Raw genomic sequence first — 72,089 nt, 5'->3', positions numbered from 1 at the left:
AGTCGGTTAGGACATCTACTTTGTGCATGACACAAGTCATTTTTTCAACAATTGTTTACAGACAGATTATTTACCTTGTAAAATTCCAGAAAATTATGTCATGGCTTCAGAAGCTTCTGTTGGGCTAATTGACATCATTTCAGTCAATTGGAGGTGTACCTGTGGATGTATTTCAAGGCCTACCTTCAAACTCCGTGCCTCTTTGCTTGACATCATGAGAAAATCAAAAGAAATCAGCCAAGACCTCAGACAAAAGAATTGTAGACCTCCACAAGTCTGGTTCATCCTTTAGAGCAATTTCCACAGTACAAATACCAATGGAACACACAGCCGTCATACATCTCAGGAAGGAGACGCATTCTGTCTCCCAGAGATGAACATACATTGGTGCGAAAAGTGCAAATCAATTCCAAAACAACAGCAAAGGACCTTGTGAAGATGCTGGAGGAAACAGGTACAGAAGTATCTATATACGCAGTAAAACTAGTCCTATATCGACATAACCTGAAACGCCGCTCAGCAAGGAAGAAGCCACTGCTTTAAAACCGCCATATTAAAGCCAGACTACGATTTGCAACTGCACATGGGTACAAATATCATAATGTTTGACCATAATGACCATTGTTATGTTTGGAGGAAAAAGGGGAGGCTTGCAAGACGAAGAACACCAACCCAACCGTGAAGCACGGGGGTGGCAGCATCATGCTGTGGGGGTGCTTCGCTGCAGGAGGACTTGCAGCACTTCACAAAATAGATGGTATCATGAGGCAGGAAAATTATGTAGATATACGTATTGAAGCAACATCTCAAGACATCAGTCAGGAAGTTAAAGCTTGGTCTCAAGTGAGTCTTCCAAATGGACAATGACCCAAGCATTTTTCTTCCAAAGCTGTGGCAAAATGGCTTAAGGACAACAACATCCACATTTGTGGGCAGAACTGAAAAAGCGTGTGCGAGCATAGAGGCCTACAAATCTGATTCAGTTACACCAGCTCTGTCAGGAGGAATGGGCCAAAATTCACCCAACTTATTGTGGGAAGCTTGTGGAAGGCTACCCGAAACGTTTGACCCAAGTTAAACAATTTGAAGGCAATGCTACCAAATACTAATTGAGTGTATGGAAACTTCTGACCCACTGAGAATGTGATGAAAGAAATAAAAGCTGAAATAAATAATTCTCTCTAATATTATTCTGACATTTCACATATTTAAAATGAAGTGGTGATCCTGACTGACCTAAAACAGGGAATTTTTACCAGGATTAAATGTCAGGAATTGAGAAAAACTGAGTTTAAATGTATTTGGCTAAGGTGTATGTAAACTTCTGACTTCAACTGTACCTGCTTTTTAAGACTCAGCTTTTTGTTATCTAAAGTGATACCCAGGGGGAAATGTCCGAACTGAATTTGGTAAAAGGGCTTTTATGTACTCTGTGCCATCGTCTTGGAACACCATACAAAATACTTATAAACTGGAAGAACTTGTCTCGATTGGTGTTTTTAAATCACTGATGAAGGATTTTGAGGCTGATTCCCTGACCTGTAAATGTTTTTAATTTGCTGTTTTATACTTGTGAATTCAATGGGTTTTACAAGATTACTTGTAGTTTTTCATGTTGTCTGTCTGTAATTGTTTTGTAATGACTTGGTGCTGCCTATCTTGGCCAGGGTGCTCTTGAAAAAGAGATTTTAATCTCAATGAGCCCTTCCTGGTTAAATAAAGGTTAAATAAATAAAATATATTTGAAGGGGAAATGAAATAGTTAATTTTTTTTAAACAATGGGTCAGTGATTCAGTGAATATTCAATATAATATTTCAAATGTGTTAGAATCTCTTCCATTGCTTCAGCTTAGCAGTTCTAGGGGGAAGCAGAGATATATCTTTAAGTTAGGTTTGTTCAGAGCTCATCCTTTTTAATTTATTTATTTAACCTTTATTTAACTCCTTCAGTCCTGTCCCACCACACCACACTGAGACCTTGGCTGGGAGCCAAGGCTGCATGTCTGAGACTGACTGACTGCAGTTCTCTTTGCCTGTTGCTTCTACTCCCACCAATAAGAGAGGGGGGGGTGGGTGTAAGGGGCTGCAACCCTCTCCATAGTCCACCTTCACAGTGATGCGACTTGGCCTCCTTCAAGGGGGTAAAAGGGTGAAATGAATCCAGCGATTGTTATGTTTCACCTGCTGCAGAGGCACCCCAAAAAGACAGGCTTTTCTCTAACTGCCAAAGCAGCAGAACTACTTAAAACTCTATTACATCATTTCAGTTGGACGGCTTCCAAGCCTGGCTGGGCTCCACACCAACTCTCTGCACTGCCTTCAGCTCTCCTCTTTATGCCCTATGTGGAATAAGTTACTGCACTATTCACAATCACACGTGTATGTATTTCTTTCTTCTTTTTTGACCTTTACTTGATTCCTTTGGCTTTTTCTCCAACCTCAGTGCACTGTATTCCCCCATGCAGTCATTCGGTTTGGTCGATCCTCTTCATCCAGTTGACAGAGTATCTTTATTTATGCCAAAACTCATCTCATGTACGCCACTTGAGAGACAGATAGACGTGTGTAACACCAGATTCTGAATGGTGAATTGTGCGTCTCTCTAAGTAAGCCCTCCAGGTGAATAATTGGTGAAAGATGTGCTGCTCCTTATCAGTCAATGGGAATAAGTCTATCAGCAGCTACAGGAAGGGCTCTGTCATTTAACAGTTGTGAATAGGTGTTTTTCTTACATCCTCTTCTATACAGTTTTGCCCTGGGGCAGATACTATAGATATAGCTGGTCTTTGCTTGCACTTAATAGAACCCCTGAACAGAGAGGGATTGAGGCCAGATAATAGTCAAGTGTTTTGGCGACGGACTGTAGGTTCGAGGCTCCCCTTCTCTACTTTGCTAATTTAATGAGGGGAATTGATATCTCATAAAGAGTAAAAACATGGGTTTTCCTACTGGTTTGTCTCAAATTAAATGGTTGAATCCATAAATGAAAACATTTATATTGGGAAAATGATTGTATTACTTTTGAAGGCATAATGTTTTGGTGTATACCAATGTTGACGTTGTTGCCTGGTGAACTAATATGACAGAGAAGATTCCTGTATGAGTGCTAGAAATGTTTATCCATGAATTAAATCTCAGAGTGAGTCAACCACATCACGAAACAGCAACACAAACCTCTTGAGAGTCAGAATCGAGTAGAGATACCGATCGAGTGACACAACAGAGGGCACTTTTCACACGATTGATAATGTTATCCCTAGATGGCTCGGGTGTCGCCACGGAAACATGTGGCAACGTTTGTGTCTGAGGCCTGTGTGATTCATGATGTGCTCCAGCCTGATGTGGGAATGGGCTGACAGACCATTAAGATTAATGGAAGTGTTTGTTGAATCCTACAGCCATGGAGATTAACAATGGGAGGCCCTAAGATGCCCTGTGTTCACTGTAAACACTGATGGACTCTCCAGCTGAAACCAGAGGAAACTTAAGCTACCTGGCTCTCCAGCGATATCAATCTTTTGCATTCCCATCTCTCCCTCCTCCTTGCACTCCATCACCTCCTTCTCACCAATCTATTTATCTTTATTGTTGTTCTTTAGCAGAGCATATTTTGGAGAACTGCTATAGTCATAATGTATGTATGATACATTGTTAATGTTTCCGTTATCCATACTATGCCTGCCTGTTGATATTGCAGCATCAGCCAGACACACAATGAATTTATCCCCCAGCATTATGAGACGTATCAATACAACTTGAACTAAAATCCAGCAAGTTTTTGCAAGTGGTGTGTTAGACCTGACAAATTGATTGTTGCACAAAGTGATGAAGAGAGTAGTTTCAAATCAAATCAAACTGTATTAGTCACATGCGCCGAATACAACAGTGAAATGCTTACTTACGAGCCCCTAACCAACAGTGCAGATACAAAACTTATGGATAAGATTAATGGAAGGTTAAGAGATAAAAGTAACAAGTAATTAAAGAGGAGCAGTAACAAATTACAATATATGCAGTGGGTCATAATATTACATTTACATTTACATTTAAGTAATTTAGCAGACGCTCTTATCCAGAGCGACTTACAAATTGGTGCATTCACCTTATGACATCCAGTGGAACAGCCACTTTACAATAGTGCATCTAAATCTTTTAAGGGGGGTGAGAAGGATTACTTTATCCTATCCTAGGTATTCCTTAAAGAGGTGGGGTTTCAGGTGTCTCCGGAAGGTGGTGATTGACTCCGCTGTCCTGGCGTCGTGAGGGAGTGATAATAATATGAGCGTTTTGCTTTGCAAAAGGATGTTGTCACAGCTGTATTGATCACCAGATGTGCAGCTCACTCTCGACTCTGTGATAAATTAATGCCAGGAAAGATTGTCCTGCTGATTGAGGATAACTTTTTTCTCACCCATGTGGTTGTACAGTAAGATACCTTGGCATTAATCTGTCTACGGTTAGTTTATCAAATGTACAGTAAAGCATTATCCTCCGCAGCTGTGTACGTTTCGATCTATTTTGGGTTAATGGTTTGTTCGGTTTATTTGTTTGGGTGATTTGAATTGTCCATCACTGTTGAGGGTCTAGTGTATTTCCTTAGGTGTTCAGCAGTATGAAAAATATTATGACAGGATGCTTTAGCCTCTGATTTCATTATTTGGTTACTTACTAAGCAAATAAAACAAGGCAACAGTACACATGTCGTCACCCCCTTGGCCCAATCAGTGTAAATTTTTACATGACAGATCTCTTTGGCAAGAAGTGTCATTCACCCAAGTTTCGTCAAAATCGGGCCAGTGATGTCTGCGGTATCGCGTGTGACTAACATGCATGCAGTTCGTTACAAAGTCAAACAGATCAAGAGACATAAACAGGTGCCCATTATAGTGCCATCGTGTGTTCCATATGAATGTTCTTGCATATGTTGAGTCTTGATGGTGTTTGCAATATGTGTACCAAATTTTGTTACAACACGAATATCCTTGACTGATTTATAGTGCGTTCGGAAAGTATTCAGACCCCTTGACTTTTTCCAATTTTGTTAGATTACAGCCTTATTCTAAAATTGATTAAATCATTTTTTCCCTCATCAATCTACACAAAATACACCATAATGACAAAGCAAGAACTGTTTTTTAGAAGTCTTTGCTAATTTATTAAAAATAAACAACTGAAATATTACATTTACATACTGAAAGTATTCAGACGCTTTACTCAGCGATTACAGCCTCAAGTCTTCTTGGGTATGACGCTACAAGCTTGGCACATCTGGGGAGTTTCTCCAATTCTCCAATTCTTCTCTGCAGATCCTCTCAAGCTCTGTCAGGTTGGATGGGGAGCGTTGCTGCACAGCTATTTTCAGGTCTTAAAGGTCAATCAGATTTGTGAACATGGTCCCTCGCTGTGTGTTGCCGCTTTCCATGTTGTCTGTAGCTTGTGAGGTATGGAAAGGTATGGAAACACTTTGTTGCTTTTATGAATTTTGTCTTGCTGCTTTTTGTTCTATGTTGCTCTGTCTGTATGCTATGTCTTGCTTGTCCTATGTTGCTATGTTGCTATGTCTATGGTGCTATTGTCTATATTGTAATTGTTTTTAATAACCTGCCCAGGGACTGCAGTTGAAAATTAGCCGGCTGGCTAAAACCGGCACTTTTACTGAAACGTTGATTAATGTGCACTGTCCCTGTAAAAATAAAATAAACTAAACTAAACTAAACCCGGACGAAGCTAGGCCAATTGTGCATCGCAGTCGCGGCCGGCCGTGTCTGTGCCTGGGCGCGAAACCAGAGTCTCTGGTGGCACTGCTAGCACTGCAATTCAGTGCCCTAGACCACTGCGCCACCTGGGAGGCCCTGAGCTCATTTTTGAGACACATAGCAAAGGGTCTGAATACTTATGTAAGGGAATACCCCCCTGAATTGGACAAAAATGAATGGGAAGTCATTGGCATTGGACAAACCATATACACAATGTCCAATACCACCCAATTTGGCGTTGATTCATGCAAAGTTGATTGCAAATGCCATATGGCTATTGCCAGTTGTAACACTTTAAAAATCCAACAGGGGGCGAGTGCACTCCACCTTGGTTTTTAATATTGGAAATGTAACCCAAGTCAACATCCAAAAGCAAAATTTTGAAAAAATGATTTTTTTGTCAAAAACTTATCACCCCTTAAAAAAGTGCTTTCTGGACTGTTTTTCTAAATTCTTTCGAATTTTCAGTCAATTACACACGTATAAGAACTGTATCAACATACTTTAGTCGTATTTTATTATCATAATTATTTTAATTTTTTTATTGTGCATAAGGCATATGTTTTGTCCATTTACAATATGATTTCATAGGAAGTCAAAAGTCGAAAATGTGAACTTTAAAAAAAAAACGTATCACCCTCGTAAAAAAGTGCTTTCTGGACCGTTTTTTGAAATTGTTTCGATTTTATGTCAATTAATCATGTGTAAGAACTGTATGAATGTGCTTTTGTACAATTTTATTATCATAATTTTTCTTTTTTTTTTACTTGTGCATAAGGAATATGATTTGTCCATTTGCAATATGATTTCATAGGAAGTCAAAAGTCAAAGGTCACTTTTTTCGGGGCCAAATGCCATAAGAAATTTGACATGCTCAAAAATCCTGCAGAAATGCAAAATTGACTGGCCTGATGAGCACAGGATGGCCGGGCAGTGATAGTTGTTCCTTTCCATCACTCGTTGTGTTGATTTCATCATGTCCAATTGGTGATGTTTTTTCACTATATAATCATATTGCAAGTGCATGTGCATTTGCAATATGTTTCAATGGGCATTTACCATCAATAATTTGTCATGCCCAAAAATCATGCAGAATTGCAAAATTGACTTACCTGATGAACACAGGATGGCCGGGCAGTGATAGTTGCTCCTTTCCATCTCTCGTTGTGTTGACTTCATCATGTCCATTTGGTGATGTTTTTTTTCACTATTGAATCATATTGCAAATGCCTGTGCATTTGCAATATGTTTCAATGGGAATTTACCATAACGAATTTGGCATGCTCAAAAGTCAAACTATACTTTGCTCAAACTATACTTTTGTCAACTTTTATTATCATTATTTTTTTTACTTGTGCATAAGGCATATGTTTTGTCCATTTGCAATATGATTTCATAGGAAGTCAAAAGTCAAAGTCAAAAGTCACTTTTTCTTTGGCCAAATAACATAAGAAATTTGACGTGCTCAAAAATCCTGCAGAAATGCAAAATTGACTGGCCTGATGAACACAGGATGGCCGGGCAGTGATAGTTGTTCCTTTCCATCACTCGTTGTGTTGATTTCATCAAGTCCATTTGGTGATGTTTTTTCACTGTTGAATCATATTGCAAGTGCACGTGCATTTGATTCGGTTTGACCAAGAATCAAAGCTGAATCAAATGACAAGACTCTAGACATCGTGTGGAAGCTGTAGGCACTGCAACCTCGGCCTCATTTAATTCGGTTCACTTTGAACAATTCCTGGAAGTAGCGCAAGGATATTTATTTCCATTTTCAGTGATCAGATTTTCCTGCACTTTTCGATGAAACGCACATTCTTTTATAGTCACAGCCGTGATTTAACCAGTTTTATAAACATCTGAGTGTTTTCTATCCACACATACTAATCATATGCATATACTATATTCCTGGCCTGAGTAGCAGGGCGCTGAAATGTTGCGCAATTTTTAACAGAATGTTCGAAAAAGTAGAGGGTCGACTTAACAGGTTAAAGACACAGGGAGCAGGCAATGGCATCCGCTTGACCGTAGCTCGCTCGGTCTGAGCGCAGCGACCATGAGAAAAGTAGGCCCAAAATTAAGCCTGCCCCACAACGTCATTTGCTTTTGGGTGACAGCGGCGGAACCGTTAGGTTTATAAGGACAGATCCTCCCGATCTGTGCAAGCCTAACCTTGACCGTGTGGCATTAACCCTTAACAGGTAAAAGAAGGTGTTCACTTCAAACAGTTTGCGTTAACTTCTCTCCCCATAGGAATACATTGCCTGCACTCCTAAATTCAACCTGAAGCCTATGTGGGTGTTATTACACCTATGCATGACAGAATCTCTGACCAATATATATGAAGTCAGCAGGAGAAGACACTATACCCATGGACCTGGAGGAACGCGTTCAGGAACAAGCGAGGGAGCTTGACTGTATCAGCTCCGTCATGGAGCACATTGTCCAGAAAATGGATCGCTGGGAGAGACAGGGAGTTTCTCCAGTGCCACCACCACCACAACCGGAATCTCCCGTGAACGATTTTTCCTCTCCGGAATCGAGGATCCATTTATCCCTACACACGGGATACAATGGAGATACTGCCGGCTGCCAGGGTTTCCTCCTCAAGCTAAACTTATATCTAGCCACGGCCTCCCCAGTACCATCTGACCGTGAGAAGAGTTACGCCCTCGTCTCATGCCTCACCGGGAAAGCCCTGGAATGGGCCAGCGCTGTGTGTAAAAGGGAGGATGCGGCGTTGGACCATTTTGAGGAGTTCACCCACCAATTCCGGATAGTATTCGATCACCCACCTGAAGGCAAAGCAGCGGGTGAGCTCCTCTATCATCTGAGGCAGGAGACAAGGAGTGCACAGGATTTTGCTTTGGAGTTTAGGACCTTGGCTGCCGGCGCTGGATGGAGCGACAGGGCCCTGATCGACCATTACCGTTGTAGTCTACGCGAGGACGTCCGTCGGGAGCTGGCCTGTAGAGACACCACCCTCACCTTCGACCAGCTGGTGGACATGTCCATCAAGCTGGACAACATGCTGGCTACTCGTGGACGTCTAGATCGGGGTCTGGTTGTTCCATCCTCCCGCACACTCTCTCCCGAACCTATGGAATTGGGAGGGATGGTGCGCAGGGAGACTGGAGGGGGTTCCCGCTCGAGCACCATTCATGGTCGCAGAGGGCACACTGCTGGTCGGTGCCGGGTTGGTTCCTCTGGGAATAGATAGGGCAGGCAGGGCATTCTGGCGTCACCCCAGGTGAGTAGGCACCATTCTCATCCAGAGCCCTCTGCTGCACTAATGTTTGTCTCTGTCTCTTTTCCTGATTTTTCACTGCATTCCCAGTATAAGGCACCAGTAGATTCAGGTGCGGCTGGGAATTTCATTAATAAAAGTCTAACTATTGTTCCTGTGGTCAGAGGGGGTACTGTCACGACTTCTGCTGAAGTCGTTGCCTCTCCTTGTTCGGGCGGTGCTCAGAATTCGATGTCACCGGTCTTCTAGCCATCATTGATCCTTTTTTCATTTTCCATTGGTTTTGTCTTGTCTTCCCACATACGTGTTTTCTATCCCATTCATTACCTGTTGTGTATTTAATCGTCTGTTTCCCCTCATGTCTTTGTCAGAGATTGATTTGTTGTCAGTGTAGTGTGATTGTTTGTATAGGTGCGCGTCGGGGTCCTCTTACCCATGTTTTGTTTGTTTGTACATTTATTGTTATGGAGCATACTCTTGGAACTTTATTAAAAGACTCCATATTTACACTCCATTTGACTCTCCTGCGCCTGACTTCCCTGCCACCTATTACACCTATGCATGACAGTGGGTTATGAATGCCTTATGAACCTGTCTTCTATGCCAGTCCATCAGACCACTATGAGGTCTACCTGTGTCGATTCTAAGCTTCCTGGACCAACCGGAAGTGGTTAAAATCACCCTAAAAGTGTTTATCCATACCTTGCCTGCAGTTTGATAGACATAGTGCATTCAATCCTGTGTAAATCAGTCAGTTCTTAACGTAAGAACTTAAAACTCATGATTCTGTAAAAGCATACCCCAATGAGGATATGTGTTGACTTACAGCTTCCTATGCCAACCGGAAGTGCCATACTTGGTGTCTATGGGGCTGTTTCGAGGGGTTAAAAAAGTCAGATCTTTCCAAAACTTCATATGTGTGATTAGGCAACCCCCATGAACTGTAAATCAGTCATTTTCCCCATAAAATTTCAAAGGAAAACACACACACACACACACAGCTTGGATGTAGGGACCCATTGGGGTGCGTAGAGACATACACTGCCTGCATTAGTTAACCTTGTTGGAACTTTTAAAGAACCGTCAGACCTAGAGTTCCGAAACTTTAGAATCCTGTTCTAGACCTCAGGTCGATAGTGCGTGGTGAGTTACGTGGATCTTGAAGGTTCTCGGACCGAGAAACAGCCTCGTACATTTGCAATGACTTCAATTCATTTTTGCATCACGAAAATGATGACATTTAGAAATGTCCCCAAGTCGTAAGAGTAGGTGCATTGCGACCGTCTCGGCCCATAGAGATGGAACCCAACGTTTCTGTCCGATAGCTCATTCAAGGACCCCGTAGCAAGTCATGGAAAAAAGTGGATTTTCAGCACCAATTAGGGTTTTGCTCGGACACCAAATGACCTGTCACCTCAGCTAGGCCTACACATAACATAAGAAATGGACCCACAGCTAGAACGTAACTACGTGTTTTATGGTTTTTTTAATGGTTTGAACCGAAGGCGTTGTGAATTTTGGGCCAGCTCTGAAGTATGTGATAGTTGGCTACTAAACGAGTTGGAAAATGTGGGTTTGGTGTCAGTTTGTATCAGTTTGGTGTCAGAATGATATCTAATTGACTGATGGACGGTGACTTGCTGGTGACTCTTGTCCATTTGCAATATGTTTAAACAGTGAGGTACCATCACCAAAGTGACATTCTGAAATCAACCCTAACGAGTGATTGAGATGAACCAGAATCACTGCCCAGCCATCCCGAGTTCACCGGGCCAGTCAATTTCGCATTCCTGCAGGATTTTTATAGCATGACAAATTCGTGATGGTAAATGCCAATTGAACCATATTGCAAATGCACGTGCACTTGCAATATGATTCAACAGTGAAAAAACATCACCAAATGGACATGATGAAGTCAACACAACGAGCGATGGAAAGGAGCAACTATCACTGCCAGGCCGGATGTTTTGGTCGAGCTCTCTCCTGACATTTTTTCGAGACGGACACCTATAGAATTTACATCGCCTCCTGATGAATTGTATCGCTTATTAACGTGTACTAATACCTAAAGTTGCATTACAAAAGTATTTCGAAGTGTTTTGTGAAAGTTTATCGTCAACTTTTTTAATTTAAAAAAATGACGTTACGTTGTGAAACACTATTTTTTTCCGTTTATCACACAGTCTTCATAGATCGATATCTAGGCTATATATGGACCGATTTAATCGAGAAAAAAAAGACCCAATAGTGATTATGGGACATCTAGGAGTGCCAACAAAGAAGATGGTCAAAGGTAATGAATGTTTTATATTTTATTGTGCGGTTTGTGTAGCGCCGAATATGCTAATTATTTTGTTTACGTCCCCTGCGGGTCTTTTGGGGTGTTACATGCATACATGTATACATCAGATAATAGCTTCTCATGCTTTCGCAGAAAAGCATTTTAAAAATCTGACTTGTTGCCTGGATTCACAACGAGTGTAGCTTTAATTCAATACCCTGCATGTGTATTTTAATGAACGTTTGAGTTTTAACTAATACTATTAGCATTTAGCGTAGCGCATTTGCATTTCCAGAGCTCTAGATGGGACGCCTGCGTGCCATGTAGGAGCAAGAGGTTAAGCACCACACTTTTTCACTCCATCCTTGCTGTATGTGTGTGTGAGAGCTTTTCTTTGACATCTGTTGGGAGAAATGACTGATTTACAGTTCAGGAGGGTTACCTAGTCACATATATGAAGTTTTAAAAAAATGTGACTTTTTTAACCCTTCAAAACAGACAGTGTAACCCAATTAATGGCACTTCCGGTTGGCACAGGAAGCTATAAATAAACGCATATCCTGATTGGGGTATGCCTTTACAGAATCCTGAGTTTTAAGTCTTTACGTTATGAGCTGAGTTATTTACGGAAGATTTAGTGAGTGTGTGTTATTTCAGAAAATCATAGAATTCGTATGAACACCCTGCAACTGGATCTGTAACTGTTGAAAAAAAACACCTATCTTTGAACATCACCAATCTGTTATTGTACGATTTATCTTAAATGACGATAGATTAATGGCTGGTTCTTTTTTTATTGACACCGGAGGCTCCTTGACTTTGACGTGAAGTGGAAAAATATTTTCTCTATTTTCATTTTGGACCTTTAATACCAGAGAAATGGCCATAACTCAAAAACCGTTGAGGCCTAGACGCCATCTTTTTCGGGGCCAACTGCCCATTATGCCAAACCTACGCTCACCAAGTTTTGGCTTCAAAATATTTTCTGTTTTCGAGATAAGGCCCCGTCGTGATTCGTGATGTTTTGTCCAATTGCAATATGATTGCTTATGCCCTCTTGTGGGATTTTCCGGTACAGCGGAAAAATGACCAAAATTTGATTATTTTATAAAACGGAAACCGAATGTCCGACAAAGTTAATTTGATGACTTCCCAGTAGGTCCGGCCCTGCCGCTCGGCCTTGCCGCTCGGCCCGACGCCGTCCGCAAATTTTACAAACGTTTTCGGACGTCTAGTAAGGGACCGTACATTTGCAATATGGACTTTCTCACTAACCATACAGCAAATGTCAAAATGTTCCCTTAAGGTATGTAAATTAATTAGCAAACATTTCTAAAAACCTGTTTTTGCTTTGTCATTTTGGGGTATTGTGTGTAGATTGCTGAGTATTTTTCTTTATTTAATACATTTTAGAGTAAGGCTGTAAGGTAACAAAATGTGGAAAAAGTCAAGGGGTCTGCAAACTTTCCGTAGGGACTCTATATGCATTTATGTGCCAGACCATGCCCATGTGAATGTTTATTGTTCAATAGCTGCCATGTTGTTTTAGCCTACCTGTCACGGTTTTCTTCTAAATCCTCCTCTGACGAAGAGGTGTAGCATGGATCGGACCAAAATGCGGCGTAGTTGGTGTTCATGTTCTTTAATAAAGGAAAAACTCAAACATGAACATAAATATAAAAACAAACAACGTGAAAAAAACAAAACAGCCTATGCTGGTGCAAACTAACACAGAGACAGGAACAATCACCCACAAAACACTCAAAGAATATGCCTGCCTAAATATGGTTCCCAATCAGAGACAACGATAAACACCTGCCTCTGATTGAGAACCACTTCAGGCAACCATAGACTTTTCTAGAAAAACCCACTATACCACAATCCCAATACCTACAAATATCCCCAAGACTAAACACACCACATAAATAAACCCATGTCACACCCTGGCCTGACCAAAATAATAAAGAAAACACAAAATACTTAGACCAGGGCGTGACAGAACCCCCCCAAGGTGCGGACTCCCGGCCGCACACCTAAACCCATAGGGGAGGGTTCGGGTGGGCGTCTGTCCACGGTGGCGGCTCCAGCGCGGGACGTGGACCCCACTCCAACAAAGTCTTAGTCCCCTTGCATAGCGTCCTTAGATTGGCGACCCTCGCCGCCGACCTTGGCCTAATAACCCTCACCAAGGACCCCACTGGACTGAGGGGCAGCTCGGGACTGAGGGGCAGCTCGGGACTGAGGGGTAGCTCGGGACTGAGGGGTAGCTCGGGACTGAGGGGTAGCTCGGGACTGAGGGGTAGCTCGGGCAGGTAGTTGGCTCTGGCAGATCCTGGCTGGCTGGCGGTTCCGGCAGATCCTGGATGACTGGCGGTTCCGGAAAATCCTGGCTGACTGGCGGTTCTGGCAGATCCTGGCTGACTGGCGGATCTGGAAGATCCTGGCTGACTGGCGGATCCTGGCTGACTGGCGGATCTGGAAGATACTGGCTGACTGGCGGATCCTGGCTGACGGGCGGGTCTGGAAGATCCTGGCTGACTGGCGGATCCTGGCTGACGGGCGGGTCTGGAAGATCCTGGCTGACTGGCGGATCCTGGCTGACTGGAGGCTCTGGAAGATCCTGGCTGACTGGCGGATCCTGGCTGACTGGCGGATCTGGAAGATCTTGGCTGACTGGCAGCTCTGGCTGCTCCATGCAGACTGGCAGCTCTGGCTGCTCCATGCAGACTGGCAGCTCCGGCTGCTCCATGCAGACTGGCAGCTCTGGCTACTCCATGCAGACTGGCAGCTCTGGCAGCGCTGAACAGGCAGGACACTCCAGCAGCGCTGTAGAGGAGGAAGGCTCTGGCAGCGCTAAACAGGCGGGAGACTCCGGCAGCGCTGGAGAGGAGGAAGGCTCTGGCAGCTCTAAACAGGCGGGAGACTCCGGCAGCGCTGGCGAGGAGGAAGGCTCTGGCAGCTCTAGACAGGCGGGAGACTCCGGCAGCGCTGGAGAGGAGGAAGGCTCTGGCAACACTGGACAGGTGAAGCGCACTGAAGGCCTGGTGCGTGGTGCTGGCACTGGTGGTACTGGGCCGAGAACACGCACAGGAAGCCTGGTGCGGGGAGCTGCCACCGGAGGGCTGCTGCGTGGAGGTGGCACTGGATAGACCGGACCGTGCAGGCGCACTGGGGCTCTTAAGCACCGAGCCTGCCCAACCTTACCTGGCTCGATGCCCACTCTAGCCCGGCCGATACGAGGAGCTGGTATGTACCGCACCGGGCTATGCACCTCCACAGCATAACACGGTGCCTGCCCGTTCTCTCTAGCCCCCCGGTAAGCACAGGAAGTTTGTACAGGTCTCCTACCTGGCGTAGCCATACTCCCTGTGAACCCCCCCCCCCCAATACATTTTTGATGCTGACTCCTGGGCTTCCTTCCACGCCGCAGTGTTCGTTTCGCCAACCTCATTCTCCTGTAATCTTCCTCGCACTGCTCCATCGAATCCCAGGCGGGCTCCGGCACTCTTAGACCAGGGCGTGACACTACCAGTCTGAAAAATATTGCAATTGGAAACCTAATGTCCGTAGATGCCACATATCAAGTTTCATGCAGATTGGTCATTCGGTGCCAGAAGAGTAGCGTTTTAAATGTTTTTCACAAATCCAAAATGGCGGAAAATTCATCATGGTGGACTTTATTGGTCCCTGAGGCAAATTAGTTCCTTGTGACGAGAGGTCGAGGTGAGGAGCATGACCTTTCAAAGTATGCATTTTCAATATCTTGTTATAGCGCAACCATCTGGCCAATCAGTGTAATTTTGTGAATGCCGGATCTCTATTGCAAGATGCATCATTCACCCAATTTCATCAATATTGGGTCAGTTCTGTCTGAAATATCTCCTGTGACTAACACATGAAAGTAGGAGTAGACGAAAGGACGGAGAAAGATCCCCAGTCCCCTTCCCAATTTTATAGTGAGGGATAATTAAGATGTTACTGAAATGGATTTGTGTTGATGTTGCATCAATAAGAAAACAGAAATCATCCGTCAACAGAAAAGTTGATCTTATCTACGTATGTGTCTAGGTGTAGACACTTGTTATTTTCAATTTAAGTATTATCAAACTGTTTAAGTGCTATGTTATTAAAAATCACCTGAGGTGTGAAGGAGTTGTTTTCACCTCAGGTGATAATCTGTTGAAAATGTCTATGCCAAAGGCAGTTTTCATTATTATGATTCTCAATATTAGTTCCTTAGCAACTGTTCTTAATCTTCTCCTGTCCTTTTTGTCAGAGGTATTTCTCACACTTCTGAGGATGAATGAATTACATGTATTGATAGCAAAGTATCTCATCCTGTGCATTCACTGGAAAAAACTGCCATCACACATAGACAGGGGAAAATATATTCAGCAGTGGAAAGTAATAAATAAGCCCTTACAAAATGAAGATAACCTCTGATTCACCCATTCTGAGAGAGGCTGTGCATGTCCAGAGCAGTGGCGACCTGTGTAGCTATATATTGTTATCATTTTATTTATTTATTTTGTTTGCCTGTTTTGCATGTTTTATTGTCAATAAGACATGTCATATATCAGTTTGAAAACAATGGAGTTAAATGGAGTTAATAAAGCCGCATACAAACATAGTTTCTTTTTTGCTTTCTTGGATAAGGCAGTTCCAAAATGCAGGTGTTTCAGCCTAGTTCAGTGCTTTCTGTGGTGGCGGGGCAGCCAGCAGAAAATACAGAGCATAGGGGTTGGTAATGTTCTCTAGTTGCGCCGTGATTGACTCAGTGTTCTGCCACTCATTCGGACACTATGTCACCACAAAATCTACGAGGAGATCTTGAAAATTCATACCCCTTCGGTGCTGCCATATAGTTACATTACAAGTGCTCATCCAAAAAGTCTCAAGGTCATTGACCACAGATAAAATGACGTTATATCTACTGTAGCTTTGATTGGACTGATCATGTCAATATCATACTTTCAAAATCTTAGCTAGCAAGCTAGACAAGCAGTCATCGTCATGAATCAAATCGACAATCTACTGGAAAATCCTGTTCAAACCTTGTCATATGAAGATAAATTATACATCAAATGTATCAGTGCTCATTTTCCATTGGAAATAAACATTAAACAACAAGTTGGAAATTGGAAATTCATTCATGAGTGGTTTGAAAGTAATCAGTAGCTAACTGCAAGCATTGCAAAGCAATTACTAACCTGCTATTCAGTGGAGTGGGTGTGTGGGCCAAGTCTGGTTTCAAGGGTCTCTTTTCCAAGCTTTAACAGGTAAACATTCAACACCATGGGCCAGAAAAGGTTGAATGCAATCCAGCATGACTTCTGCCACGTTCGGTAATCCAACTAGGAATTCCAAGTCGGGAACTCGGGCCTCTTTCTAGAGACCCGACCTGAAGATCACTGACATCAGGATTCAAACCTTGTTTTTTTCAGAGTTCCCAGCTGTCTTGAAAGCACCATAAATCCAGAGAATGAAAGACCTTGATGACAAAGTTTGATGACAAAATTTGCATGGTGCTGAAACTAAAGGTCTGCTGTTGGGACAACTTTATGTAGGCCCTAACAGTTTATGGGCACTGTTTGTCACCGTTATAGTGCAATGAACGTATTGTTTAGTGTTGTGTTGTGTGGTGGCTTTGCTGGCATGCATCTAAAAAATATATTTTGAGTTTGCCCCACCAAGATTTACATACTAAAATCACCAATGCGGAGTAGCCATCTCAATCCAGAGCAGTGATCTCACTTGTCTTATTAGGACAAAAATGTACACTGCACAACAAATTACCTCCAGTGGCTTCACGCAATTAAAAATGAAAGCATTATTTCCATAATTATATATGAAAAAGCACTGATAGATTAATAGCTATGATGACTTTTTTAACAAAAAGTGTTAAATTCCCCTTTCTGCTTTCACCATCACTCTGACATGGGAATAGTTATTGATGATATTTTAGAGTGTGTATTGACATATAAAAGGAGAGCAACATATGGTGGGATGACAAACATTCCAGTTCATGTTTTAACGCTCTCAATATTCAAGATTGATAATATCATAACACATTTATACATGCTTTGAACAAGTTTCCTTAACATCGTCCTATGTTGATTCATTTGCACGAATGAGTGAAGCAGTTCTTCTTTTACGAACCAACTTTTCTGTGGTGATGGGTTTAAATATGTCTCAATAGCCCCAGCCATGATTTATTTGCAGCAGAAGCATTGCATTTCTGTCTCTCAGTGCTCGAGTAGAAGAATGATTTACAAACTCATGTTCACGCTCAGCCATGGCCATCTATTATGTGTTGACAGGCTTGCTCGAAATGTGAAGCGTTACGCAGATGCACAAACATTGTGTTTTTTCAACCAATGCTGTAATTGTTTTAAATTTATAGACTTGGGATGCCTTGGAGGGGAATCTCAGGTTGCAAAAACACATTTGTGAGGGGGTTTTGTTGGTGCGGTGACGAGGGATTTGATTCCGTGATCCAGATGACATTACATATATGCTATGTCCTGTTTCATCCCATTAAGGTATGATTGATGCTCTTTTGAAAAACATATTTACAGCCAGACAGGTGTCTCTATCCCCATGAATTCTTACACAAATGTTGCTGTCTCTGTATGTTTTATTGGCCTTATGGTGTTTATCCCATAGCTACAGACACACTTCTCCTCTTGTGTGAGGTAAACCTGGAGGCAATATTGATTTCACACTCTGTCAGACATTCTCTAACACAACTCTATTTGAACAGATCCAACACAGTGTTGTATTGCGGCTCAAGTCTTGAGGTCACAGTAAGATATACCTTGTGTAGCAGATGCATGTCTCTAAACCACTTGATGGGAAGCACATCAACTATTTTTTTTAAAGAGAAAGAAAATGGCCTTCAAATGTGTCACCATTGTTGTCATCATTGCTTGTTTAACTTCACTATGGATGTCTTTGCACAAGAAATCAATGTAGTTTCATGAACATATAATAACCAACTTTGCTGTAATGGCAGTTATTGCTATAACAAAAGCCACTCCAGTAGTAAAAAGTTAATTAATTTAATGACCGAATCAGGAGCTGTTTTCCTCATATAAATAATATACCATCGGTTGTGGTTTAGTTAGAGTATGTGCAAAGTAAATGTCCCATGCACCTGCATAAGCTGGCATGCTTTGAAAGCCTCCTTCCCAGTGCATAAATGAGTGATTGAGCAGTGAAAGTTACAGTTGAGGGATACACCTGGCCTTTTTTTGGAGGGAGAACGTTTCATGTATTCATGAGCAGCCCCATGAACCTCGGGGGACGCTCTCTTGGCTGAATGGCTTTATTAGTGCCTTTGCGGTCATTTTAGCCCCTCTTAAATGGAGCACCACTTAGCCATTTGATGAAGTAACGCTGGGCCCATTAGCTGTGAGCGCTCCACACACGGCCATGATGGTGACGACTGACATTGGCAGCAGCTGGGCCGACCGACGACATCCAGCCAAAAGCGTGAAGAGAGAAGGAGGGTGGTGGAAAACTACACACTTTCTCCACTTCTTAATGTTCACGAGTATTGTCAAAAGCTCTTGAAAGGGAAAGAAATGATGTCTGGTTAGTTAGATCCAGCTCTTAGTTCTTGACATGTTTAGTAAGATGTTGTTAAACTGATGTAGCTTTAATGAGGTTTACAAAAGTGTATGAGTTCCTCAAGATTCTATGAATATCCCTATGTTGGGATTTGTAAATAATACATATTCCAACATTGTATCTCAATGTTGGGATATGTAAAGAATTAATATTAGGAATTTTATATCAGAATATGTGCAAAAATATTCAAGGGAAATTGAAAGTTGCACTGAAGTGTACATAGATGAACAGGAATGACATTTACTCTTACGGGTGCCCCACCCCCAAAAAATCTGAAAATCCACGCCCTTAACAGGCCATGCTTCCTGAAAACAACCTTTGGATTACATTAAAAAGACCCAGCTGCTAGGTCAACCCAACTGATTGTTTAAGAAATTATGGTTAAATGAACCCATGTTTGGGTATTCCAAACATTTTTTAGAGTGGAGTATTTCTTCCTGAAAGCAACCTCCATTGCTGACAATGTTTTGATACAGTCTTTGGAATAGTTTCAATAGAGTTTCTTGTCATGCTACATGCTGTGTGTCCATTAAAACTTGAATTGAAGTTGTGGAATGTGGAGGAACTTGAGGAACTGTAACACTTGCATTGCAAGTGTTGAGGTGAATACGGTCAGTCAGCTCTTGTCAAAGACGAGACAATCCAGAGGTACTGAAACACATGCATCTAAGCCTCTGTGATGATCTCTGTGGTATTACATACACATTCCACTGCTTAACATGTCATGCAAAGAAGCACACCACAGGATGCTGTCCCTGTGTGAATGAATTTAGTTGTGTGACAGGGAGTGTGTGTTCTGTAAGTGTGGCTCTGGACAGCTAAGGAATGTCCCTGGTCTACCCGGTCGAGTGAAACTGCATCGAAACTGGAGCTCAAGTACCACCTCAGCCGAACAGGGATACCTGCAAGCCCGTGGTAACCAAGAACAGATGCCAGCCTCACACATTCAACTGCTTGCTTCTTTTAGCATATCTATCATCTGCAAGAACAACTTAAGCGTGAAGAAAATTACACGCTGCAAGGAAGGTTGAAGGAACTCATAAAGTTCATATTTTCTGCTGCCAGCGGTAGTAAGAGCAAGGCCGTCTCAATTTGTTCTGTAATTTTACAGGAAGGTCTTTTCCTGCCAGAGGTCAAATTTTGCAGTTAACCTTTCATAAGTAGACATGAACAGTTTGGTGTCAGACAACAGGGGACATGTTATTAAAACAGACATAATTACACTTCAGCAGTTTAGAGTGGCAGGTTCAATTGCAGACAAGTCATAATTTCCCTCGACCTTTCCGTAGATACATAGGCACATACAGTATATCTACTGTAGGCATCTAGCTAACATGACGAACAAACAAGACAGGCAGGTGATAGAATATGGTGATTGCCAATTTAATTTCAATTTCATTGCTACTCAGTGATGTTACAGCCTGGTGATGGCTCCATTATTTAATTCTCCAGACAATAAGTTTTGCGGAAATCTGATGATAACATGTCATGGTTCCCAAACCGACTGTGACACATATTGATAACCTGCCCTGAGCACACAGTTTGCCTTACAATAACCTTAGCAGGAGAAGGTTTGAAGAAAAAAGGAAAACGATTAGCTAGATGCTGGTATTTCACGCTCTGTGGATGATACAAGCCTCATACTGAAACTGGCTTCTCCGCTCCAATGACTGGGCCCTTGTCCCTCGAGGCTGATTTACACAAACCACATCTCTTTCTCCACTCTATTTGTTTTTGCCTGTTCCCTAGCAACCACAGGTTGTTTTTCAGTACTGTGACCTGTCTTGTTTTCCCTCTGACAAGCGTAGTAAATCATATTGTTTTATTCATTGCCACATAGCATTTAGTTGAAGGATGGTCAGATGCCTTACATCTTCTATTGGTGTAGACAAAGCCTTTGTCTCCAACTCAGACGATCACTTCTTAGGCAGACAAAGTGTGTTGCGAAGAGTGTGCACTCTCCTTCTTGGTCAAATAGTCCTTACACAGCCTGGAGGTATGTTTTGGGTCATTGTCCTGTTGAAAAACAAATGATAGTCCCACTTAGCGCAAACCAGATGGGATGGCGTATCGCTGCAGAATGCTGTGGTAGCCATGCTGGTTAAGTGTGCCTTGAATTCTAAATCAATCACAGACAGTGTCACCAGCAAAGCACCCCCACACCATCACACCTCCTCCTCCATACTTCACGGTGTGAACTACACATGCGTAGAACATCTGTTCACCTACTCTACGTTTCATGGCGGTTGGAACCAAAAATCTCACATTTGGACTCATCAGACCAAAGGACATATTTTCACGGGTCTAATGTCCATTGCTCGTGTTTCTTGGTCCAAGCAAGTCTCTTCATATTATTGATGTCCTTTAGTAGTGGTTTCTTTGCAGCAATTCAACGATGAAGACCTGATTCAAACAGTTTCTTCTGAACAATTGATGATGTGTCAGTTGAGATGTGTCTGTTACTTGAACTTTGTGAAGCATTTATTTGTGCTGCAGTCTGAGGTGGTTAACTCTCATGAACGTATTCTCTGCAGCAGAGGTAACTATGGGTCTTCCTTTCCTGTGGCTGTCCTCATGAGAGCTAGTTTCATCATAGGGCTTGATCGTTTTTTCAACTGCACTTGAAGAAAGTTCTTGAAATTGTACAGATTTTGACTGACCTTCATGTCTTAAAGTAATGTTGGACTGTCATTTCTCTTTGCTTATTTGCGCTGTTCTTGCCATAATATTGACTTGGTCAAATAGGACAATCTTCTGTATATCACCCCTACCTTGTCAAAACACAACTGATGGCTCAAACTCGTTAAGAAGGAATGAAACTGCACAAATGAACTTTTAACAAGGCACACTTGTTAATTGGGTGGCAGCCTAGTGGTTAGAGCATTGGGCCAGTACCCAAAAGGTTGCTAGATCAAATCCCTGAGCTGACAAGGTAAAAATATGTCGTTCTACAGCTGAATAAGGCACTTAACCCACTGTTCTGAGGCCATCATTGTCAATAAGACTTGCCTGGTTAAATAAAAAATACAAAATATTTTGAAATGCATTCCAGGTGACTACCTCATGAAGCTGTTTGAGAGAATGCCAGAGTGTGCAAAGCTGTCATCAAGGCAAAGAGTGGCTACTTTGAAGAATCTAAAATCAAAAACATATTTTGTATGTTTAACACTTTTTTTGTTACTACATGATTCCATGTGTTAGTTCATAGTTTTGATGTCTTCACTAGTACTCTACAATGTAGAAAATAGTAAAAATAAAGAAAAACCCTTGAATGAGTCGGTGTGTCCAAACTTTTGACTGGTACTGTAAAAAAAATGTTTTTTACGAGAATTAGAATATACGAGTAATAGTCTTGTAACATTTCAATTCAGTGAATCAAAACAGGTAAAACAGACATGCCTTAGACAAAATTGTTTCTGGGATTTCACAGTGAACCGTAGTACATTAATGCTAAACCATTACATGCTTGTTCATTCTTTGAATGACTGCGAGTGGTGTCAGTGGACATGTGAATACATCTTCTGAGAGAAAGGTTTCGCAAGACTTAGGTGTGGACCAGGATGATTGCACATTCATTAATCCTCCTTTGTTTTGTTCCTCTCTGCCGGGATTACGTGATGATAAACTTGGCTGTGTATTCAGAAATTATATATAATCCTTATAATTTATCCGTCAAAGCACATCTTTACCTTAGGTGGCACTGATTCGAGATGGAAATAGGTGCCTATTTATTTAGCCCCAACATAGCAATATTTACACACTATCTTTGTTTGCAACCTTTAAACCCGTACACACCTCATTATTCAAAATGTGAAGTCTCTGTGGTGTCTTTTATTAGCAGGCATCTACATACATTAATCCAAAACTATTCTGAGATTTAGTTTGACCCTGGGGAAAAAGATACTGCAGATGAATTCAGATTAGTCTTTTCATTGGTTTGGTGCAATGCCATTCTTGAGAAAAGAATGATCACTCAAATGCTGAGAGACATGAGAAACAACATACATCAAAACAAATAAAATCACAATAAAATAATGAATAGGTTTCAGAGAGGATTCAAGACAGACATGGTGCATCTGACAAATGACTATATTCCGCTAGGTGTTACTGTTTCCAGGAATGTATCCCTACAGGTGAAATAGCTTTTAAAATGGATACGTACCTTAACAATGATTATTCTTGCATGCTTCACTGGTTACACTGCTTCACTGGTTACACTGCTTCACTGGTTACACTGCTTCACTGGTTACACTGCTTCACTGGTTACACTGTTTCACTGGTTACACTGTTTCACTGGTTACACTGCTTCACTGGTTACACTGCTTCACTGGTTACACTGCTTCACTGGTTACACTGCTTCACTGGTTACACTGCTTCACTGGTTACACTGCTTCACTGAATTAAGAGTAATTTGTGCAATTTGTCATGTCAATTACTTCTGTTTTACTCATTTATTGTGACATAATTTTCTTGGAATTGTCGTTTTTATTGCTCGCTATTTTAAGATAATGACATATAACTGAATTACTGTATATAATACACATAGTACAATGTGCACAGATAATAAAGCAAAGCTTGCACTATGTTATGATGAACACTAAAGACATATTTTGCCAGGTATGAGGTAAAATTGTGAAATTCAAAGCACATTTAACAGAAGGTACCTATTTTTAGGCAGGATTGCCTTTACCAGATAATTTCTGTTTGGGCTAATTTCTAAATAAATTAAAAACCAAGTTAAAGCCATTTTCTTTATCAATGAATGAGACAAAATACAGCCTGTTGAGCTGGCCCAAATCGGAGGCTAAACTGCCTGTTCTGGGCAACTGTGTGGCAACAGGTGCTCTCACGGTCTCCTCTGATGGATATCATAGCCAGGCTCTCTCTGGGATTCTCAGAGGCAGCGTAATCCAGCTAAATCTCCCTGTAATTCAGGGAGGATTGGGTTCTTCAGATGAGCTAGTGGAAACCTCCCTGGTTGTGTGGGAGTTAAACAGAATTAAATTGGCCCTGCATGAAAAGCAGACACAGATTTTTTTTTAATGTCTCTATAGCAATCTGCCTTTTTCTGCATCCAGAAGCCACAGCCTGGGCTTCTACTGAAAAAAAACTACTGCTCTTGTATGTTTGCTACTGTTGGTCGTAATGGGTTTGTGTGCAGTCCTTAGAGATAGGTTTACAATTGAGTGTACTGCATGTAAACTGTATTATGTTTTGTCAACTGTAATTTACATTTCTGAATATTCTTTCCACAATTTATTTGGTCACCATAATTCCACCACATTTTGAATGTTACATTCAACACAAGCCTATAAAGGCTAACACACATCTTGTTTAAAAAAATAATCATTTGATTAAATAAATTAACAGTAGATACAATCTTTGTTCCTTCCTTATCTACAAGACTATCCTCCTTTGTATTGTAGTATTGCTGCTGGACAAAAGAGGAATGTGTAGAGCACAGTAGGTTTGACTTGCTCAGTTCGCTCAGGGCCCATTAAATAGTTAAAGGGGACTGGTGTCTGAGGAACAGGATGCTCTCTGCTGCCATGTGTCACAGTGTCATCAAGGCAACTCGCTCTGAGCTCACCCAGCAGGTTACTGTCAGCAGACACGCACGCACGCCCAAACTAACACATACACACAGTACAGTACAGTACACACACACACACACACACACACACACACACACACACACACACACACACACACACACACACACACACACACACACACACACACACACACACACACACACACACACACACACACACACACACACACATACCACACACACTGTGTCAAATGGTGAGTACACGATGACTGACTGAGCAATCCACTTGCATGTGCCAACAGTTTCCTTTCACCTGAGAACTATGGAGGAGGAGGAGAGGAAAAAGGAGTAGTTGAGGAGGGTGATGAAGTTGTTTATTTACATTGATCATCTCTGCCAAGTTGAAAAGAAGGTTTTTATTTCCCCACTGTGCGGTGGTCCTGATAGATTTATTGCCTCAATAAAATAAAGAATTTGTAACAAGGATCCTTGTCTAATAACTATTGAGAAATGAAAAACCTTCTGAGATGGAGATCTACAATGAACAAGGGATGGTGTGGGAGGTCTTCAGCCGACTTTGAGGGTTTTAATGAAATAAAGAGAAAATAAAGGGTGGACACACTATGCCAGAGAAGCCAGAGAGACCTTACCTCATCCTAAGCTGCTCTTATGAATGTTTTGTGTAGATCCATTTCATTTGATGATGTTTCGAAAGTCGAATAATCTTTATTTTTTTAATTTTTGGTAGACTTTATTTTGGATAATTAGAAAAATCTTTGTTGATGTTCTGCACAATGGAAAACATTGGTTTGTTACACGTCATATTATCTTCTGCCCGATTATAACAATCAAATCAAATTGTATTTGTCACATGCGCCGAATACAACAGGTGAAATGCTTACTTACAGGCCCTTTTTTTTTTTTTTTTTTTTTTTTTTTTTTTAGTAGGCAAGTCAGTTATTAAGAACAAATTCTTATTTTCAATGATGGCCTAGGAACAGTGGGTTAACTGCCTGTTCAGGGGCAGAACGACAGATTTTGTACCTTGTCAGCTCGGGGATTTTGAACTTGCAACCTTTCAGTTACTAGTCCAATGCTCTAACCACTAGGATACCCTGCCGCCCCACACCCACACCCTTAACCAACAATGGTTTACATACCATCATTACTTTACGTAGAAATAGGAATTAGATTACTAATAATTTTGCAATATGAGCTCTATATTGCCTTATTTGCTTGGATTGGCCATTGTGTACATTCAGAGAGGATGCTCATCTTGTTAAATACAGTTTTTACTGTATGTTTTAACAGCAGGCAAAAAAGTTCAATATATAGGGTGGAAGACTGTCATCTGATGCAGGACAGACATTATTAACATACAGGACAGACATTATTAACATACAAGACCGTTATTACTAACATACAGGACAGATATTATTAACATATAGGTAAGATATTATTAACATACAGGACAGATATTACTAACATACAAGACCGTTATTACTAACATACAGGACAGATATTATTAACATATAGGTAAGATATTATTAACATACAGGACAGATATTACTAACATACAGGAGAGATATTATTAACATATAGGACAAATATTATTAACATACAGGACAGATATTATTAACATACAGGACAGGTAATACTAACATGCAGGAGAGATATTATTAACATATATGACATATATTGTTAACATAAAGGACAGATATTACTAACATACAGGACAGATATTACTAACAAACAGGACAGGTATTACTAACATACAGGAGATATATTATTAACATACAGGACTGGTATTATTAACATAAAGGACAGGTATTATTAACATACAGGACAGGTATTATTAACATACAGGACAGGTATTATTAACATACAGAACAGGTATTACTAACATACAGGAGATATATTATTAACATACAGGAGATATATTATTAACAGGTATTATTAATAATATAATATAATAATAATATAATAATATAATAATAATATAATATATGCCATTTAGCAGACGCTTTTATCCAAAGCGACTTACAGTCATGTGTGCATACATTCTACGTATGGGTGGTCCCGGGAATCGAACCCACTACCCTGGCGTTACAAGCGCCATGCTCTACCAACTGAGCTACAGAAGGACCACAACATACATAACAGGTATTACTAACATACAGGAGATACATTATTAACATACAGGACAGGTATTATTAACATACAGGACAGGTATTATTAACATACAGAACATGTATTACTAACATACAGGAGATAAATTATTAACATACAGGACTGGTATTACTAACATACAAAACAGATATTACTAACAAACAGGACAGGTATTACTAACCTACAGGACTGGTATTATTAACATACAGGAGATATATTATTAACATACAGGACTGGTATTATTAACATACAGGACAGGTATTATTAACATACAGGACTGGAATTACTAACATACAGGACTGGTATGACTAACATACAGGACAGTTATTATTAACATACAGGACAGATATTACTAACATACAGAACAGGGATTATTAGTATACAGGACAGGTATTACTAACATACAGGACTGGAATTATTAACATAGAAGACAGAAAGTAATAAAATTCAGGACAGATATTACTAACATACAGGACAGATATTATTAACATACAGGACATGTATTATTAGCATACAGGACTGGAATTATTAACATATAGGACAGATATTACAAACATACAGGACAGGCCTTATTAACATACAGGACAGATCTTACTAAAATACAGGACTGGTATTAGTAACATACAGGACAGATATTTCTAACATACAGGACAGGTATTATTAGCATACCGGACAGGTATTACTAACATACAGGACAGATATTACTAACATACAAGACAGGTATTATTAGCATACAGGACAGGTATTACTAACATACAGGACAGATATTACTAACATACAAGACAGGCATTATTAGCATACAGGACAGGTATTACTAACATACAGGACAGATATTACTAACATACAAGACAGGTATTATTAGCATACAGGACAGGTATTACTAACATACAGGACAGATATTACTAACATACAAGACAGGCATTATTAGCATACAGGACAGGTATTACTAACATACAGGACAGATATTACTAACATACAAGACAGGTATTATTAGCATACAGGACAGGTATTACTAACATACAGGACTGGAATTATTAACATCCAGGACAGTTATTATTAACATACATGACAGATATTACTAACATAAAGGACAGGTATTATTAACATACAGGACAGGTATTACTAACATACATAACAGGTATTACTAACATACAGGACAGATATTACTAACATACAAGACAGGTATTGTTAGCATACAGGACAGGTATTACTAACATACAGGACTGGAATTATTAACATCCAGGACAGTTATTATTAACATACATGACAGATATTACTAACATAAAGGACAGGTATTATTAACATACAGGACAGGTATTACTAACATACATAACAGGTATTACTAACATACAGGACAGATATTACTAACATACAAGACAGGTATTGTTAGCATACAGGACAGGTATTACTAACATACAGGACTGGAATTATTAACATCCAGGACAGTTATTATTAACATACATGACAGATATTACTAACATAAAGGACAGGTATTATTAACATACAGGACAGGTATTACTAACATACATAACAGGTATTACTAATATACAGGACAGATATTACTAACATACAGGACTGGTATTACTAACATACATGACTGGTTTTACTAACATACAGGACATATATTACTAACATACAGGACTGGTATTACTAACATACATGACATATGTTACTAACATACAGGACAGGTATTATTAACATACATAACAGATATTATTAACATACAGGACAGGTATTACTAACATACAGGACAGATATGATTAACATACAGGACAGGTATTATTAATATACAGGACATATATTATTAACATACGGGACAGGTATTACTATCATACAGGATAGTCATTATTAGCATACAAGACAGGTATTATTAACATACAGGACAGATATTATTAACATACAGCACAATTATTATTAGTGTACAGGACTGATATTATTAGCATACAGGACAGGTATTATTAACATACAGGACAGGTATTATTAGCATACAGGACAGGTATTATTAGCATACAGGACAGGTGTTATTAACATACAGGACAGGTATTATTAACATAAAGGACAGGTATTATTAGCATACAGGACAGGTATTATTAACATACAGGACAGGTATTATTTACATACAGGACAGGTATTATTAACATACAGGACTGATATTATTAACATACAGCACAGTTATTATTAGCATACAGGACAGTTATTATTAGCATAAAGGACAGGTATTATTAGCATACAGGACAGGTATTATTAACATACAGGACAGGTATTATTAGCATACAGGACAGGTATTATTAGCATACAGGACAGGTATTATTAACATACAGGACAGGTATTATTAACATAAAGAACAGGTATTATTAGCATACAGGACAGGTATTATTACCATACAGGACAGGTATTATTTACATACAGGACAGGTATTATTAACATACAGGACAGGTATTATTAGCATACAGGACAGGTATTATTAGCATACAGGACAGGTATTATTAGCATACAGGACAGGTATTATTAGCATACAGGACAGGTATTATTAGCATACAGGACAGGTATTATTAACATACAGGACAGGTATTATTTACATACAGGACAGGTATTATTAACATACAGGACAGGTATTATTAACATACAGGACAGGTATTATTTACATACAGGACAGGTATTGTTAACATACAGGACAGGTATTATTAGCATACAGGACAGGTATTATTAGCATACAGGACAGGTATTATTAACATACAGGACAGGTATTATTTACATACAGGACAGGTATTATTAACATACAGGACAGGTATTATTTACATACAGGACAGGTATTATTAACATACAGGACAGGTATTATTAACATACAGGACAGGTATTATTAACATACAGAGTTATTTACAGTTTATCTCAGCAACTGCTCTGTTTGTATAACCCTGCACATATGACAATGTAGTGGAGTACATGTTGCTGAATGAACACGCTAGCTAGTTGGATGCGAGTGTGGGCGAATGTGTGTATGCTTTAACAGGTGTTTCTTCTAACTAAATGTCTTACTTCTTCCAAAGTATTGGCGTTAAGTAAATAGTTTCTCTGTCAGACATTGTGTCAGTCATGACAAACACTTTGTCAATTACTATTCTCGTTATTCGACTTGTTTGACTTGCTCCAGGCCTGTTAATAAAGACAGTCATCCATTTTCTTTACCTGCAAGGCCGTCAGTGAGGAATCATCTGTTGTGCCCTTTGCCACTGACCCACCTATAAGATTAAAGACTATCAAAATGCAAGATGTTTCGCTGAGGTTGGGAATAGGAAAGTCATTCATATTTGACATTTTTATGATTTATCTTTACTGGTTGCCACTTTTCTTGCTAACATTTTAGAGGATACCCAACATGCACTTTGTATTTTGCATGCTTTACTATCAATCTAGGGGTTGCCATACATTGCGAGATCATGCCCACTCCATGTCATTCACAACCCTCCAAATGACGCAGGACATCTTAGAGGGCATGCTATACCGACACTACAGTGTCTCTTGTCTTCACTGCTGCCATACCAATCCCTGACAGCAGCAGGCCTTAAGTAAACCGGACTTAAGTCATGGAAGTGGAGCCCCCGATGGCTGTTATTAGAGCAGCACACAAACACTAACTCTCCCGTCCCCGTGTCACAGCACTCATATTTATGGCAGCTCTTCCTCTCGTCACTTCAACCTCAGTCCCGACTGCTGATGGGAAGGAACACTTCATGCTTCGACAGCACAAAATAACTTGTGTCGACAAGACCTGAGTGATTTAGCACCATGAAATGCAGAGATATGTGGTTTAAATACCTATGGCCTATCTGAGTGCAGCAGCCAGGGAAAGCAGAAGAGGTGGTTTTGAGGCCAAAGTGTATTCTTGACAGCACGGTGGTCAGTCTCAGTGATGACCACTTTACTTCTGTAGACTTCCTATAATCTTCTGAATGGGCTTCAACATTATATCATGAAATTCCTGAATACAAAATCATTTAAGATATATATCAAATTATATTTGTGTTTGATGAATTTACTTGTACCAGGTGCCTTTTATTAAGATTTTTGATTGTGTTCAAATGTTTGTATGTTGTTGCTTTTGAAGACCTTTTTAAAATATATATTTAAAAAATCTTATAACATACAAGGCTGAAGGAGCAGTCACTTCTGGTTACTTTCAGTGTATTACTAAGCTGTACTCAACTCATTAATCAAGTGCTAAAATTAATCTTTCAAAGCATTATATTTAACAATATATATCTCTGCTTTCCAAATCTCTGATGCAACATTTTGTATTGGTTTTATTTACATTAAACACAGGGGCCGATTATAAGTGTAGGATGAAAATTAGTGTAAGAACATAATGATAATCATAGTCAAAGTTAAATCATTCCCAAAATTCTGAATGAAAATCAATAGCAGTTGTGGTGCCTTTTAGAATCACTGAAACTGGACCCGGTGAAGGTGAAGAGGGGTCAAAGACAGATTTAGAGCTACTACGCCTGGATGTTTAACCTCGCACTCGTGTGCTCCGCTGGTTCAACCAGTGGAAAAGAAGTGAAACTAAACAAACACACTTCCACACCTCTCTGTTGTCTTACCCATGTCTACTGTGAAATCAGGAGGTCACAGAGCAGAGTCCACATATCCTGTGTGATATGACACACTGAAGGGCCTGGGGGTCACTCTCCCATCCTATTTCTTCACGCCCAGATGTCCCAGAATGCCATTGCACATGAGAGGATGGAGGATTAGAGAAAGTGTCCTCTCAGATGACTTGTCCATCTGTCACTAGGATCGAGTTATAAAGAGTTGTGATATTGGGACTATTTGTTTCAATCAACAGCAGATCCAGTTCAAATAACTCCTCAACTCAACAAAAAAATCCCCAGAGGGCCTGTTCCTTTGGTGAAAGAAAAATAGCACAGTGAAGTGTTTTCTTTCTTTCTATTTGATGACCATGAGACTACATCAAGACAGTGTTTTTCTCTCTCTCTCTCTCTCTCTCTCTCTCTCTCTCTCTCTCTCTCTCTCTCTCTCTCTCTCTCTCTCTCTTTTCTCTCTCTCTCTCTCTCTCTCTTTCTCTCTCTCTTACGTCCCTCCATCATCCTTAAACCCATTCGGGTGGACATTTTGTTAATCTTTCTTTTGTTCCCTATGGTCTAATCAGGAAGCACCTCGTCCCTGCATATTAGGGAAATCAAATCATTACCACCCACACCACAGGAAAGAAAAACATCATCATTCTCTGATCCATTTTCAGACTGCGACTAGAGCGTATGTCATTATGGTTTTTCACATTAGCGTGGGTTACTAGTGGTTTGATCTTTTGAGGTTCAGAGACAGCGCAACTTAACAGCTTGATTTATGTGTTAAATGTTTCGCGTTTTGCTGTTTTTTGTCAAATGAATGAAAAATGGGGAAAAAAATGTAATGTCATTTTCATCAGTGTGTCCTTTCAATGATCACTGGTGAGAGCCTTTTTTGTCAGTTAAACTAATGACACACACACAAATCATCCACACTCACACAGCTATTTATCTCAGTCCTATCTGCCATGCCCTTTTGTTTCGTCACCTTTAAGTGCTTATGAAATGATCCACATTCACTGATGGCTTGAAGCCTTTTCCTTCTGCTTCACCAGCCAACAATGCTGCCTGTTTCCCAATCTCTGAGTCCTCCAGGCAACCGGCCCTTCGCTCACCTTTTCAAGGGCATGGACACATGAGATCCAGCCACCTCCTCCTCCTCCACCTCCTGTGAGCCCTGAATACAGGGCGGCATGCCAGACCCAAGTAGATAACATCTTGAAGGAAACATTACAGTATTGCATACTTAATGCAAATTACCCAAATGTTTATAGCAACCAGCATCACAACATGGGGAGGGCAGGGGTGCAGAGTGATGTGCTGGCAGCCTATCTCTTCATGGGACTGTGGTTTCTGATGATTTTGACAGCTACTCAAGAGGCATCTGACTCACCTGAGTGAGCCCTGTGCTGTGAGATAATGAAGGTTTTGTTTGGGGAGTGCAGCAGGAGAGCATAGAGAGAGCACACATACTGTACAAATGCATACTGTCTGACCAGATAACTATAGGCAGGCCTACAGTCATATACTCATCAGCCACAATCACTGACACCTCCACACCATCATTTGCTATCCTATTCCTACTTGCTGCCATTGTCTCATGCCCGACACTGCGTTGGACACTCTTCTCAAGCTGGCAAGACCGTAGCTTACATTTTCATTCATCTAACTCGAAGCAGCTGCAGTTTAATAAAGCTTGCAGTAACTTTGCAATCGAAACTAATGCTTGTAAAACAAGACTATATTTCAATGTTTTTTTTGTTCTTCTTTTCCTCGTCACCTTAGTTCTTATGGTGTTGGAACATGGCAGTTTGAATTACTCCTTCATGGATAGCTTGTGTTCTACTGATGATGCCACAGTATCCACCGCATGTGCCAAGGGTCCCTTAAAAATACATGAGGCAGGTAAATGTAGTTATCAGGAGTACAGTCAGATACAGTCTATAAGGTGAACTCAACTTGTGTTTTTCTGTGGTTAGTAATCCAAACGTGTCATTTATAGCAGCGGTCGTATATAAATCTGTTTGAGTTCTGCAGCGACATGCGCATAATAGGAGGGATGAATCATTCCTGTATTCTGGTTCAGCTACAGATGCTGTTTTTCCTTTGGGTGTTTATGGTTAACCCTCTGTTTGTTTCGATGCTAAGTGACGCATGCGGCAGGCATGGGTGGCTCTGGGTTTGTTTGTGAGCTGATGCGTTGGCGGCATCTCCTCCACAGTACCAGTGTTCTATTTAAGTGATAATGCCAGAGAAGCCGGTGATTGGAGGATATATTGGCAAGGGTGTTGTTAGACCTGAGACGAAGTCGAGGGCACTATTACTTTTATACAACGGGTTACAAACATATTGAAATAATGATTGACATGTTTTCAATAAAAACATTATTTGGATTCATTTATTCATACTATTTCATCCTTCCACAAGATGTAGTCCCGACACAAATCTAGGGTTGCTACCCAAGACGGATGGCCGTTCGTTCTATTGGTTCAATTACCAGAGATGTGACTCGTCGTTCAATCTTTTTGTTCTGTATCTACGGACGCGACCCAATCGTTCGTTATAAATGTTCCATTGCCATACTGGTTGGCACTGTTCTTATCCCTTGCTTGCTAGCTAGCCAACTACGGCTAACTTACGGTCACGTCAAACGTCAAAAATAATAACAACAGCTGCATTTGCATTGGTTTAAGCTGTTTTCTAGTGACATTTATTTGGATACACCCATAACAATGAGCTAATGAGAAACGATTTTACCTGGCATGGAAAATGTGCTCTCTCGTCAGGACACTGTTGTGGGCTAGCCAACAAAACAGCTAACACAATCACGTCAAACACAGAAGCTGTAAAGACTGCAAACTAGCTGCACTTTGTTTCATTTGACCTTTTTTCAATTGACATTTCTTTGTAAATAGCCATAAAAATTATGCCAGCTGATTAATGATTTTGACTAGCTGAGAAATGCTGCCTGCCTGTCTGTCTCGTCCTGAACCCCGACCCCTACACGTTCCTTACTATGGGACAGCTGGAGATCGAATTTGAATATTGAAACAATATTACAAATGTCGGAGAGACAGACAGCAAGGTTTATACAAATCTCCGCTGTTGAAAACAACATTTTTGTCTAAATTTTTTTTGAGAATTTCTAGATGCTTTTTATAGTGGCTGATGAGACAGTGGATTGAGCAGGAAAAGAGTAAATAGGCATTTTAACGTCAGATTTAGCCAGTGGTAACTTGTAGAATTGACACTGGCTGGAATGTGCTTTAAACCGATCAGCATTCAGGATTAGAACCAACCGTTGTATAAACTTTATTGTGATCACCACAACAATCCCTCCACCCAACAGAAAGAGCCTTCCTGTTCAAGGACTTGTCACTCACATAGCCAGGCCCTGCCCTGCCCTGCCCTTTGGCTGATGGCTGAACCCTGGCTCTTCGCTGACATCAGCCAGGCAGCATAGAGGAGCAGGAGCCCTTCACAACCACACTGACATGTGTCTCTGTCAGAGCACACGACAGAGTAGACGGTAAATGTGCTGTGAAAATAAATAGAAGCATCTCACAGTCTGCCAATCACAAATATCTCTTATTTTTTTCCCCTGTGGAAATTTCAAGATACACATCACTCACCTGAGCTCATTAATGCCCAACACAACAGAATGCTTGACAATAAACCTGTACATACACACCATTCCTTGTGGAAAGAGGCCGTAAGCGTCCACCCCTAGCCGGGGAAAATCTACTCTGTCAACACAGGAAAGTGTCCTAGCTCAAGAGTGAGGATTCATGTCTGAAAGCAAGAATAACTGTAATCAAAGAAAACTTGACTGAGAGGAAACAGGCTTTTGGGGAAGTTTTCTTTGCTATCTCTCAGAGAAGAGAACAGTCAAGAGCCAGATTAAAACGTGACTGACTGTGGAGGGAGTCGTCTGACTGGTACGGCTCCTGATTGACTGTGGGGGGAGGGAGTTGTCTGACTGGCACGGCTCCGGCACAAAAACATTGGCACATTTAATTTCTATTGGGCACAGGAACTATGAAAAGGGCTTTCAGCAAATACGTAATTGTGCAGCAATCCTGAAACTCAGTTGATCCCGCATTACTGCGGTATTGCACTTTTTCCCCTCTTTCAGAGACATTTCCTTGGCTTTGTATAAGCTTCTCTTATAAACCTGCGACTCAGTGTAAAATATAGATTACAAGCCTATTGAGCTTGGGTTTCATGTTGCTTAAATTAAATGCATTAGGAGCTGCTCTTTATCATTAGGGAAAATCCTGAGTGAAAGCCTGGCAAAGGGAAGGAGGTGACTGGGAAAGGAGAAAAGGGAGCGAGGGGAGTAGAGTTGTGCGTTAACAAAGCCCCTGCAGCCAGTATATGTTGGTATGGCCTCGTATCCACAGCCCCTGTTGCTGGAGTCTAATGTTGCCATGAAAGCTGTCCCCCCTTACTCCGTTGCTGATAGGATTTGAGGGTCTGTGTATCTAATGGAAGGAAAAACACTATAAAACCAGGGGACTAAACCAGCCAATGGAAGTAGTTCCCAGAGGCCTGACCAGGCCGTGATTAAAGAGAAACACATAGGGTCAGCTGTACCTCAGGATGAGTTACGATCAAACTGTGCAATTACTATGACAGTACCCACCACCATTTTAGTCTCCATGCCCTTTTAGTGTTTAAATTTTACTGCCAGTCGAGATAGTTTGTTTGGTTGTTGCAGGTCGCCATCTGCTTGGGAGACGAGTCATTAAGATGAATATATAAGATGGCGCCTGTCACTTGTGCTCCCTCTCCAGCCTCTAGGTCACCAGGCTGCTCATTATGGCGCACACCTGTCACCATCACTACATGCACCTGTGCATCATCAGACTCACCTGGACCTGATTACCTTACCTATATATGTCACTCCCTTTGGTTCCTTCCCCAGGCGTTATTGTTTATGTACCTGTGTCATGTCTGTGCGTTGTCCGTGTTTATTATTTTGTATTACATTGTGTTTATGTCAGGACCCGGTTACGAACCCGGGTCTCCGGAGTGAGAAACAGTCACTAAACCAACTGAGCCACGAATAGTCAGCAGAACCCAGAAGATGAGGCAGACACAGCAGTACTTGAGACGGTGTATTTAATGAAGTAAAAAGTGAAGTTCTTCAGGAAAACATGTAACTCCACAACCTCAAAAGGAATTCCACAAGAACAAAGGCAATCCTCCAAGACAAAAAGGCAAATCCACAAGGTGGAAGGCACAGCACAAAAAGCCTCAAAAGATACTCAAAAATAAACAAACAAGAACAAAAAACAGAACTCCACAAGAGAGTCCACCGGGATCAACAAGAGCTCACAGAGTACTAGGGCTGGGTGCTAACATACAAACACAGAGCAAAGAACTGAGTAAAACAAAGGGTTTAAATACAATCAGGGGAAACGAGGCACAGGTGCAAATAATAATGGGGATCAAGGGAAAACAAAAGGTCAAAAGGCACAATGGGGGCATCTAGTGACCAAAAACCGGAACAACCCTGGCCAAATCCTGACAGTTTAGCCATTCAGCCATTCTCTCTGGTGCTGTAACGATATGTGCTGAGAGTCGGGAAGCAAGTTCAGGGATTGAGTGTTTTAATAAATAACTGATGGCTGATGTTTTATGTGCTCCAAACCAATTGTGTTATTTATTTTTTATTTTTTTAACGTTGTTTGTAACTTATTTTGTACATAATGTTGCTGCTACCATCTTTTATGACCGAAAATAACTTCTAGACATCAGAACAGCAATTACTCACCTCGAACTGGAAGAAGCTTTTTCCGTTAATAAGTCCGACGAGAAGGATATACTGCTTTCCCTGGAACAGGCCCAAATCCCTGTCAGATTTTGTATGCGAGCGAGTAAACTCCCACTGCCATCTGTTCTATTGGCTAAGGTGCAATCATTGAAAAATAAAATGAATGACCTACGATAAAGATTATCCTACGAACGAGACATTAAAAACTCTAATATCTTGTGTTTCACTGAGTCGTGGCTGAACGACGTCATGGATAATATAGAGCTGGTGGGATTTTCCATGCACTGGCAGGACAGAGAAGCTACGTCTGGTAAAACAAGGGGTAAGGGTGTGTGTCTATTTGTCAATAACAGCTGGTGCGCCTGAGGTAAAGTACCTTATGATAAGCTGTAGACCCCACTATCTACCAAGAGAGTTCTCATCTAAAGTATTTGTAGCTGTCTATTTACCACCACAGACCAATGCTGGCACTAAGACAGCACTTAACCAACTCTATAAGGCCATAAGCAAACAAAAAAATGCTCATACAGAAGCGGCACTCTTAGCGTCCGGGGACTTTAATGTAGGCAAACTTAAATCATTTTAGCCAAATTTTTACCAGCATGTCAGGTTCAACGAGAGCAAAACAAACTCTAGACCACCTTTACTCCACACAGAGATGCATACAAAGCTCTCCTGCGCCCTCCATTTGGCAAATCTGACCATAATTCTAGCCTGCTTGCAAGAAAAAACTAAAGCAGGAAGTACCAGTGACTCACTCAACACAGAAGTGATCAGATGACGCAGATGCTACGCTACAGGACTGCATTGCTAGCACATACTGGAATTTGTTCCGGGATTCATCCAATGGCATTGAGGAGTACACCACCTCAGTCATCGGCTTCATCTATAAGTGCATCGACGACGTCGTCCCCACAGTGACCATACGTACATATCCCAACCAGAAGCCATGGATTACGGATTACCAGGAAGGGTACTCAAAACACGCATGAACCAACTGGTAAGTGTCTTCACTGACATTTTCAACCTTTCCCTGACCGAGTCTGTAATACCTACATGTTTCAAGCAGACCACCATAGTCCCTGTGCCCAAGGAAGAGAAGGTAACCTGCCTAAATGATTACCACCCCGTACCACTCACGTCGGTAGCCATGAAATGCTTTGAAAGGCTGGTCAAGGCTCACATCAACAGCATCCTCCCGGATACCCTAGACCCACTCCAATTCGCATACCGCCCCAACAGATCTGCAGATGATGCAATCTCAATCACACTCCACACTGCCCTTTCCCACGTGGACAAAAGGAACACCTACATGAGAAAGCTGTTCATTGACTGCAGCTCAGCGTTCAACACCATAGTTCCCACAAAGCTCATCACCAAGCAACTGGATGCTGGATTTCCTGACGGGCCAACCCCAGATGGTAAGGGTAGGCAACAACACGTCTGCCACACTGATCCTCAACACTGGGTCCCCTCAGGGATGTGTACTTAGTCCCCTCCTGTACTCCCTGTTCACCCACGACTGTGTGGCCAAACACGACTCCAACACCATCATTAAGTTTGCTGACGACACAACAGTGGTTGGCCCGATCACTAACAATGATGTGACAGCCTATAGGGAGGAGGTCAGAGAACTGGCAGTGTGGTGCCAGGACTACAACCTCTCCCTCAATGTGAGCAAGACGTGAACTACAGGAAAAGGAGGGTCGAACAGGCCCCCATTAACATCGATGGGGCTGTAGTGGAGCGGGTCGAGAATTTCAAGTTCCTTGGTGTCCACATCACCAATGAATAGTCATGGTCTGAACACACCAAGACAGTCGTGAAGAGGGCACGACAAAACCTTTTCCCCCTTGGGTTACTGAAAGATTTTGCATGGGTCCCCACATCCTCAAAAGGTTCTACAGCTGCACCATAGAGAGCATCCTGACCGGTTGCATCACCGCCTGGTATGGCAACTGCTCGGCATCTGACCGTAAGGCGCTACAGGTGTAGTGCGTATGGGGCTAAGCTTCTGCCATCCAGGACCTATATAATAGGCGGTGTTAGAGGAAAGCCCATAAAATTTACTCCAGTCATCCAAGTCATAGACTGTATTCTCTGCTACCGCACAGCAAGTGGTACCGAAGCACCAAGTCTAGGAGCAAAAGGCTCTTCAACAGCTTCTACCCCCAAGCCATAAGACTTCTGAACAATTAATCAAATGGCCACGGACTGTTTACATTGACTCCATTTGTTTTGTACACTATTGCTACTCGCTGTTTATTATCTATGCATAGTCACTTCACCCCTACCAACATGTACAAATCACCTCAACTAACCTGTACCCCCTGTATATAGCATTGTTATTGTTATTTTATTGTGTTAGATTTTATTATTTTTTACTTTAGTTTATTTGGTAAATATTTTCTTACCTCTTCTTGAACTGTTGGTTAAGGGCTTGTAAAGTTATAATTTCACAGTAAGGTCTACACTTGTATTTGGCCCATGTGACAAATAAAGTTTGATTTGATTTAACACTGGGGCTGGACAGAGGGAGAGCTGGGATGAGTGGGATGGTTTGACCAGGGCATTAACTAGAGCAAGATGACAGGGAGGAGGACATCACTGTAATAAACACAGTAAATGCATTAGCTGCAGAAGAGACCTTAAAGAGGAGAAAGGAAGATCAGATTGGGCCATACCAAGGTGTTGGTGTAAAGAGGCTGACCTCTTTAAATGAAATAAGCTGATTAGTTAACAACAGGAAGGGATACAGAAATAATCTAATTCAGTGGGCTCCTCCACTTATGAATGTCTCCTGGAGTTTTTGAAGTTTGCTGTTAGTTGATGAGGAAGACAGGAGATAGGTTGTGCTAATTTTAACATTCATCATAATGATAATAATCCTGTTGAATTGGTTGTAAAATAGTAAATCATTTTCAGTATCAGTATCTGTCAAATACAACTGATACTGAAACTGAAAATGACACAGTATTTGAATGCCAAGCTTTATGAACATTTCACGGCCAAGCTTGCATTGACGTGGGGTGGACCAGTGCACGTGTCATCCATATGAATGGTCATGTACAGTACCAGTCAAAAGTTTGGAAACACCTACTCATTCAAGGGTTTTTCTTTATTTTCACTATTTTCTACACTGTAGAATAAAAATAATACAATAATACAATAATATGTTCTACATTGTAGAATAATAGTGAATACATCAAAACTATGAAATAACACACATGGAATCATGGAGCAACCAAAAAAGTGTTAAACAATCTAAATCTATTTTATATTTTATATTCTTCAAGGTAAACACATTTGCCTTGATGACAGCTTTGCACAGTCTTGGCATTCTCTCAACCACCTTTATGGGGAAGTCACCTGGAATGCATTTCAATTAACAGGTGTACATTGTAATATGTGGAATTTATTTCCTTCTTAATGCGTTTGAGCCAGTCAGTTGTGTCGTGACAAGTTAGGGCTGGTATACAGAAGAAAGTCCTTTTTGGTAAAAGACCAAGTCCATATTAAGGCAAGAACAGCTCAATTAAGCAAAGAAAAATGACAGTCCGTCATTACTTTAAGACATGAAGGTCAGTCAATCCGGAAAATGTCAAGAACTTTGAAAGTTTCTTCAAGGGCAGTCGCAAAAGCCATCAGGTGCAATGATGAAACTGACTCACATGAGGACCGCCACAGGAAAGGAATTACCAGCCTCAGAAATTGCATCCCCCAAAAATGTTTCACAGAATTCTAGTAACAGACACATATCAACATGAACTGTTCAGAGAAGACTGTGTGAATCAGGCCTTCATGGTTGAATTGCTGCAAAGAAACCACCAATATGAAGAAGAGACTTGCTTGGGCCAAGAAACACAAGTAATGGACATTAGACCGGTTGAAATCTGTCCTTTGGCCTGATGAATCCAAATTTGAGATTTATGGTTCCAACCGCCGTGTCTTTGTGAGACGCAGAGTAGGTGAACGGATGATCTCCCCATGTGTGGTTCCCACCGTGAAGCATCGATGAGGAGGTGTGATGGTGTGAGGGTGCTTTGCTAGTGACACTGTCAGTGTTTTATTTAGAATCGAAGGCACACTTAACCAGCATGGCTACCACAGCATTCTGGTTTGCGTTTAGTGGAACTACAATTAGTTTTTCAACAGAACAATGACCCAAAACACATCTCCAGACTGTGTAAGGCCTATTTGACCAAAGAGAGTGATGGAATGCTGCATCAGATCAACCGACCTCAACCCAATTAAGATGGTTTGGGATAAGTTGGACCGCAGAGTGCAGGAAAAGCAGCCAACAAGTGCTCAGCATATGTGGGAACTCCTACAAGACTGTTGGAAAAGCATTCCTTATAAAGCTGGTGTAGAGAATGCTAGGAGTGTGTATTTTGATTTGTTAAATCAAATGTTGGTTACTACATGATTCTATATGTGTTATTTCATAGTTTTGATGTCTTCAATATTACTCTACAATATAGAAAATAGTAAAAATAAAGAAAAACCCTTGAATGAGTAGGTGTGTCCAAGTTTTGATTGGTACTGAACATGTGTACGGTAATGTTCTCCTCTGCTGCTGTTGAAAACAATAGGGTGATTGTTAATGTTGTCGGAAGGATCTCCCTCTATTGACTTTAGTATGCCTGCTGTGGCTCCTACCCCTGGTATTTAGAAATTGCTTCCCCTGTCATAACAGAGAAGAGACTAAAACACTGAGAGCACCCCTCAAATCGTCAGGGCTAATTGCCTGCAGAGCGTGAGTTAAGCTGACAGGTGAAGGTGCGCGATGGATGTCTTACCGGTGGGTGGGTGGGGGGTTCAGGGATTGACACCAGCTCCAATCTTTATGACCTGAGCCTGAACCTGTGACAAAATTACAGGCTCTCCAATAAGACCTCTGGTGTTTTACCCAGGGCTGTTTCTGTAACCCTTCCTTACCTCGCCACACAACAATTACCCAGCAGCGGTGCTCTGCTCCCTGCCTGTGGAGACCTGCCACTCCGCACGGCTCAGCTCACAGCTCATACAACAGGCCTGCCTGCCTAGCTGGCTGCCAACCACAGCCTTTGTTTTCACAAGGCTTTAATATGGACATGTTGCCCTCGGTCTCTGCAATTAAAACAGATCCACTGTACCTGCTCCAATCTATCTGGTTTTCTAGTCCTATTTTAACCAGGTGACTTGGTTGAGTGAATCACTTCTCATTCAACATCAGCCTGGCTCTGGCTGGCAAGTGGTGTAATAAATGTAAAATATTTAAATTGATTGAGAACAGTATACTGCAACAGTCAATAACAAATCAGTAATTCCTTGGTAGATCATGATTGTGATCCTTGGCATCTTCACATCTACGTTTTCATGCAGTCAACTGGCATGGACATTTGATTCACAGTCATCATTCTCAATGATGAGGTATTATTTTTATTCAATGGCTTAGAATGATGGGGTCTTGACAAAAGCAATGACAGTGAAAACATGACATAGTTTGGCTCCAGTTGCAGATATCTAGCCTCCTATTCATGTTACAGTCAGTGTTCTGGCCAAAGTAAATATAAACTGAGCTGATGCTCTGACAGTGCTTTTTAAAGTAGGCAATTGGGATTATGCTGATGCCCCTTCCACCGTGTGTCCCTGAAAATAAGATTAATATTTGTGTAGCTTTAATACAATGGATTGATCTTGCCTTGCCTGTTCAAATCGTACACTAGCTTGTACTATAGTGCTAGGCCTGAAGAAATAGCTACTTCGAAAGAGTTTCCCGTCCCCTTCGTCCTCCACCTTGACCTTCCTCAGACCAGTAACACACACACAGACCTGCCTCTCACCCCCCACGGCACAACCACTTCCTGCCCGTAGGGTTGTACTGATGGTCCAAAGAAGGGCCCAGGGGTTGCTGTACGCCTCTAAATACACACTCATAGAAAGCATCCTCACTGTGTTTACACAAGGAGTTAGAGCACATTGCATCTAACTCAGTGCCAACCTGCACTGTTTGCTTTACAAATCATCCTGGTCCGGTATCATGCACTAAAAATACACTTTACAGCATAACTAGCTTGCCTGGCCTGGTTCAAAGAGGAGTGTCTCAGTGTACTAAAGGCCAACGTGTTTGCCGAAAAGATCAAGATGATAAAATGTCACAACACAGAGTGCATAAAAGCCTTTGTTCTCTAAGCCTGATTTATGGTCAACTCTTCCATAAAGTATTATGAGCACAGTGCAACTTTGTGAATTATTTAATTTTACTGCAGTATTGCAGTAGTTAAATTGTTTTTCATGAATACAAATGTACATTTCAAACCCATGATATGATGTTGTGTATGTTTAACAATTTACTTGATTTGCACAAATGAGTGATTTACACAACTGTCATTAACTACAGTGATGTCAATGGATAGATTAAACACGGTATGTATTTTTCTGTGACATGCAGTACAGTTGTCTATTATGCATTGCCTCGCGGCCTCGCCTTCTGCCGTATGGAGGGGATCTGTCATATCTATGACAAGCCTTTTGTGTCAACTCATCTCGAACCTCTTGCTGCATGTCGGCAGAGGGTTTCACGTCAATGTAGTTACATTGCATATCAGATCAAATGGAAGATTCCTCCTAGCATAGTGAGAGCATCAAGATATTTTTATGGATGAAGATTAAATAAACCCAGGAGTACACTTCATTCTGGTTCAAATAACGCTTAAAAATACAAATGCGTTTTCCTGAAAGTCAACTAAACTTGGATACCATACTTGTGGTCTGCTATTCAATTTTTTTTATATGAAGATCAAAAAGATTCCAGAAAGTAGTAATCAATATGATTATAATAATGTGCCACTTTCATCATTCATATGGAAATCATTGTCATTTTATTAGGTGTATTTAAATACACAAAACACACCTTGTATATGGTAAAAATAAAACAATCAGCATTGTGTTGTCCATGCCAAAAGAAAACTATTCAGTAGCTTACCAACAAGCATTATTTACATCAGAAAAATACTGTACTAGTTTATATCAAACTAAATATAGATTATTTGTTTTAAAAAAGGAACTCTACAAAAAGACATCTTTAGAAGGAAACAACAGGAGGCCAAAGCGGAAAACCAAAGTGTTGACAAGCAGCTGAAGACAGTTTTATGTGGGGAGTCTGTAAGACAGAGTTAGAGGACTGCTCCGGTGATGCAATGGCCTGCGGGCTGAAAACCTCTAAAAGATTTTAAATGTTTCTCAGTTTCCTTGTTTCTTTGGCAAAGGGTGTGATTTATTCATTTCTACAGTCTCTGACAGTTTAAGAGACTTCCCTCGTGGCAGTAAAACACCTCCATCCCCAGTTTCAAAATAGAAAGTTAAAGGGTCAGATACACTCTATTTTTTTTCAAAATGAAAATAGAACCCTTTACCTATACTGTATATATACAGTACCAGTCAAAAGTTTGGACACACCTACTCATTCAAGGGTTTTTTCTTTATTTGTACTATTTCCTACATTGTAGAATAATAGTGAAGACATCAAAACCATGAAATAACACATATGAAATCATGTAGTAACCAAAGAAATGTTAAACAAATCAAAGTATATTTTAGATTCTTCAAAGTAGCTAACCTTTGCCTTGATGACAGCTTTGCACACTCTCAACCAGCTTCATGAGGAATGCTTTTCCAACATTCTTGAAGGAATTTCCACATATGCTGAGCAGTTGTTGGTTGCTTTTCCTTCACTATGCGGTCCAACTCATCAAAAACCATCTCAGTTGGGTTGAGATCGGGTGATCGTGGAGGCCAGGTCATCTGATGCATCACTCCATCACTCTCGATAGTCAAATAACACTTTCACAGTCTGGAGGTGTGTTTTGGGTCATTGTCCTGTTGAAAAACAAATGATAGTCCCACTAAGTGCAAACCAGATGTGATGGCATATCGCTGCAGAATGCTGTGGCAGCCATGCTGGTTAAGTGTGCATTGAATTCTAAATAAATCACTGACAGTGTCACTGGCAAAGCACCCCCACAAAATCACACCTCCTCCTCCATGCTTCACGATGGGAACCACACATGTGGAGATCATCCATTCACCTACTCTTCATCTCACAAAGACATGGCAGTTTGAACCAAAAATCTCACATTTGGACTCATCAGACAAAAGGACAGATTTCCACCAGTCTAATGTCCATTGCTCGTGTTTCTTGGCCCAAGCAACTCAATTCGACCATGAAGGCCTGATTCACACAGTCTGCTCCGAACAGTTGATGTTGAGATGTGTCTGTTACTTGAACTCTGTGAAGCATTTTTTCTAAGGCTGGTAACTCTAATGATCTTATTCTCTGTAGCAGAGGTACCTCTGGGTCTTCCTTCCGTGTGGCGGTCCTCGTGAGAGCCAGTTTCATTATAGCGCTTGATGGTTTTTGCGACTGCACTTAAATAAACTTTATTATTGACTGACCTTCATTACTTAAAGTAATGATGGACTGTCATTTCTCTTTGCTTCTTTGAGCTGTTCTTGCAATAATATAGACTTGGTCTTTTGCCAAATAGGGCTATCTTCTGTATACCCTCCCTACCTTGTCACAACACAACTGATTGGCTCAAAGCAATTAAGATATATTTAGATTTGTTTAACACTTTTTTGGTTACTACAAGATTCCATATGTTTTATTTCATCGTTTTGATGTCTTTATTATTATTCAACAATGTAAAAAATAGTTTAAAAAATAAAGAAAAACCCTTGAATGAGTAGGTGTGTCCAAACTTTTCACTGGTACTGTATATCGTTATCTGACATGTTTTTTTTTTTGGAAACCTATACAATGTAAAGCAACACAACACAAGTTAATTGACCAAATAAACAAGACAATACTGTAGCTCATGGACAGAAATACAATTCCCTTCAAAGCTTGACAAAATAAGTACAATGGCAGTGTTAACTGTAATTCAGAGCATATAGTAATTAATTACCAAAGTGTTGCTCTTTTTAATAAGCAAAAGGAAAACACTGTTAAAGAACACTTGATATGAATTTGGTATTAATAAACCTTGGTGTTTCTAGACTGGTAAAGCTTGTTATATCCTCTGAGATAAAAAGGCACTATGACCTGTGTGGTCATTTTGTGTTATATCTGTGGCACAGTATTGATTTACATATAGCTACAACACTCAGGCAAACTGGATAGCATGTGACTAAAGGAGTCCTCTCTCAGTAAACAAGCAGGTCTGAGGCTGGGGAGGTGATAATGTTGTTCTAAAAGGAAAACAAAAACACAGGGACAAAATGCACTGTACAATTCTGGATGTTTCATTTGTATATACACCTAACTCTACATGTAAACTCTTTTTAAAACACCATTTTATTCCAGTATATGGCAAAAGTGATATGGCAAAACCAAACTGATCTACCGTACCTATGAATGTCACCCACTCTAGTCAAACCTCACACACGACTGACTAATCTATACCAGACAGGCTTTTTTCAGTGATCCTGAGGCACAACAGTAAGTGCTTCTGTTTTCCAGTCAGCGCCAGTCTTTGGCTGTTTCATTCAGACATGAATAACTGTCTTCTTTAGCTGGCAGCATGTGTCTCTGACTGCATCGGGAGTGACTGCACTTGCTGCTCTCGACCCTCGCTCACCGCCGTGGGATTGTAGGTCTCTGTAGCCCCAGCGACCGTGCTGAGGTTATGGGGTTCCGACTGGGGAGCTTCTCTGTCGGCCAAGGCCTCTTCGGCTGCCATCCTCATTCTCTCCTCCTCAGCCAGCCTGGCCAGCCTTTCCTCTGCCTCTATCTCCTCGGTGGTGGGGATGGAGTTTTTCTTAGGCCTGCCCTTGGGCTTGGTGGGGGCCTCCTGTCCTCCCTTCAGCACCTGGAGCAACACATCCCACACAAACACAGACACACGGCTCAGTGGGGTTGTGATGAATGCTGGCCGCGGTCAAAGGCAACCGTGGTTATTATAGCAATTAAGGGAAGATGTATGGCTCTGAGCTGCTCCATGTACAGTCATTAATCTGGAGAGTTAACAGTCAGTTTGAGCCTTTTGTTCTCTGAGCTGCTGACCTGACTAGACTAGACTAGACTTTGGTGTCCTAGGCCCTCATCCCTCAAACCCAGACATTTACACCCCTATCACTCTTTCTCTCTACACTGACCCGGGGTCATTGTTGTTATGGGTGTGTGGGGCGCTCACCATTTTCTTCCACTTCATCCTTCTGTTCTGGTACCAGGTCTTCACCTGAAGCTGTGTGAGGCCTAGGGATTGGGCCAGGTCTAGTCTGTAGGGAAACAAACACGTACAGTACAAACGGCAACTCAATATACAGTACATGTTTCTGAAACATTAGTTATTTCTTTATAAGATTAAAAGCAGCAGTAGATAGACAATTGATTTCAGTGGAGGCATCTAATTTTTAGATAAAAATATACAAAATATTATCACGTCACCAAATAATTGATTAAAACACTATTTTGCAAAGAAGGTCTACAGTAGCCTCAACAGCACTCTGTGGAGTAGCACCATAGTGTCGCTGGAGGACAACTAGCCTCCGTCCTCCTCTGGGAGGAGGACAGTAATTATGACAACTTCTGGAGGACGTCCTCCAACCTATCAGAGCTCTTGCAGCATGAACTCACATGTTGTCCACACAATCAAAGGATCAGATAATTAATCTGGTAATGAAAGCATAAGCTACAGTTAGCTAGCATTGCAGTGCATAAAATGTGGTGAGTAGTTAACTCAAAGAGAGAGAAAGACAGTAGTTGAACAGTTTTTAACAAATTAATTTCTTCCAAAAATGAAAGAGAAGCAAGAGAGAAATAGAGAGAGAGATTATCATTTCTTTCACTTTTAGTTTCACTTACTTAGCTATCAAATGTAGCTACCTAGTTTAGCCTACTGAAACAGAGGGATTCTATGCTAGCTACCTGGCTATGACTTTCCAACACAGCAATGGAACTCTTCCAAATCAAGGTAAGCTTTTGGTTTAAGAAATGTATTGCCACCAGGGCCTGCTGGTGTAATTGTTTACTGAATGTACACTGTAACGTTACTGCATAATTGTAGCGGGTTTAAAAACGAGTTAATTATATTAGCTATGCCAAATATGAAGTTAATTTAGCTAATTTGGTGACAACAATGTAGGCTGTGTGTAGCAGGTTGGCTTGGAAGGTTTTTTTCGCCTGGTCACATACAGCTGATGTGTTGTGCACTGAAGTCCACAAGCGAAGGGAAGAGGTGAGAGGAGGAGAGCGCATATGCGAGAAGGAATACAATGTGGCTGCAATGAAAGGGAACTGTGTCTATGTGTGATCAGTGGTGTATTCATTCTGCCGATTCTGTTGAAAAGCATTTCCTAAACGGAAGCAAACAGAACAAAACAGGGATAAACATACCTGAATTTGTCCAATAGAAACTCTAGTTTGCAACTGTTGGACTAATGATTCCACCCCATATCAGTTAGATGCAGGCAAGAGTGTGCAAGGCGGTATTGAATGTCAGTCCAAGTGTCACTGTCTCAAATGTGCCTCTCGACTTGTGTGCACCTACGTTATAAACTGCCATTCATAGACTAGGTTGTAGCAACCTCATGATGGGTATAGGGAAAATTCAAGTATAATGTAGTAGCCTCAACCTATCGCTGTTACATTGAACTGGGTGAATTAAATATGAATGACAGACATCCAATATGCTGTAATAGAAATAAGGCCATGTTCATGAAAAAAAATTGCCCTCCCTTATCTTAAACGAAACCGACTGCCTCTGATTGATTTACACAGAGAGGGTGTAGCTGGAGTAATAAAAACAAATTAATGAGTTACTTTTGCTTTCCAATCACCTGTTGACTATCCTACTTTATAACCGCATTCTGGTATGGTGCATCAGAGTACTGTAGTCTCTTTGATACAATCCTGTTATGGTCCAGAGAAAGACTGCACACCTGCAGCATACAGCAGAGACCTTATTGAACATCTGTAAGGGAGGTCAGCAATCGAATCAAAGCATCTGTATCTGGATGTTCAAGGGGACACTTCCTGAACACTTCCACCACATGTGCTCTGATCCATGACTAATAAGGGTATTGGATGGTGTGTAACATGATATCCCAGGAAGGTGGGTCAGTGAAAGAGGGATCAGCCTACAGCGGGAGGGAGCTTTATCAGGTTTTTAAATTTGATGTAGAAAGAGAGAGAGAGAGAGAGAGAGAGAGAGAGAGAGAGAGAGAGAGAGAGAGAGAGAGAGAGAGAGAGAGAGAGAGAGAGAGAGAGAGAGAGAGAGACTAGATTACTACAGAGCCATCAGCTTGCCCTCTGATCTTTCCACTCTTCCAATCTTCTCATCCTCCCTTCTTTCTCATCCTCCCTTCTTTCTCATCCTCCCTTCTTTCTCATCCTCCCTTCTTTCCCGTCCTCTCACCATCTCTATCTGACCTGATTTGAAAGTATTACATAGAGGGAACTTCAGTTCATACAACAGCATACAGTATTGACAGCTGCACTGCCTCAGTGATTGAGTGCAGAAGAAAAGTGTCTGTGCATACTTTGAAAAACCACTGTTCACCAAAAATACAGGCAATCAAGCTGTCCATCATGCTTTACTCTCAAACCGCCCAGTGGAGGGACTGGAGGCAAGGAAAGTAATTGCAGGAGAGGAAAGTACCCCAGTTATTTATGGTCATTAGTTTTCTTTGGGGGGAAACCACACACTTACAGCGTACTGTACGAATGACTCTGCTGGAGGCACTTAGAAGTCCTCTGTTTGCTGTTCGTCTCAAACCTGTATCAGCAGGGATTTTAGTTGCAGCTTAATGCATAATGATAATGATGATGATGCTTATTATACTAATCTCAATTAAATAAAATCATTATTGCTTAATGATTTAAATCATTACAGTCTGTGGTGTGGTGTTAGGGGCTTTTTATATGCTGTTTTCCTCAGAACACTGTCTCAGTCAAAGACCACAGTGTCTCCAAGCCAAGAAATAGCTAAATAAAAAAGTAGAGATGGAGTTATCTTTGGATCATAACAAAGTGAACTGGGGAGCACGACACACTTGTGATGTTTTGAAAGGGGATTTTCTCTGCTTGTTTTCCATCCAGCTGTGGATTTAATTAGTTCATCACAGCCAGTGGGAATTTGATTATTGGCATGATACAGATTTGGCAGTGAGGCCAGGATGGGAGGTTTGGATCACCACTGGGCTGTTGTAGTCTACCTCAGCCTGCCTGGGAGTTTACAGAGGAGCTGTGGTGTGGCTCATTGGCTAGAACAGAGAAGTGTGATTTGCATTGAAGTTGAGACGCATTGTGGGAGTTTTCCCCAGGGATGGGATGTGTATAGACCGGTTAGATGACAACGTCATGAAAACCATGTGCGCACTTCAATGGGCTAGAAGTCTGTGTGTTGTTGTCATTCTGGATGGCCAGATAGCTAGCAACAATAATAAGAAGCTGCCATGTGGGGAATCGTAAGTGGCTCATTTCAGCTAGTTTCATCTTGTTCTTGATACCATGTCTTGTTTTGAGGTGTTTTTACTTATGTCACATCTATGCTAATATGGCAAAACATTTGCTAGCTAGCTAATCAACAACTGTAACAATGTATTTGAGAGACAACAAGTGCTCATTGTACAAATGTATTTATGTTTCCAATAAACATTGGAGGTGAATATAGTTCAGATGCTGTCTGTTTTGCCTCATATTTGCACACGGTGGTTTTGTTGGTAAATCACTATAGACAGGGCTGATAACAAACATCCTCTCCCAAGTCTTTTTGACATTCTTCAGGGCCAAGGAGAAGGAACACGCAGGTTTAAAATGGTAAAGTTCCGGTAAATACAGTGGTGCCTTTTTAGTACAAATCTTCAACAATATAAAAAATAACTGACCATTTTTAAAGCATTTTGTGGCTGTTGTGTTTTAGTAAAATAATGATTTAATGATAATAATGATATCTGATCGCTCAGATGAAGCTGTTGTAACCATGTGTTGCTAAGGTTTACTAGCTGTCTGATGTTCTTGTTGCTCGACCGAAGGAAAATATGAGGTTTATGGCTCAATATTAATTAGGGGTATAATGGAAATATGTCCGGCAGGCCAAATCTAAAAGTGGAGTTTAAACTCAAATGGAAAATGTGTTATGGCCGTATGTCAGGTATCGAAAATGACCCAGGGACTGGAACCTACGACATCAATATTAACATGGATATTACCTCATCTAAATGCAGTGTACAAAGCTAAATGTATTTTATATACAGCTTCACATATATTACATGATTGGCAGTAAATCAATGCAATTACATTTATGTTTGCTTGTGTTGGCAGACGTCCCTAGTTTCTTGAATAGAGCAGTGATTCTTTGTTGAGGCTTTTTGCTATTCAAGAGTTTAGGGTTAAAACGTTACTCTTGTCTCAACTAGAATGCTGAGGTAATGCCTGGATTAGAGAACTTAACATTACATGACACATTACCCAGGACATGAATCAAAATGTTATGATGTTGATGCTGAACCTCTAGTCTGGTTTGGTTGCTATCACAGAATTTCAAATTTTCACAAACTTGAGTGTCAAGTTATACTGTATGAAATTTGAGGTACTATAATACTGATCTATCAGTAAGGAATCTTCTTTCAAGTAAACAATCAGCCTCTGGGGTGCTATCATTTTGGCCTATCAGTGGCGAGATGCAATACGATACTGACCTATCAGGGGTGGAGAGGTACTTCTGTTTCTGGAACTTCTTCTCCAGGCCCATGAGCTGCAGCTCAGTGAAGATGGTGCGGCTGCGTCTGGGTTTCTTCAGTCGGGTGGTGCTGTGCTCCGTGTCTGACTCGCTGCTGATGCTGACTGGTGTCTCGCTGTGGGAGGCCTCGGAGACCCGGGAGTGGTGCTGGGGGGAGAGCAGGGGCAGGTGGGGAACCTGCCCGGGAGATGAGGGCTGGGAGAGGAGAGGAGGCATGTTGGGGGGCTGCCGCGTGATGACTGAGAGAAGGGGGTAGGCCCGCAGTGAGGAGGATCCTAAAAGAGCAAAAAGAGAGAGTCAGAGGCAGGTGAAATGCAGAGCAATAAATACAATTGTACTTTTAAATGTGTATTTGCTACTGTATGCATCACCTTGGATGGTAGTTTTAATAGACCTGTAATAATCACTAAGACAGGGTTCTTTTTAACTGCTATTTTTTTACAATGAAAAGTGTTTTGACCTCTTTGATGTAGAAGGTTCTGATCTTAATGACGCACTGTGTGTTTTACTCTGCCACTCTGAACCCACCAATTGAATAATTATTTTGGGGCCAGATAAAGGTTGTCTCTCTGCCACCTCGAACACACATGCACATGCACACAGTAAATCCGAAGTGATTATGCCCCTCGCCATTTAACTCTCCCCCCTCACTCTATCTCTTTATCTATGCAGACAGAAGCATCGAGATGCCAGAATCAATAAAAAGTAACAAATGTCTGTGGGGCCACCCACTGGAGCCAAGACCAAAGACTGCGCTCCGCAATGAACATAATATCTGGTGGTGAAAACCTTACGGATTCTAATAAACATCAGATCCCAATGGCATAATTTACGACTGAACTAAGACAGACATAGAAACTAATGCTCTGTTTGGTATGTGGCAGGAGAGAGTGATGTGTTGAGGAAGAAGATATATAAAATCCAATGACAGAAAAGAGAGGACATTATGCTGTCACATTACATACACAGCATACTCTTTCCCTTTGTGTGTTCCTCACTGCCTGTGGTGGATCTGCCTCTCTTATCTCTCCATCAACCCATAGACAAGTATATATTATTCAAACCCTACACGTACAACTGAGAGGATACATCCAGGCAGACCTTGGTCGTAAATTTGTATCCCCTTTCTCTGACATTTTCAGTAATATTCAGCAGTTATGGGAGCTGGTGTGACAGGGGGTTGGTTGGTCTGGGAGGTAATTGAGCATGTGTTCGGGCACATGGGGGGGGAAGAGGAGGGAGGTTACGCCTACCATATCTACACCCCCACCCTGAACCCTCCTCTCTCTCAGACAGAGCCTCGGGCTCGTCCCTATATACATGACATCATCGCAGGGTGCTGAGCTCATCACTAATCTTCCACCTCGGAGAATTGCTGCTGCTGCTGCTGCTGTCTGGACATGATGCCTCATTCCCTCCACAACACTCTCTTTCTCTCTCGTTCTCTCTCTTTCTCTGTCTGTCTCTCTGTCTCTCTCTTGGTCTCTTTTTCTGTCTCTCCCATATTAGCTCTGTCTTTGATGTTGAGTTGTGACAAACTGAGGGGACCTGTGCAGATAAATGTCAGAAATAACTTGTTTATTATCTCTTTGTTGCATTTTAACATAAAGTGCCTTCGTAAAGTATTTAGACCCCTTCACTTTTTAAACATTCTGTAACATTACAGACTTATTCTAAAATTATATTAAATGTTGTTTTTCCCCCCTCATCAATCTACACACAATACCCCATAATGACAAAGCAAAAACAAGATTTTTGACATTTTTCCTAACTTACTTATTAAATATATGAAATATTACATTTACATATGTATTCAGACTCTTTACTCCGTACTTTCTTGAAGCACCTTTGGCAGCAATTACCACCTTGAGTCTTATTGGGTATGATGCTACAAGCTCGGTACACCTGTATTTGGGGAGTTTCTCCCATTCTTCTCTGCAGATCCTCTCAAGCTCTGTCAGGTTGGATGGGGAGCGTTGCTGAACAGCTATTTTCAGGTCTCTCCAGAGACTTTCGATCGGTTTCAAGTCCGGGCACTGGCTGGGACACTTAAGGACATTCAGAGACTTGTCCCGAAGCCACTCCTGCGTTGTCTTAGCTGTGTGCTTAGGGTCGTTGTCATGATGGAAGATGAACCTTCGCCCCAGTCTGAGGTCCTGAGCACTCTGGAGCAGGTTTTCATCAAGGTTCTCTCTGTACTTTGCTCCGTTCATCTTGGCCTCGATCCTGACAAGTCTCCCAGTCACTGCCGCTGAAAAACATCCCCACAGCATGATGCTGCCAACATCATGCTTCCCCGTAGGGACAGTGCCAAGTTTCCTCCAGAAGTGACGCTTGGCATTCAGGCCTAAGAGTTCAATATTGGTTTCATCAGAACAGAGAACCTTTTTTCTTATGGTCTGAGAGTCTTTAGGTGCCTTTTGTGGGCTGTCATGTGCCTTTTACTGAGGAGTAGCTTCCGTCTGGCCACGCTACCATAATGACCTAATTGGAGTGCTGCAGAGATGGTTGTCCTTCTGGAAGGTTCTCTCATCTCCACAGAGGAACTCTAGAGCCCTGTCAGAGTGACCACTGGGTTCTTGGTCACCTCTCTGACCAAGGCCCTTCTCCCACGATTGCTCAGTTTGGAAAAGTCTTGTTGGTTCTAAACTTCTTCCATTTAAGATGGAGACAACTGTGTTCATGGGGACCTTCAATGCTGCAGAATTTTTTTGGCACCCTTCCCAGATCTGTGGCTCGACTCAATCCGGTCTCGGAGCTCTACGGACAATTCTTTCAACTTCATAGCTTGGTTTTTGCTCTGACATGCACTGTCAGCTGTGGGACATTCTATAGACAGGTTTGTGCCTTTCCAAATCATGTTAAATTAATTAAATTTACCACAGGTGGACTCCAATCAAGTTGTAGAAACATCTCAAGGATGATCAATGGAAACAGGCTGAGCTCAATTTCGAGTCTTATAGCAAAGGGTCTGAATACTTATGTAAATATGTATTTATTATTATTATTATTATAAGTTGGCAAAACAATCTAAAAACCTGTTTTCGCTTTGTCATTATGGGGTATTGTGTGTGGATTGCTGAGTTTTTTTTAGTTAATCCATTTTAGAATAAGACTGTAACATAACAAAATGTGGAAAAAGTCATGGGATCTGAATACTTTCCGAAGGCATTGTATGTATTTATCTTTCGAAAATATATTGGTATTATTTTGGAATAATACAAAATACACAGAAATATCAATACATAAGGAGTCCAAGTGAATAATTACTTGCTGTCACTTTAAATGGGAAGATTGATTGAAAAGCAAGGAAGAAAATATCTTGGTTTCTTTCACGGTCTTCAGGAAATCTCATGTCAATGTAGAGCTTGAGGTTGTCTTGAGAGTTGTGACAGCTGTGTCTTTTGGATGCTTGTCAAGAGGGAAAAATCAGACCTCATGGTGACTTTCTACTGACAACTAAGCCGGCTTCCTTAACCCAGATTTGACACATTGTTGACAAGTTCCAGTGTCCTGTCAATAGTCTACAAATAAACCATTTGTGTAGCAAGGAGAGTGCACTCTGTCCATGCTAAAGCACACTGATACTCTTGACAAGCACAATCGGAATGCTCGGACTGGCACATGTGCTTGTGGTAGTCATTACAGAATAAATACCTCCTAATAATAGGTAAAGAATAGGCTGGTAGCATTAGATACACACATGCTTGTTTTATCATATGGTATTGATAACATAATAATTATTGTCTTTAAAAAAAATGATTTTTGGTGTTTAAATTACATTTTATATATAATTTAAAGGCTTTGATAATGGGAGGACTTAGTAGAATAAGTCACCATTTTACAGTGAAATCTCCAGCAACAAACTCATTGGTTGTTTGATATTTACTCCTTACTTTCTGCACCTTTTCTCTTTGTTTAAATGGATTCCAAGATGATGATTCAAGACTTGGTACTCAGAGGCCACATTAACTTACAGTAATATGTATTGTTTTGGGTGTATCATGTGGTGACAGGTTGAGAAGTGTTACATTAGACATGTTTATTTCTTCACTCAACAGCCATCTTGTCAAGCCAGCCCAAGTCAAACACTGCAGGAATGGGATGGGAAACAGGGTATGCTGCTTTAACTGTCACTCATTTAATTGGAGTCATTCACCTGCTTTTGACAGATCAGACCAGTTAAGTGCCAATTTCAACTCAAGTTTGGGTTTCATGAGATGTTTTGAGGTTTCTAGAGTGTTATGTGTAGTGTTGTGGTGCTATTTTCTCATGCTCACAGGCAGTTTTTTCAGACGTGTGCCAATCCGAGGGCATTGTGTTTCCCGTAAGTGTTAACTACGTATTTTACATGAAACACAATCCTGTGAATTTTACCTTGACATTTGAAAACAGCCTGCAGTGCAATCTACTGTAAAACCGATCTCTGATCTGCCTTGATGCAGAGCTCTGATGATGATCTGATGGCTCAGGAATTGTGTGTGTGTGTGTGTGTGTGTGTGTGTGTGTGTGTGTGTGTGTGTGTGTGTGTGTGTGTGTGTGTGTGTGTGTGTGTGTGTGTGTGTGTGTGTGTGTGTGTGTGTGTGTGTGTGTGTGTGTGTGTGTGTGTGTGTGTGTGTGTGAGAGACTGCTTGTGTGAGAGACTGCTTGTGTGAGTGCTTGTGTATGTCAATGCTTTTATGTGTTAACAGAGACAAGATCGTACCCCTCAAGCTAGCCTCGTGGTTAATGGCAGGCCTTATTATCTGTGGTGGATTAGCTGTTAAAATGGGATGAAAAGCCTTTGCTCTCCCTGCTTTCTTCCATAAACCCTCAGTGGTGGCGTAGGACTATGCTGCAGTACCTGGGCCCCTCGAGGTCCACACCCTCCTATTTGGCCGTTTTTCATCGCGCTGTCATGTGAGATTACGCCAGAGTTGATCTTTATCTCTCGCACCTCCTTCCAGAAATCCCACTAAAAGCCTTGCCCTGGGTTCTGCTGAGAGATGAGACTCGAAATTAAATATTGTAACCCACCATTATACTGTTCACTGCTCCCCTGCAAGGTAATGTTCTGCTGGAGGTCAGGTCTGTCTAGCAGGTCTATCACTCCTGTAGTTTTACAAGGCACAAAACGAGAACCGAGAAAAGGCTCAGAGGTCATCAACCGGTTTTACTGTGTACACTGTTGTGAGGGCATTTGGCTTGGCACAGGTAAATGGACCATCGTGAAATGTAAAGCAAGGAGCAGAGAGGTGTGATCCGTGACAGAAAAAAAACATCACAGAGCAGAGGGGGTTGTTGGATCAAAGAGAGGACTAATCACTTTGTTGACATGTTGAGTGGTCTCTTAATAGTTGATGCCATATTATATCAAGAACAAACAAACATCTTGTAATTTGGGTAAAATGACCTGCCTGGGACCACTGTCCTATAGCAGCCTCTACTGGTAACTGCTGGAGCAGAAGCTCCACACTGTGAGAATGTAGACTCCACTTTCACTGATGGGGACCACAGCGGGCCAATGGACGTTCACTGGCTCTGGGCCTATAAGCCTGCCAGCTTCTATATTGAGCGTTACAAGCCATTGAAGTGTGGGACTATACTGTGTCTCACACCCCCTCAGCTAAGTGGTGGGCACTGGGTAGTAATATGTGGGCTGGTTACTCTATCCATCCGTCACGGGGTTGCCAAAACCCTTTACAGTGCCCTCTAGCACATACCCAAACCCCACATCGCCTGCTATTTATATCTTTGTCGCTGTCATCATCAAATTGCAGCAGTTATTATTTCATAGTTTAGGTAATTATCATAATGATTATTTGAGAGAGCAGTAGTCAATGCTGTTTGACTCATAACAGCAGGATAACCCATTAAGAATGGATTTAGAAATTATGCTGCATTTGAGGGAAAGAAATGTTAGTCTTTCAGGCCAAATGCTTTTTAGGGAAAGTTTGTCACTTTCCTGTATAATTATAACACAGTGTTGGAAGCATTTATGACTGACTGCAGCAAGTCATGATAACTGGGAAGAAAAATAAGTTGATGTTGATGATTTAGAGAAATCAAGTGCTAAGCTAGATGTTTTGTGAACAAAGCATTATCTGACTGGCTAAGCAAGTCTTCACACTTTGTGGCAATGTTTTGTTTTGTTGCTTTTTCAAATTTGCTTGTATTGATTAAGGAAGAACATGCAATCATTATTTTATGCACTAATTACTTGTTTTGATTGGCCTTTTGGGATACTGAATGAAGCATGAAGTTAGACTTCCTCACTGAAACAGTTGGATCAAGCGCACATAGCCCATGAATTTATAAATTGCTGAGATGACAATCGCAATGAATGTCTCTTCATAAAGCAACATACTTCTATGAATGAAGGTCATTGGGGCTGACTTGCACACGTCAACGCATACTGTAACCTTTCATGGTGTTTGCACAAGCAACTGTAGTGTCAGGTAGATACATGTCCATCAATGATGACATACTAACCTTGTCCTTAACCAACATGTACCTGCCCTCACCAATATCAAACTGTGGAACTCTGAGCACATACTACACCCCCATATACCCCCCAGAAAGTAAGTTGGGTAAAGTGCATTGCCCATGCTTCAGTAAATTCAAAGTAGCAGCAGTAAAAGTCATTAGGCAAGGCTCTGCGTTTAGCACTGCGCCCACATTAATCCTTCTGAATGAGGACAAGTGGCAGTAGTAGTAGTTACTGCTCTAGAAACTAAACGCCTGCTGTTTCATCTAAGTGCAGGGTTAGTTATTGTGTGTTCTGAGTTCATGTGTCTTTTGTCAGAAGTGAATATGTTAAGTTGACAGTGTCAACATAATTCATGGGGAATCAGGTTTCACCTTACTAACCGCTTTGATCACCACACTAGGGCTTGGTTCATCCTGTATTTTTAACATGAACATAAAAGACTGAGGTTGGTAATGATCTGAATGTCACAGTAATACTAATAATATAGACTTATTGGAGGAATTTGCTGATTGATTGTGAGACAGTATACCGAGTAAATGTTGCTTAACTTTCATAGGCCCTAGTACATAATGTTTTATTTGTGAATGAAAGTATATGGAAATGACTGTTAAACTGTGAAATCATGTTTTGGATTGGAAAAGGGTCACATCCGTTCTGCTGTTGTAAAAGGAATTTAAAATGGTCAAGTCTATCAAATAGGTTACAACACTTTAGGGGACTACATTACATCTACTGTACCTGTTGCATTTATTTGGTGTGCTTTATTTCACAGGTTAAAGTTACATGATAAATCCCTGTAAATAACAGGCTATCACAAGATGAAGCACCATAATATAGACCTTTGATAAATATAGATAGCAGGCCTAACACAAATAGAAAGGTGCACCATGAGTAAAAGTGCAAGGGAGGACAGTTGCCTGAATTAAGTTTACACATCATCCATCGCTATAGTACTCGTCTTGCACAGGTAAACTTCAACATGAATTGACAATCATGACGTCTAATGTGATTCTGAACCTGTCCCTGTTTCTTATTTGCTTATATTAGAGATGTATCGAACAGAAAGTCATGGAAATGCAGCTCAATTTCTTTAAAGCTGTTAATTTACATGTAACGGATTCTGCACAGGTGTGTTGCTATGGCCTCTATTGACAATTTAATACAAGTTATTTTGTCAATACTCCTAATAAAACCATTAGCCTTATGTATTTCGTGATATGAGTAGACCCATGATGGACGACCGCCTGAACATATAAGAAGCAGATGCCTAATAACTAACATTGTTCATGATAAACAAAATCACATGTAGTTTTCATACAATAATGATTAGCATTCACTGAATTCATAGCAATATTAGATATAAACCATTAACACCATTATGCATTCATCAGCATCCCTTGATTTGACTGAGAGTTCAAGCATATCCACTTACCCGAACATGAGTGCAGAGGTTTAGGCCTAACGATGAGTGAAGGGCATACTGAGTAAAGAGAAAGTTTCTCAAAGTAATCACAAGTTTCCTTGGAAAGAATTTCGTCAATCATAAAAGTCTTGTAGCGACGCCTGGCTGCTTTCAGCTGCCCGGAGGAGGAGAGTCTCAACTCGGCTTGACAGTGCATGATGTCCCGATGTGCTTGGCGTTCGCACTGTGCCCAAATATGAGTTCAAAATGTCAAAATGAAACCAGTTCAAACTTGAGAGTTGGGTGTCTTCAAGCAAATTCGTGTTATTGATGCATTTAGTCGTCCTTTTTCCGAAAAGGCTTGCTTTGTTCTATCCCTGGCGGTACTAACTGCGGTAGCCTTCAACTTGAGCCGCGCAGTGGGCTTCAGAGTGGCAATTATGAACAATGTGCCCGGACGCGCCGCTATATATAAACGATCTCCCCACACACATCTTTACTGCAGGACACTCCAGGTGTCAATCAACGTATCTCTCTCTCTCTCTCACTGTCCCGCAATGTCTCTCTCTCTCTCGCACTATCTCTCTCAGACTGACAGACACACTCGCTCGCTCCCTCAACCCCTCTCGCTCTCTCAGAGCAGCCCAAACCGGTCTCGCTTCTTTGTTCTTCCCTATCTATATCCACTCTAATTGCACAAGGCGTTCAAAAACTTTACAGTAGTAACATTGCCAATATGATACAATATTTCAGATGGTTATTGGAGAGATTATTATTATTATTGCCATTATTAGTATCTGCTTTAGTGTTATGCCTAACCTTTTAGCAGCTAATTATTTTGTTCATATTATTTCTCGAACATCAATAGGACTATGGATGTGCATAGTTGATTGTAATAGAGAAGTGCGTAGCGTATTACTCGACTGCATTCAAATGTATTGTAATAGAAAAGCATGATATTTTGTCAAACGCTTTCAGGCCTATTATATTATGCCTAACTGGTGGAATTAAAATGAATGTATAACTAAACTACGCATGAATGAATATGGGCTATTTAATGCATTGGGCTCACACGTAAATCAAAAATATATTATTATTATTGTAAATCTATTATTTAAAAGCAATTAAGGGATAACAAAACGACTTTATAAACGACTATACTAAGTAATCGGATTAAAATAAATGTATAGGTAGGCTATGAATGAATGTATTTAATGCATTTGCGATTACACATATATTTAAAATATATTATTATTGTAATAGCTATTATTTAAAAGCAATTAAGGGTTAAGAAAAACAACTCTAAACGACTACAAACTAACAGTAACACTAAACGTATTTTGCAGTGCAACCCTGCTTTCGGACTACGGAGAAAAGCGTATTGCAGCAGGTTGGTAATTATTCAGTCTTGTGAGTTGAAAGAGGAACTTTTGTAGCGTTTGTAATTGTCTTATGCACATGTTTTTCGATCGTGTTTTTCTATTACACATTTACTTTCGTAGCCTAACACAATAACACACTAATGGTATTTAAAAAAAAGCTATTTGAATATAATTAGAATTATATTATTGTTGCTATTGTGCCGTTATTTGTTTATTATGCCGTTATAACGACTTGTAGGTCTTTTCGTCAACGAATTTGACTTTCAAACCAAAATGTTATGGCATGGATATATTTACAAGGTGAGTAAACAACCGACATGTCAAACATAACGATGAGGTTTAACCTTATATTCCTTTTTACTTGCCAATAAAAATGACGACATCCAAATATGTATTATTAACCCTCAATTTAACTTCTGTCTTTATTTCTACCAAGGGTTGTCAAATACCTACTATTATCTTATAAATAACTGCCTAAAAGCGAATACCTTCTCTATTCTGCAATGACGTGCGGAAAGGACCAGGCAATTACTGTTTCGTTTGTGTCTGTGGGTAACTGTCAAGACAATAGGCCCACTGTCTTTCACATTTAATCTTTTGGGTCTTGAAAATTAAAGCTAAATAATACACGATTATTTAATTGTTTTCACCAGAAAATAAACTGTTGCAGTCTATATGTTCATCAACTGCAGGGCCATCCAAAGTAATTATACAAAATAGGCTTAAGCACTGATAAATCAGTAGGCCTAGAGAAAAACATTGCATTTTAATGGTGCGTCTTATATGACCCTGCAACCGTGTAGGCTTTTGTCAGAAATAGGTATACCTGTGACTGGGAACAATACTCCAACCGATGCTAAAATGTAAATGAATACAACCTATTAACTTAATTAATATCCACGCCCAAAAGTCAATTATAACCTATTTGTAATGACTAGCTACAGATACAAGGGAAATGAGTAATGACTCACACACCAGTTGACAAGTGTGATTCCTTAGTTGGCAGGCTGCATATTTTCCTTATGTTTTCCAATATGCTTTCAGGGACTTCGTTTTGGTTGGACAAGGAAACTTCAATGGCGCTCCACGTTTGCTCTCAGTGGAACCTTTAAAAGGAATTCTAAAAAAGTCCCGTAGAAGTGTCATAAAACTGAGATTTTAACACAGCATATTTAATTCGAAATTACTGATAGGCTATAATGAAAATGTAGGATATAATGAAAATGTAGGCTAGTAGATCACCCGATTGCTTTCCTGAAACGGCTCAGATAACAATTTACTGTACTCAATGTGCAGTTCAAAGGGCATGATGTTCATTTCAGATGGCTCATTTTATTCTGTCAGTTTGATGAGAGGAGAGACCACAGCAGCAGTAACCTCAAAGAGGATAGTGTCAAGTTTACACTGAACATAAATAATGACATTTCTCCAAAGCCACGGAGGTAAATATAACTTACTGCAGAGCCTATGTAGTTTACAGCCGCCATGTTCAAAGTGTGAAGGATTATGGTGAGGAAACATGGAGCTCTGCATGTGAAAGCTTGGGCTCTTTTGGGTTTGATAGCTTGATCAAAGGGAGAAGATGAGAACAACTGTGAGAAGCTGGAGGGGGGCAAAGGGGTTTGGATACTTTGGCACCAAAGAACCCTGCAACCTGAGTGCATGGATCCAGGTTGATGGAAGCAGGCTCCCGGGCTGCAGGGAGGGAATGAAGGGAATGGGGAAGGAGGGTTTGGTCGATAATTTCATGAAAGTGCTTCTATATACATGGGCGTCATGGACCCCAAAAATCTAAGGGGGCACAAAAATATAAATGCATGATGTAAAGTGTTGGTCACATGCTTAATGAGCTGAAATAAAAGATCCAAGAAATGTTCCATATGCACAAAAACATGTATTTCTCTCAAATGTTGTGCAGAAATTTGTTTACATCCCTGTTAGTGAGCATTTCACCTTTGCCAAGATAATTAATCCACTTGACAGGTGTGGCATATCAACAAGATGATTAAACCTCATGATCATTACATAGGTGCACCTTGTTGTGGGGACAATAAAAGTCCACTCTAAAATGTGCAGTTTTGTCACACAACACAATGCCACAGATGTCTCAAGTTTTGAGGGAGTGTGCAATTGGCGTACTGATTCCAGGAATGTTCATATTTCCTTATATGAACTGTAACTCAGTAAAAATCAGTGACGTTTTGGCATGTTTTGGCATGTATACATGATGTCCAGCCCCATCCATAAATTGGAGAATTTTCAAACAAATGAAACAGCTTTTTCCTGAAATCTAGAGCCATAATCATTATGTATTATTTTATGTAAAAATGTGTTTATTTTTCTGCATATCTAAGCATACCTCTTGAGCTGTCTGTATACTCTTGACTGGTGGATCTTTTTTTAAAGAAACTAAACATGCTTCTCTGCATCTCTGCTAAAATCTGTGTAAACGATTGAAAGGAATGTGAGTCTTATTCGGTACATTTAGTAGTGTCTTGCTCTTCTAAAGTCTACTAACCTTGCCAATAGGCATGCCAGCTAAGATAGTTAGACAATCAAGCTACTATACCTTGATAGCCTGACACTGATTATTGGTAGCTAGTTATGAGGTTAGGCGATTGGGAACCTATCTGGGCTGGCTAAAGCCAACTTAATAACATTGCTAGGTGGTTAGTAGTATTACAGAGCAACAACGGTATTTAATTTTTAATTTACTTTTTTTAAACAGGACAAATTTGAGGCGGTACGTACCCGTGCCCCCTATGGGCATGATGCCTCGGTCTATATAAATCCACACAGGAGCGGCCACCTAATCCAGCCACTCTAGGGCTAGAGACGCCAAGCAGATCAATCAATTAAAACATTTAGGCCCCAGCCAGCAGGGGTAATTACAGCCTTCCTGGTACTGCCTGTGACAGGGTACTGAGGATCCTCTTCATTAGAGCCACCTCCAATCATCAGGGCGGAATCTGACATTTGCCAGATTACAAGCAAGACAAAGGGCTTAGTGTAGTAGGTGCAAATGCACCTCCACTTTTGGATCCAGAGCTTTATTGGGGGATGTACATGTTGATACACAACGGGAGCCGTTGTTAGCGGCCTAATCACTTTCGGAAGGTTACATTATGACCTCAACGGGGACTTTAAGGGATTTCGGCAGGCACTTTGTTGGAAGCAACCCTTGGTACAGGCGACACAGGGGCATCACATACAGCAGGGCCACTAATTGTAACATGAGATCCCAATCCTGGGCTGAAACAATGACCAAAGTGGAACTAATTCCATGGCTGAACAATAGTTTTAAATCATATCCAAAGGTAACCAGGCTTTAGAGCTATAGCCTATGATTCCAAGTTTGTATAAGTCAGAAATAATACTGAATGTGGATGCTCAAGTGATGAAAAAGTGGCACTTCTAGACTATATGTCAACAAGATGATCGTTCCACCATCTTGACAATAGCTAAGTTGCACTGAATGTAAAGAGAATATACATATTGATCCTATTATTTACCTTGTCTATGTAGAACTCAAGCAGTCACTTGAATGAGCATTCTAAAGACAGAGTAGGCTACAGATCATCAGTTGGCTTGGTTATCTTTGTCATCCTAATTGATTCAATAAAGAGGTGTGTGTGGCGCCACCTGCAGATTACTTTCTAACCCACTGCACAAGCATATTGGTTACACATGGTCCATTTTTAGACAGCAGACAAGCAAGGCATGAGTTTGGGCATAACTGCATGTAATAGCATTAACATACAATAGTTAACTTCTGTAGGAGTGTGTTTGGATGGAAAAAGTACAATTTCTGTCAACATTTCATTGATATTTTCATTGTAATGCTTTTCCTGTAAACAGAAGGCCACAAAAGGTGTGTGGACAAATGTTTATGCTAATATTTCATGAAAAGATCTAGTTTCACATGTACATGGAATCTGTTGGGTATCTTACAATACTATTCTGAAATTAATAAAAAGACTAAATGTAAAATAAATGTTCCATTTAACGTAACAATCTAAAAACCAGTCCATTTTCAGCCTACTGAGTAACAAGGAACCCAAACCGGCTGAGCTTGTGCGCCATCGTGCATTCATGTATTTTGTTCCCCTACACCAAATGCAATCACGACACGCAGGTTAAAATATCAAAACAAACTCTGAACCAATTATATTCATTTGGGGACAGGTCAAAAACCATTAAACATGTATGGCAATTTAGCTAGTTAGATTCCACTTGCTAACTAATTTGTCCTGGGATATAAACATTGAGTTATTTTACCTGAAATGCACAAGGACCTGTACTCCTACAATTAATCCACACATAAAACTGACAACCGAATCATTTCTAGTCATCTCTCCTCCTTCCAGGCTTTTTCATCTTTGAAATTATATGGTGATTGGCATCTAAACTTTCATAGTATTACCATGACGACCGGCAAAACAGTTAGTATTTCAATCACACACGTGGATATAACCAATGAGATGGCACACGGGTACCTGCTTCTATAAACCAATGAGGAGACGGGAGAGGCAGGACTTTCAGCACAATCTGTGTCAGAAATAGAAAGGAGTTCTATTTTAGCTCGTTGACACACGCGAGCAGTGTGGGTGCAATAATTGAATAACACAATTTCTAAATTTATTTTGCGATGCATGCGATGTGTCCAGTCTGGTCAGCATGTAAGTGTTGCTGGTTGAATTAGATTACACAGCTGAAACATGCCAAAATAATTCCCAAACTTTTTTTTTACTGAATACCTGAGCAATTTCCCACTAAAAACAGTTGAGCACCATACCTTGTATAAAAGGAATTGTTCACAGCAATACCAATACTTGACAAACACAGCAAATCTTTTCAAACAAACCTTGCCTTCAAAAAGCTATAACTAATAGGGTAGAATGATAACAATTCCCCAGAGGACGGTATAAAAATCTATTTCATCTCTAATTAATTTTTTTTTTTTAAAATCACAGTAAAACAATTGTGGAAAACCTCACAAGTCAATTTAAAATAACCAATCAATATTTTGTTTACTTGGACACAGTCCAGTGCATTTAAATATTTTCAATATCATCCTAAACATATGACTAACCAATTGTAAAAAATAAAAATGCATTTCAAGCATGAAAATGTTTCTCTCAATATAAATTCATAATTCTGTTTTGATTAGGATTTACACAGAGTATGTGACAAATCTGTAAAATACTCAAATGTCCTTTAAAAAAAGTAAAAAATATTCACAATTCTGTTCTTAAATTCCCATAGTGCTTCATTATCGTCTCCACCGGCCATCTCTGGAGCCGTCCCTCCACCTGTCATCTCTGCTACGGTTGCCTCCGCTGCTCCCACTCCTGTCGTCATGGTTATAGTGTTCACCTCGCTGGTCATCTCGCTGGCTGCGGTGGTGGCGGTTGGAACCGGTGTCATCAGAGCCTCCTGGGTACAGCTGGTCCCTGCCGTAGTGGCTGCTGCTGTCCTGCTGGTACCCCTGCCTGTTGCCTCGCTGTGAGGAGCTGTCCAGTTGCCAGGACCCACCACCTCCACCACTCTGTGGCTGTAGTTGTTGCGGTGGTGGCTGCCCCAGAAGACCAGCTGGGAAGCATCCATTCACCCCCTGGAGCTGCTGCATCTGGAGCTGCCACATGTTGTTCATCTGTTGAAAGGGACCAAAGAGCATCACTTTTACTGATCCATGTAGACTGGTTAAATGTTCATGACAGTCCACATAGTTATGTAGTCAAGTTTGCCTTATGCACAGGATACACATGGTACACAGTACAATGAAATGCTTCCTTGCAGGTTCACACAACAATGTGACATAAGTGTCACTCTACTGGAGAGGAGGACAATGTGTAATTGAATGGATTGACAAGCGTAATGGTCAGTGTGGATGGCGGTAAGCTCACCATGGCCTGTCTCTGCAGACTATCAGGAGAGGAGAAGGACCTCTGGATGTGCTGAGAGGGTGAAAATGATGGGGAGCCCATCTGGTCTGGGCTCTTGTTAAACCTGCACAAGAAACATGGCATTCCATATCAACTACAGATGAATAGAGAAGCTATTGATGCCCAAAAACATCCCCTACATATGCATACGAACATTGTTTTGTAGGAATTCGCATTATGTTACAACATACCTGCCCGCAGCCCCATGTGGATTGGGAGTATTCACAGGGCTTTGATTCTGAGAGTGCCCTGGACTGTTAATGTGACTGCTTCCTGTAAATATGTATCGAAATAATGACAGTTCAGTAGCAGGAAACCCCAAATTATCCATTAGCTAGTCAATTCACATGACTTGTAAGGGGTTTACATTAGTTTACCTGCTCTGAACTGTACTTTGAGAGTCCTTCCGAATAGAGTTTCCCCATTGAGCAGGTTCATGCCATAGGGTACGGACACCTCATGTTTGAAACAGACAAATCCAAACGCTTTCTGTTTTCCGTCATTGTCTTTTGGGATTTTCACTTTGAACAGAGGTCCTGCCTGCATCAAAGAGAAAACACAGAACAGACGATGGAGAACACAACAGTCAAATTAAAAAGCAACCCTTAGTCGTCGTTCGATAGATCAGCGCTAGATATGTGTTCGCTAATATAGATACCTAACTAACGTCTTTGCTGCAAACGAGTACCTAGTTAGCTAAGGATGAAGGAACTATATTGATCTGGATGGCTAGATAATTACGGGCCAGAATCTTGCTGGCCATAATTGTTTGTTGAATACTGAGAAAGTATCGCAAATAATTTAGCTAGCTAACGGTAGATATCGTAGCGTAGGTAGCTAATTCAAAGCTACTGCACCTGTAAAAATAGCTCGAATAAAAGTTCCTCCGTCACTTTCGGGTCCAAATTTCCAACAAAGAGAGTCCTGTCTGTTTCATCCACTACTCCCATCTCGTTTTAATTATACCTAATGCACTTTATCGGGATGCAAATTTGTAACCAAATTACAACGCTGCGGTTTTTAAAAACAGGAGGTCCGTGGTACGGCCGTAAAGCAAAACTAACGTAATTCCTTAGCTGGAGTTGCAATAACCATCTTGTTTTACGACATATGCTCTTGCGCTCCAGTAAAAAAAAAAAAAAAAGGACACGCCATCAAATAACATGTCATCAGTTTAGTACACGAGCTCGGCCCCCATTAGCTTCCTGTTACGTTTGTATATACTGAATGTTACAATATGCTGATCAGTAACACACAATTAACAGTTAATCGTGAAAAAAGTAGCCTTGGTGAGAGCTTTCGTTTTTAAATTATCAGCTCAAAATGTTTGCCATGCAAGGATTCCTGAGGCTCCCTAGACCTGCTACCTTATCCCAGAACTGCTGTTTCAACCCTCTCTCGCACCTGCTGTCTCGTCCTCTGAATGCTTGACAATGAAAAGTCAACTGACATTTACTCCTGAGGTGTTGACCTCGCATTGTTGCCAACTCCTCAGTAAGGAAAGTAGCTATTGGTTGTCCTAAAAGTCGATAAATGACATCATCACCGAATTTGCATAATTGTCCATGTGCATTTAATTGTGATGGACACTGTAGGAGAGAGGAATAACATAGTGGGAGAGACAAAAAAAGTGTGTAAAAAACACCCTAAATATGTTTAGAACTACAAATGAGCAAGCTGCAGAGTGGCACACACAGCGAATAAGAACCAGATATTTGAGGCCATACTCCTCCTTCAGCACTTTATGGACCCCATTGTTAATCCCGGTCATAACAGAGGCATTGTCAGTCCCTATCCCCAGGAGTTTCTCTTTTTTAAGACAACACTTATCGAGGAAAGCCACAACAGCATGGGCTATAGATTTGGCATCTTCTCCCTCCAACTCAACAAGCCCCAGAAATGTTGATACAATTGTCTGCTTGGTATCACTAAAGTACCTTATCACAACCCCCAGGTACTTAGAAACACTTACACCCGTGGACTCATCGAGGAGGAGGCGGAAACGCTGGTCACCCACATCTGCAACCAACTTTTTCAGAAAGTATGGTGCTAGTGTAACAGTATAGCTTTCATCCGTCCCCTCGCCGGGCTCGAACCAGGGACCCTCTGCACACAGACAACAGTCACCCACGAAGCATCGTTACCCATCTTGCCACAAAAGACACGGCCCTTGCAGAGCAAGGGGAACAACTACTTCAGGTCTCAGAGCCAGTGATGTCACCGATTGAAAAGCTATTAGCGCGCACCACCGCTAACTAGCTAGCCATTTCACATCGGTTACACTAGAACACCATTAATAATTTCTGTGCACTTTGTCCTGTGCATTTTGAAGTGGGTAGCAGCAGTGGAGTCTGAGAAAGCAGCTCTACATGCTTCTCCAATGTGATCACATGCCAGCATGGAACCGTGTTCAGCGATAGCTAATGTCATGGTGGCCTCAGCCTTTTTTGCAGAGTAAATTTTTTAAACCGTAAATGGCAGCTTGTTTTGGGTGGAACTGTTATAAGGCTTTGCCTTTTGAGTATGTTTTTGAGTTGTCATGTGTTTTTCTACATCACGAAGTTTGGCGTAGAAATCAGCCTAACAATACAGGCAGTATGCCCATGTATCATCTCCAATAAACGGCTTCAACCAGCCTTTGAATTCAGGGTTTGATTCCCACTCCTTTCTGTATTTTTGAGTGTACAGTTTAGACTGAGACATGATGAGCTAGCCAGCTAGATGTTTAGCTTATGTCACAAGAGAGGCACACACACAGTGGACAATGTGAGTAAAGTGACTGAGGCTATGTGAGTCAAATGCAGTGATTTATTTTTGTGTAGTGATTTATTTATGTAGTGATTTATTTATTTTAGACAAAGAATATTTTACATCTACATCCCACCCTGAATGTAAGCCAGGGCGGGATCAGCCAGTGGCGGCTTCCTGCATGCACGATTCATTTGCAGTTCTGCTCCTGCTCTGACTGTAGCTGGGAGGGACTGCTGCGCGAGGACTGGGCCGGCTGTGAATGCTTTGGGAGGGGTGAGGCCCACTGCATGCTGCTCGTTGAGAAGAGTAAGAAAGATAAGTGCTTTCACGTCAGTCTCCAAAAGTCTCCAATTACACCAGAAAAAGTAGCTAGATTTGTCGCTAGTCAATTTTTTTGAAAATGTGTCGCTAGAGGGGTCTGAATACTTGCTAAATATATGACAAAGTCGCTAAGTTGGCAACACTGTTGACCTGTTGCACCCTTTATAACCACTGTGATTATTATTTCACCCTGCTGATCATCTATGAATGTTTGAACAGCTTGAAGAATGATCTAGCCGTAATGGCCATGTGCTCTTATAATCTCCACCGGCACAGCCAGAAGAGGACTGGCCACCCTTCAGAGCCTGATTCCTCTCTAGGTTTATTCCTTTCCAGGGAGTTTTTCCTTGCCACCGAGCTTCTACATCTGCATTGCTTGCTCTTTGGGGATTTAGGCTGGGTTTCTGTATAAGCACTTTGTGACATCTGCTGATGTTAAAAGGGCTTTATAAAAACATTTGATTAATTGATGCTGTGGCAAAGTAGGACTACTTTCCCCAGCTGTCCGATGTGCCGTGGGCAAGGTGTGAACCCAATCCCCTGGTGATAACTCAGCCTGGCCTCAGAGTCATACAAAATATACTTTATGACAGCTTGACTGCTCCAAAATGTAAGACACCTACTAATGGTCGGGGAGGATGAGCGTCTAGCAATCTAAGGGTTTCATGTTTGTGTCGCATCGGGGGAATCAAATCAAATTTTATTTGTCACATGCATCGTAAACAAAAGGTGTAGACTAACAGTGAAATGCTTACTTCCAGATCATTTTCCAACAATACAGCGTTAAGATAAAGATACAAAATTAAGTAAAAAAATAGAAATGGCAACATGATGAATAAATACACAGTGAATACAACTGTAGCATTTTAGCTAACCCTTCTTCTAAACTTAACCCAATTCACCTAACCTGCTACGTAAATTCACCTAATCTAACTCATTTTAGTTTCCCTAACCTTGCACATAAATTGTCCTATCCTTTTTTGTTAGTTCACCTAACCAACAACCTAAATTCTCCCCCTAATTGCCCTTTGTGGTAAAGCAACAAGGAACCTGGTCTCAGTGAAATATGTAAAATACTATACAAACCCAAGATTCTTTAAAATAATCAAACTTGTATGCTATTGTACGACCGGTTAAGACATATGATAATATACGTCCTCTAATTTATATGACATTGTGAGACCGCTATTCTATTAACATATTATACTTATCATCATAATTTTTGGCTCCCGAGTGGCGCAGCGGTCTTCGGCACTGCATCTCAGTGTATGAGGTGACACTACAGACCCTGGTTTGATTCCAGGCTATATCACAACTGGCCGTGATTGGGAGTCCCATAAGGCGGTGCACAATTGATCCAGCACTGTTAGGGTTTGGTCGGGGTCGGCCGTCATTTAAAATAAGAATTTGTTCTTAAAACCTCTCTATGGTAGGGGGCAATATTTTCACCTCCCGATGAAAAGCGTGTCCAAAGTAAACTGCCTGTTACTCAGGCCCAGAAGTTGGATATGCATATAATTGGTAGATTTGGATAGAAAACACTCTAAAGTTTCCAAAACTGTTAAAATCATGTCTGTGAGTATAACAGGCGAAAACCTGTTTGTAGTTTTCCATTGACTGCTTATACAGTATCCAATGACTTAGGACTTTTTGTGGCTTCCACTTCCTATGGCTTCCACTAGATGTCAACAGTCTTTAGAAATAGTTTCAGGCTTGTATTCTGAAAAAATGAGGGAGTAAGACCACTCTGAGTGGATAGTTGAAAGTCCCCAGACCGGTTTGGTGCGCGCGACCTAGAGCGCGCCTTTCTTGTTTTTATTTTATATTGACGAAGCTATTGTCCGGTTGAAATATTATTATTAATATTATGACTAAAACAACCTGAGGATTGATTAAAAACATCGTTTGACATGGTTCTATGAACTTTACTGATACTTTTGGGATTTTTCGTCTGTCTGTTGTGACGGGCGGATTACTGAACAAAATGCGCCAACAAAACGTAGATTTTTGGATATAAAGAGGGACTTTATCGAACAAAACTAACATTTATTGTGTAACTGGGAGTCTTGTGAGTGCAACCATATGAAG

At 41.0% G+C, this 72,089-nt stretch overlaps 2 protein-coding genes across 6 annotated transcripts; both read right to left on the bottom strand.

Annotated features, from left to right (window-relative positions):
* Positions 1 to 43,852: 43,852 nt before the first annotated feature.
* Positions 43,853 to 64,298, bottom strand: LOC118397518 (homeobox protein BarH-like 2). 3 transcript variants are annotated; one of them, XM_035792373.2, is made up of 5 exons: positions 59,633 to 59,777; positions 56,575 to 56,709; positions 51,691 to 52,006; positions 47,184 to 47,268; positions 43,853 to 46,859 (listed from the first exon to the last, which is right to left on the bottom strand). In XM_035792373.2, the coding sequence occupies exons 3-5, from the start codon at positions 51,945 to 51,947 to the stop codon at positions 46,560 to 46,562; spliced, it is 642 nt and encodes a 213-aa protein (XP_035648266.1). In that variant the 5' UTR covers positions 51,948 to 52,006; positions 56,575 to 56,709; positions 59,633 to 59,777; the 3' UTR covers positions 43,853 to 46,559. The 3 variants fall into 3 exon arrangements, with proteins under 3 accessions (XP_035648266.1, XP_035648264.1, XP_035648263.1); XM_035792371.2 differs by lacking the exons at positions 56,575 to 56,709; positions 59,633 to 59,777 and adding an exon at positions 63,736 to 64,298; XM_035792370.2 differs by lacking the exon at positions 56,575 to 56,709 and having other exon boundaries at positions 59,633 to 60,199.
* A 558-nt stretch (positions 64,299 to 64,856) lies between these two features.
* On the bottom strand, positions 64,857 to 68,417 carry rbm7 (RNA binding motif protein 7). 3 transcript variants are annotated; one of them, XM_035792376.2, is made up of 5 exons: positions 68,334 to 68,417; positions 67,307 to 67,469; positions 67,121 to 67,202; positions 66,891 to 66,993; positions 64,857 to 66,637 (listed from the first exon to the last, which is right to left on the bottom strand). In XM_035792376.2, exons 1-5 carry the CDS (start codon positions 68,379 to 68,381, stop codon positions 66,257 to 66,259), a joined length of 777 nt encoding a protein of 258 aa, XP_035648269.1. In that variant the 5' UTR covers positions 68,382 to 68,417; the 3' UTR covers positions 64,857 to 66,256. The 3 variants fall into 3 exon arrangements, with proteins under 3 accessions (XP_035648269.1, XP_035648267.1, XP_035648268.1); XM_035792374.2 differs by having other exon boundaries at positions 68,297 to 68,411; XM_035792375.2 differs by lacking the exon at positions 68,334 to 68,417 and adding an exon at positions 67,787 to 68,285.
* Positions 68,418 to 72,089: the final 3,672 nt, after the last annotated feature.

The sequence above is a fragment of the Oncorhynchus keta genome, chromosome 18, assembly GCF_023373465.1.
Source record: "Oncorhynchus keta strain PuntledgeMale-10-30-2019 chromosome 18, Oket_V2, whole genome shotgun sequence".
Classification (NCBI taxonomy): Eukaryota; Metazoa; Chordata; class Actinopteri; order Salmoniformes; family Salmonidae; genus Oncorhynchus; species Oncorhynchus keta.
The sequence above is the reverse complement of the archived record's forward strand: the minus strand, read 5'-3'. Positions and strand labels throughout refer to the sequence as shown.

What these genes read in the sequence shown, in the direction of transcription:
- LOC118397518 (XM_035792370.2), bottom strand. Translation starts at nt 59,819, where the DNA reads ATGCACTGTCAAGCCGAGTTGAGACTCTCCTCCTCCGGGCAGCTGAAA. An exon ending in TACCTCTCCACCCCTGATAG is followed by an intron (nt 47,269 to 51,690) that starts GTCAGTATCGTA and finishes GTTTCCCTACAG; the next exon opens with ACTAGACCTGGCCCAATCCC. An exon ending in GGATGAAGTGGAAGAAAATG is followed by an intron (nt 46,860 to 47,183) that starts GTGAGCGCCCCA and finishes GTGTTGCTCCAG; the next exon opens with GTGCTGAAGGGAGGACAGGA.
- rbm7 (XM_035792374.2), bottom strand. Translation starts at nt 68,407, where the DNA reads ATGCGAGGTCAACACCTCAGGAGTAAATGTCAGTTGACTTTTCATTGT. An exon ending in CAAAGTACAGTTCAGAGCAG is followed by an intron (nt 67,203 to 67,306) that starts GTAAACTAATGT and finishes ACATATTTACAG; the next exon opens with GAAGCAGTCACATTAACAGT. An exon ending in GTCTGCAGAGACAGGCCATG is followed by an intron (nt 66,638 to 66,890) that starts GTGAGCTTACCG and finishes CCCTTTCAACAG; the next exon opens with ATGAACAACATGTGGCAGCT.